The sequence below is a fragment of the Protomyctophum parallelum genome (genome assembly GCF_964188405.1).
Source record: "Protomyctophum parallelum genome assembly, chromosome: 1".
NCBI classification, from domain to species: Eukaryota; Metazoa; Chordata; class Actinopteri; order Myctophiformes; family Myctophidae; genus Protomyctophum; species Protomyctophum parallelum.
In genome coordinates this window covers 48,339,604-48,411,692 of record NC_139697.1, presented here as the reverse complement: position 1 = coordinate 48,411,692, position 72,089 = coordinate 48,339,604, and the positions used below count along the sequence as shown (strand labels likewise).

General features: G+C 43.1%; 1 protein-coding gene across 1 annotated transcript; it reads right to left on the bottom strand.

Moving 5' to 3' along the window:
- Positions 1-46,580: 46,580 nt before the first annotated feature.
- On the bottom strand, positions 46,581-69,033 carry LOC310873255 (extended synaptotagmin-2-like). The gene is given in 24 exon segments (XM_083785592.1): positions 46,581-46,953; positions 47,912-47,961; positions 48,425-48,530; positions 49,325-49,456; positions 49,621-49,719; positions 49,973-50,331; positions 51,004-51,153; positions 51,472-51,558; positions 51,948-52,019; positions 56,718-56,780; positions 58,197-58,214; positions 58,216-58,287; positions 58,395-58,443; positions 58,757-58,839; positions 59,827-60,003; positions 60,142-60,262; positions 60,893-60,948; positions 61,055-61,144; positions 65,429-65,498; positions 65,754-65,830; positions 66,129-66,263; positions 67,050-67,091; positions 68,365-68,700; positions 68,767-69,033. Coding segments are annotated over 24 exon segments (2,565 nt in total). The 5' UTR covers positions 68,848-69,033; the 3' UTR covers positions 46,581-46,913.
- Positions 69,034-72,089: the final 3,056 nt, after the last annotated feature.

Sequence of the window (72,089 nt, the reverse complement as noted above, 5' to 3'; positions counted from 1 at the left end):
TAAACCCTTCTCCCTTCTCCCTAAACCCTTACCCCTTCTCCCTAAACCCTTATCCCTAAACCCTTATCCCTTCTCCCTAAACCCTTCTCCCTAAACCCTTATCACTGGTGTAGGCACTCTATTGAATTGGTTAGTTGTATTATTATTACTATTACTGCTACTACGCCCTCTCCTGGCATAACCATCTAGTTACTTTTTTACAAAACACAATAGCAGAGGGTGATACAAAACAGCAAAGACATGAACCTCACAAACATTGGCCAAAGGGTGGCGCTACAGCGCTCAATTGAACAGTTATGAGAAGAACTCATGCCCCGTTTAGATTCAGCCATAAAAACATCAATACACGTCATGTGACAGACTTGACACTGTGACCTATGACCTCTGCCCCCATCCATGTTGAAAAACATTTTTGAATAGTTTAACTAGCCGACTGAGAGTGACACACACAAATTATACATTTTGAAATATTTGTCTACAAGATTGGCCAGAATATTGAATGTATTTGAACATCATTATTAATATTCTATATATTTAAAGAAATAAGTAGTAGGCTACATTACAGTACACGTTACACCACTGTTTAGAAGATTTAGAAGACGGGAAAGAGTTGGCATGAGGAGTTAGTCATATAGTCACAAACAGAAGTAAGGTAAAGGTAGGCATGTATTTCCACACAGCCAGGAATTGTCCTTTTTAATTGGGTCGTCCACTCACAGTTAACAGTCTTTGTATTGAGTTTGTGCTTGAAATGTACTGTAATTCTGCAAACACCACGCCACCATACAGGCTCTAATGTCTAGCCACCATGGATGTACAGTACAACAGTTCCCCCCACTGGCAGAAACATGCAACTGCACCAAATGGTAGCATGGAAGAGGACAACTAGAAAATGACTTGTTGTTGTTGTAAAAATGGCGGTAGTTTTTAATAACTTGATGCATTGGTTTCCCCGTATTTGAGGAATATTATATATATTATATATATTTATATATATTTTTTAAATATTTAATACTATATACCAATTATTTTGTATATTTGGTATATAGTATTTTTTATTGGCCTAAGATATTGTCTATATATTCATGAATCCACTTGCTGACCGGCTGAAAGTATTGGGCAATTGTTTTATTGGTGTTTCTTGTGACCCTACCATTAATCACTTCTCACGTTGATCCTTTTTTATGTTTAAAAAAATAAAAGAAAGGATCAACAAGTAACGATAAAGGGTGTGGAATAGATGTGATGATGAACTGAAAGACTGGAGCTAAAGGATAAACTTAACCCTTGGACTGCCAATCCCAATTTATTTGTTTGGGTAACAAATTGGCATATTTTTAATTCATCGCTTTATCTGGTGGTTTGAAGAGATGTTTTTTTTTTTTTTTTTTCATTCCTAGTGTATTCTCTCGAATTGCCACCAGATGGCGGGAAAGCACCATTATGCTGATTTTGCAATAATAAATAATAAAATATCACATTTTTTACAGCGACGCACATAGAGACGGCGCGCGTGCACGATAGCGCACGATCACGCGGATTTCGGCCGTTGTTTGGTAAATTACATCCAACATTAGTGATATTAGCGAAAAAATATAATTTTTTGCTCTTTTGACCCCTCGATAACTGATATTGATTGTCATTCCGTTTTTTTTCCGTGAACGGGAGGTTTTGATTTTTAGATGAATTCCGTTTTTTTCGTTAATTGTAGGCCAGGGGTTAAGAAGGTATTAAAAAACAAAGTATTAAAATTATAGTTACACAGAGTATAAAGGCTCAAATCAAGTGGCCATAGTGCTATGGAGTGCCATTTCATCTATTGACACGAAAACGCGTATTCAGGGCGGAGTCACCACCCCCAGGGTACGTTGTGATTTGCTCTTGTTCACTGCAATGCAATTTGCGGCATTTCCAAAATATTGCGCAGAGTAGCAATTATCAAACGTATTTGCAATGCCATACGCTGAAAGATCTGTTGCCCGTGGACAAGGCACGCTACCTCCGCAAGTTAGATATTATCGGCATAGATGTTTGTCCGTATGTGATTAAGGATTGGAAAAAGTTGCATTGGCAGCCATAGAAAATTCTGCCCAGGGTAAAAAACCGGAGGTGATGTTTTTGGGCGTTCCTGTCTTGTTCCGTGTATTGTTTTGCTTGTTTTTTTTAGAAAAAATAGCATGTAAGCACTTTTATTTTATTCTTTTACTTGAATATGACATTGTTCAGTATAAATAAGATGAACTGTTTTGTTTGAAAACCTGTAAAAGGGGTATACATATATATTTTTATGTTTTATTATTTTAAGTTAACTGACAAAAGGGTAGACGTAATAAGCCTAGGCTTCAGTCTATACCTTTTTTTCAGAATAAGAAAAAGAATAAAAAAAATAACTAAGAATGTTTTTTGTATGGAAAAAAAACCAAACTAATAAACTAAACTAAATTAACAGCTATGGCAGGCAAAAATGTCAAACTTTCCTTTTGCAGCATATGTGACATGTAAAACTACTAGAAACTAGGGGGTTTTCATGATTCTGAATCCATTCCAAGCATTCGTTTTGCACAAAAAAAAACACTCCTTGGGCTAAAAACGGACATAGACGTCATGACATTAATGTGATGAGGTCAGCACATTCTGGGCACATCTGTGTGGCTTATGGCTGCTTTTAGCCCAAGGACTGTTTTTTGTGCAAAACTAATTAGAATGGATTCAGAAAAGCAATGTCCTGCTGCCTCCTGCAATTATGTCCTAATTATAAACAGGTGGTACACAGGGAAGGCGAGTGATATCTTATCTAACGAGCACTTCCAGACTCCAGCACTTAGAAGAAGAATCACCTGCAACTTAAGGACACAAAGTAGCTCTCATAACATGTCTACAGTGGATTTTTATGAAACAAACACTTTGAGGATAGAAAGAGGATAATTCAAGCTTTCCGTACAGCTGCAATGTTGGTGAGTTTGATGTTGTTTTAATACAATCAGAGAGGACTTTTCTCTTTGGATGAATGGGCTGCCATTAGAATGCACCTAGGTTAGTAGCACCCTGCCATTAACTTATATGGTATGATGGCCACGGTCTGCATATTATGGAGAATGACACAACCCACTGATTAGTTTAGTGGGTTGATTAGTAGAGTATAAAGGTATCCCGTATGTGTCAGCTGGTTGTCTCTTAGCCCAGTGCTTACAGCCAGTCTCTCTCTGACGCCCTGTGGAAGTCCCTTCCGCAGCCCTCTGGTGATATTCTCACTCCCGTGCGAGTGTTTACAAATCCCAGCAAATAAACAAAACGACGTAACTATACTCACTGACACAAAGCCTGCTAGACCTTAAGGTAAAAGTCTATTCTCGTATAGCTGGGAAGCGTCTCAGGTCCCCAGCTTCTCTCTAAAATGCACTTTGTGCCATTTTAATAACGCAATGTACCCTGAATTTACCGGGCAGAGTCATTTCTTCTACTACGGCGTTTCCGGGTTTTGCCTGCGCCGATCTGGTTGGATTCATTTTATTTAATGATTAAAATAGTGCATTTTAGAGAGAAACTGTGGACCTGAGACGCTTCCCAGCTACGAGAATAGACTTTTACCTTAAGGTCTAGCAGGCTTTGTGTCAGTGAGTGTTTACGTCGTTTTGTTTATTTGCTGGGATTTGAAAATCCTCGCACGGGAGTGAGAATATCACCAGAGGGCTGCGGAAGGGACTTCCACAGGGCGTCAGAGAGACTCACTGTAACTATAAGCATATGCCACACCAGACTCTTGTCGGCTGGTGTCTGTGTGTGTGTGTGTGTGTGTGTTAAGGCTGTACCCTAGACCTTATTTTAGGACTCGAACTTCGGCAGAAATTTTCAAGTGAACATTCGGACCATTTGTTTCTAATTAATTAAAAAAATAAACGTCTCGATCAGAGCGTCTGAGTTTCTGTAGCAGTTTTCGGAAGGGCGGGGGAGCAGTCGGTTTGGGGGGGGGTTCCCGACGGCTGCGCGTCGCTTCCTCCTCTGACAGAGGGGAAGCGAGTAAGCGACGCTGTCAGAAGCCCCCTCGCTCAGGAAGGCCCCCTCACTCTCAGACACACAACGTGTTGCGACAATAACATACAGCCTACCGGTATGTAAGAGGAATATAAACACAAGACCGTGGCGCAAAACTTCATATTTACCCTGCTATAATGCAACAAAAGTGTGTTCTTCCACACTCACAAGAAGTGGGCACAGGGAAAAAGCAGATCTTCCGTGACCGTTTTGCTTAATAATGATCAGAGTTCACTCCTTTTTGTTATCATGCTAGAGAGCATAATGCTAATATATTATGGCTGCTAGTAAGAAAAGCGATCATGCTGGCGTGTGTGTTTGTGTGTGTGAGAGAGAGAGAGAGAGAGAGAGCGAGAGAGAGAGAGAGAGAAAGAGAGAGAGAGAGAGAGAGAGAGAGAGAGAGACGCGTCAGTCTCCAATCACCAAATGAACGTGCACAGCAGAACAATAAGGGGAGATTTCTTTAAAAAATCGTAACTTCTGACAGGAATGCACTAGAAACTTACCTTTTTTTTTTACATGTTCATATCGCATTCTCGCCGAGATATATTTTCAAGTTAATAAAAAAAAAATAATAATAATAATATTTTTTTTTTATAAAAATTATATTAAAAAAACGAATGGTTCAAGCCCATTAATTAAGATTCGAGTGCCAACCCTAACGAGCGAACATTCGAACCTTGAATGTTTGGGGACAGCCTTAGTGTGTGTGTGTTAGAGGTTGGATCGGGCCGACTTTATACTACCCGAACCGAACACGTCACCGACAGCTTTGTGTCCAAACCGAAACGAGCCCGACCTTAATTATTAATATATGCGCCTGGCCCGTGCCCGATACCCGACACTTTTTTTTGTTGAGGAAGGCACTTTAATAATTCCACTGACAGCATACAGCTTTGCCTGGCTGTTACCTTTAGACATATTATGCCACACTTACATATGTCTTGTAAATTATACCATGAAAGGGGTCCGTTTTATATGTAGCCTACTAGGCCTACGTTGATTAATAAATAGCTATAGTATAACACATGTGCGCACTTGCGCAGTCAGATGCACAACACAGTCATTATTACACACACATTTTTCACGATAGCTTTTATTATTATTCATGCAGTCTTACCAGCATTGTAGAGTAGACAAGGCATCGCAATTCAGCATTTTAATCCACATTCCACATCACACGGGCAGCGCAAATGCGCTATAGGCTACTAGGACTGTTCTGCGATAGTTTCTTATTAATAAAGTATCCAATCAAACAATCAGCGGCAGGCTATTCACTAGTAAACGTCCACAAACATCCATTGGGAAAGGGGCATGGATTGAGTATTTATTTACTCAGTCTACTCAACTTCTTAACAGTTAGGCCACACTCGCCACAGCTATAGTAAAACAAAATACTATGCATTAATCCAACATTTTACATGTTGTCATGAAGGAATAGGATAGCATCCACCGTGGAGGGGTTTAACGCCGTCCTCCTCTCTTCAATTGTTCTTCCATCTACGCTAAAGTTACGTTCGCTGCTGCTGCTGCTGGCTGGAATAGCCAGAATTCCCCTGGCAAGTAGGCCTAGCTTCGGGTAGGTGAGATGGTGTTCTCGCCACCAGCCCAAAAGATCTCTCGTGTTGTTCATGGCGTGATTTCGTGTGGAATACAGCTCGACTTCATCAATGACATTGTCCTCAACGACATTGTCCCACTCAGACTCCCACTCCTCATAACCGACCGCAGCTCTCTTGGGTGCAGGAGGGCCAGCAGCAAGCCCATCATCACCACCCTCCTCCTCCGGGGGTTCAACTCGCACAGTCACGGTGTTGTTGTTGATGTCGCTCAGCTGTCGTCGAACCTCAATAATAAATACATAAGAAGGAAATTGTCAGTTGATAATGTTCGCAATAATCATATCATGATCACATCATGTAGTAGAGACTGAGTGAGACACGGGATTTGATTAATGACTGCATGGGGTCGGGTGCCGTGACCGCACAAATAATCAAATCCCGTGTATATTGCCTATAGGCAACAGCAACAAGTAAATAACAATAAAAGCTAAGGCTTATATTATTTATTCATATTAATAATAATATTAATCATTATGAATTATATTATAATTATAACGAGAGAGTTACCTCTTGGTGTAGCTGGCCTCTCTCATCATTGGATAGCATTCTGAGCTGGCTGTATTTGGGCCAAAGGAACGTGGCTATTTTGTGATAATCCTTTATCTAAATTTTTCGTGAGATCCAGTTTTGATGACGTTGACGGATGATTGCCTGGTAGGGTGTATCAGTTGTGTTCTCAGTGCAGTGGCGAGTCAGCCGGAGGAACCAGATTAACACCAGGTTTATTGTGGGGTACTGGTCTCCCTCAAGTTCACGCTGGGCGTCATAGAATGGTTTCAGGAACTCAACTAAGAAGCCAAGCACATCTGGGGATATGGCATCGATGCGGTGAGTTTCGCCACATCCTTCCAGCCTCGCACGGAGCTCTTGGTAAACATCTTGGACAGATTTTAAAGTGAGGTAGACTGTACTAAATCTCGTGTCCCCCATTTGATTCACCGTTTTGACAGCAAAGCTGCTATGCCCGACTTCTTTACATACTTCACCAATGCTTTGGCAGCTAGCATGGTGGATGATACATCGGGGGCTACCTGTGCCAACTCTGCAGGATCGAGGGCATGGCACAGCACAGTATTGTACACGTGATCCTGACAATCAAGGCATTTATATGGTCTGAGGGCAGCGATGATATTGGAGCCCTGGTCTGTCACCCACACCACCTTATTGAGCAAGCTGACGTCCAGGGCGTATTCTGTTATCAGGATTCTGATTATTTCTCTCCTGATATGCTCGCCGGTTTTGGCCTCCTCGGGTGGGAATATTGCTGTTGTCAGCACTTTGCTGATCAGTTCGAATTACTTTGTAATGAAGTGGCAAGTGATTGCCATGTAGCTGTGTTTGTGATAGTCCTCTGTCCACATATCAGTGGTCATTCCGATTGCATTCACTTCACTAAGAAGAACACCATTTAGCTGCTCAATCAACTCCTGCCGTTTCTCTGTGGCCAGGTGGTGGCAACGCTTAGACACTGTTGTGCGGTCGGGCATGATGTCCTTTGCCGAGACATGTCCATATTTAACTCCGATGTTAATTAGCTCTTGTGACAACTCCATGAAACCATCCCCTGCGACTGCAAGAAACGGTCTTATGTCTTTGCAACAGAATGCCACGCATGTGTCGATGAGTTTAGATTTGGACTTCTGTGTAATCTTCGTTGAGGAAGTGGTAGCAAAGCCAGTCATCGTAGTCTGCAAACGTCCCGCTTCTATCTTTGCGCATTTGCACCCTTTATCCAGGTGTCGAGTCAGGCTGGAATTGCCAGTCCTCTTGCTGTCATATAGCAGCAGTTCCCCGCAGCGGTTGCATTTTACAAAACCAACCGGCACTTTAGTTTCCGCATTAACCACCACTTTGAAATCCTTCCATACTGTTGATTTTCCCTTTTCGTTTGTAGTTAATATAAACTTGCCTGAATACAAGTTAAGTTTGACGTCCGCTGGCAATATCGCTTCGCTCATTGTCTCACTCTGTTTGTTGTTGTTGTAACTTGTGTTCATTCAATGCGCTGCGCTGTTTTATGACGTTGCCTAATTCCCTCCAAAAAAAAAACACATTTCCCATGAACGCATGTGCGATTGTGCGACTGCGTGTTGTCAGAACAACGCCCAGCTGCACCACACCACAGTGACCACCCTCCCACCAGTAAATAGTAAAATACACAGACAGAGATATTTTATTTATATTGTTTTACACTTTTATTTTCTATATATCGACAGCATGGCCGACCCGAACCGAAGGCCGACGACCAATTATGATAATGAGCCCTACCCTAGCCCTACCCGTCGGGTACCGACGGGACCCGTCGGGTTTCGGTCGGGTATCCCAGCTCTAGTGTGTGTGTGTGTGTGTGTGTGTGTGTGTGTGTGTGTGTGTGTGTGTGTGTTGTTTATATTGGTGCAGGTATGTTTCTCCATATTGCTGTTTAAACGATCGCCTGCACTTAATAGTTTGCTGAACTTGACTATGACTATGTTGTATCTCTTTAGCTTCGGGGCTGCACTCCTTTCTCATTCACTCCTTCTGGCGTCTTGCGCTGGGCGTGCGGTGCGGCTTCACCACGCCACATAGCCCCATATGTAGTATTGGCCTGTATTGTATTATATTATACTGAATCTCCCTATCACAGACGGTACATTTTATCCCCCAGTGAATGCATGGTCATTTAAATGTTTTAATGAATGAATTTCAAATTAAATTTGATTTATTTAGAAAAGCAATCATATGTTGTATTGATTGAAAACTTTATTGCAGACACAATGGGTCCATTATACAAACAACAGGGAAAAACATGACAGTAAATGCAAAACAACAACACAGAGATAGCCTACGTATATGTATCAGGCTATTTTCACTCCAGGCAGTCCTTGTCAATTAAAAACATAAACATTGCCTCCAGTGTTTCCAGAAACATGAGGAGAAGACTGTGTCACTCTGTGTGATCCCTGTTAAGGCCAATAATTAATACATTCTTTGATTCCCTCAGTCTACACATGAATCTAAAGTTCTAAACATAACATTCCTAAGTACAGAATGAAAGGTGGGTACATTACAGACATTTCACTTGCACTGGTCCATCTTGGGAGTCTCAGGAATATTCGAAAAGCATCATTATATGCCACCTGAAGTTCTTTTCATTTTTGCTTTGCTATATCGGCACCACAAGTGAGCTGTATAGAGTGGAGTGCAGTAGGTTTTAAAAAGTGCTATTTTGACATTGTCTGTACATTGACATACTGTATGAAACTTTCGTGCCAGCATGTTGGCTTGACCATAAAGTTTACAGCACTGGCGCTGCACGTCATCATCATCACATAGATCTTCTCTGATTATGTGCCCCAAGTATTTAAACTTTGTTACCACCTCTAAGGCTTCACCTGCCAGATAGAAGGAGGAAAAGGTGAGCTTTTGGTCGCCCTTTGATCTACTGATCATAACAACACTCTCTTTAGAGTTGAACTTAATATCATACACAAAGCCATATTTTGAACAGACCCTATAAGTATAGCTGCTGTAAGCCAGCACTGTAGGGTGAGAGTATAACCCAATCGTCTGCATGAATCATGTGATTAATAAGGTGATCCCCCAGCATGCAGCAAGTTTTACACTCTTTTAACTGTTTTGATGATATATTTGCAACACTGGGTCTTGCAAGCCTATACAAAACCATTGTAACTTCAAGCAGCATGCAGGCAACCTTTAACACAGTACTGCAGTCACGTCACAGCAGCAGAATGACAATACTTTGTCACAGTATTACAGTCACTTTAACACAGAGCAGCGGTGGCCGAATGGTTTGCGGAGCGGTCTTGGTATCGGAAGGTCGCTAGTTTGTATCCCCGGACCGGCACGTTTTTACCACCGCTGAAGTGCCCTTGGACAAGGCATTGAACCCCTACCATGAAATGTTCTATGACATAGTACCTTTCCTTTCCTTAGTCCAGTTACCCTGGGTAAACATAGTACCTTTCCTTTCCTTAGTCCAGTTACCCTGGGTAAACATAGTACCTTTCCTTTCCTTAGTCCAGTTACCCTGGGTAAACAGTACCTTTCCTTTCCTTAGTCCAGTTACCCTGGGTAAACATGGTACCTTTCCTTTCCTTAGTCCAGTTACCCTGGGTAAACATAGTACCTTTCCTTTCCTTAGTCCAGTTACCCTGGGTAAACATAGTACCTTTCCTTTCCTTAGTCCAGTTACCCTGGGTAAACATAGTACCTTTCCTTTCCTTAGTCCAGTTATCCTGGGTAAACATAGTACCTTTCCTTTCCTTAGTCCAGTTACCCTGGGTAAACATAGTACCTTTCCTTTCCTTAGTCCAGTTACCCTGGGTAAACATAGTACCTTTCCTTTCCTTAGTCCAGTTACCCTGGGTAAACATGGTACCTTTCCTTTCCTTAGTCCAGTTATCCTGGGTAAACATGGTACCTTTCCTTTCCTTTCCTGCAGTCGAGTCACAGCAGCTGTATGACACAATTATCGGGGCGAGATATCCACACTTTGGGACGAGATATCCACGCTATCGTGGCGAGTTATCCACGGCTTTGGGGTGAGTTATCTTCTCTTTTTGAAATTCCGGGGGCGAGCGTGCTTCCCTTTGCGCGCGGGCGAGTTTGAATAGGGGCAACCGTTACAGTTTTTAATTGTGTAACAGCTTTTACAGTGCTGTAAGAAATTACTCGAGTAATCAAGCAACTTATTCCCATTGACAATGAATGGAGAATTGTACGTCGTAGTGTCTGAGCAAATGGACATAGCGTCTATTTTACTTTCATGATGATGTACGTTGATAAGAACGCCCCTCACATAACACTCAACTCAACTCAACTGTATTTATTTATATAGCTCATTTTACATTACCAGGTCAACCAAAGCTGTACAGGTTTCAGAGACAAAAACAATACAAGATAAACAGGCATTTAAAACATGAAAACAAACGGGCGTTTAGAAGAAATGAACGCAAAGATATACAATATTATGAGCAGACATTACAAAGGAGCAAACAAAGCAGACTATTGCACTATAGAGCGTCTCAGTCCCTCCCCCTTTCAGAACGACGAGTGGCCCAGGAAATGAAATGCAATGCATTCTGACCATAGGATTTTCTTTAAGTATTTATTTAAAGACGGTTACGCCGCGGACAAAGCCAACTCGGATCGTGACAAATCATGACAATGAACACAATATTTTGGAGCCGATCAAATAATTTATAAGAAGAAAAACAAAACAAATAGTGTTGTCTCCTGCCTTTATTTTCTTCTTTCTAATGAATTTAATTTGATAATACACTTTATGTGTATGCTATAGCATGTTTCATGACAGCAGCCCAGATTACTTTACATTAAAACATAGATGAACTGGTCCTGCACGGCTTTCATGTTTGACATGTCTTTAGAGATCCACTCTGACAACATTCCCTTCCTCAAAGGAAGGGAAGCGAAGAACAGTCATCAATGGCAGCAAACATATGAAATAAATCATTTTTCACTGCCAGCTTCACGCTCAGAAGGGAATATCACAACTCTTCAACGTGGTTAGCGAGACCAAACACTTTAGAAACTCATCTCTCAAGTTGAAAACTATAGAAATGATCCCTGAAAGTATAGTCTTAACATGAAAGTGAGTGGAAACAACTAGTGATTCATGTGAATGTCACTTAGAGTAATGGTTGGCAATGGTCACTATACTGTCAGTGAGAAATCCTGAAAAAGCATTTCAACGTGATTTGTCCACACAAGATGTGAACAAACAGGCCACATCTCAGTTCTGTGCATAACATGTGTAATGTGATGACTCTTGAACTGTGGCTGGTAGCCTATTCCATCATGCTCTCTGTAAGAGGAGCTGTGTAGTATTGTCAATGTATGGTGTGATCTCTCTATGTATTGTGTATTTATTGTGCTGTGATTTCTTTGTATCCTGAATTCATTGTCTGTCTGTCTGTCTGTCCATAATTTGTAATGAGGAAGTAGCTCTGAACATACTACTAGCAATCAGTTAATTCATTGTGCATTATTACCGTATGACTACTCTCAAAGGCTACGATTAATATATCATGTTTAACCACATTACACAACTCATCCATTCTATGTTTAAAACAGGGTTAAAACCTTTCACGTTGCACAATGGGTAAATTACATTTGTACAATGTCAACCAGAAGATCAATAAATTCATTATCTGTTAGGCCGTCTACTTTTAAGTGCCATCATCATGGGACATAGGGCCCGACTTTACAGTAAGCTTCTACCATCATGATGGGTCACTGTTCCCCCTCCAACTTACCCCATTGTCAACTGTATTTAGTTATATTTTCACACTTTCTTTGGCATTGCAAACATATGCTTTCTCATGCCAATGAAGCTCATTTGAATTTAATTTGATGATAATACACTTTATGTGTATGCTATAGCATGTTTCATGACAGCAGCCCATATTACTTTACATTAAAACATAGATGAACTGATCCTGCACGGCTTTCATGTTTGACATGTCTTTAGAGATCCACTCTGACAACATTCCCTTCCTCAACGCTCCACTGGGAAGCGAAGAACAGTCATCAATGGCAGCAAACATATGAAATAAATCATTTTTCACTGCCAGCTTCACGCTCAGAAGGGAATATCACAACTCTTCATCGTGGTTAGCGAGACCAAACACTTTAGAAACTCATCTCTCAAGTTGAAAACTATAGAAATGATCCCTGAAAGTATAGTCTTAACATGAAAGTGAGTGGAAACAACTAGTGATTCATGTGAATGTCACTTAGAGTAATGGTTGGCAATGGTCACTATACTGTCAGTGAGAAATCCTGAAAAAGCATTTCAACGTGATTTGTCCACACAAGATGTGAACAAACAGGCCACATCTCAGTTCTGTGCATAACATGTGTAATGTGATGACTCTTGAACTGTGGCTGGTAGCCTATTCCATCATGCTCTCTGTAAGAGGAGCTGTGTAGTATTGTCAATGTATGGTGTGATCTCTCTATGTATTGTGTATTTATTGTGCTGTGATTTCTTTGTATCCTGAATTCATTATCTGTTAGGCCGTCTACTTTTAAGTACCATCATCATGGGACATAGGGCCCGACTTTACAGTAAGCTTCTACCATCATGATGGGTCACTGTTCCCCCTCCAACTTACCCCATTGTCAACTGTATTTAGTTATATTTTCACACTTTCTTTGGCATTGCAAACATATGCTTTCTCATGCCAATGAAGCTCATTTGAATTTAATTGTATAATGATACACTATGTGTATGCTTTATGTGTTTGAGTTTCAGGCCTTTTGCAGTCTTTAGGGAATGCAACCTCCAGCCTGAGGAGAGCGGGGTAAAAAGACTGCGGCCTGGGTGTGTGGGGTCACTATAGCCATGATCTTCCTGGCCCTCCTCAAAGCCCTACTCCTAAACAGGACCCCCCCTCCCCCCCCCCCCCCCCCCCCCAAGTTTAGTACACACAGATGTTATCAGAACAGCATGGACCTATATGCCAACCCTGTCTTAACACATTTCAACACTAAAAGTTCACAACATAATGTAATGTCTATAAACCCAATATAATCTACGAACAGTCAACAATATGCAAATCAATAAAAGGATCCCGTTACCAAATATAGCTCTCAAGATAAACACATGAACCCTCTCACAATGGTGTCACACAGGAAAACAACCAGGCCTGTCTCCACCTGTAGCTGCAAGTTACCATGCAAGTTAGAACCAAAAGTTACAGAATCACATACAATACCAGAACTATATTAACCTATTTTTGTTCAGCTGTGCAGAAACAATACAATAGTAGGGGAGACGGGGGTAATGTGAGACACTTTTTACATTTGCTCCCCTGTAGGCGAGCTAAAATGATATATCAGTCAAATTTACATATTTCCCATTCATTTGGGATGTTTCCTAAAAATGGAAATGATTAGAATGAATCCAAGACAAAGGGCAGTGAACATATGATTGTTTTAAAAAAAGTGGTCAGGTGTCTCACTTTACCCCAGGGCTGGGGTAAAGTGAGACAGACCATCAAAATCAATGGGGTAAAGTGAACCACTTATTCTTTTCACTTTAAAACTACCATAAAAACACTTGTTTTAACAGTTAGAACACTGACAGCTAGCTTGACAACCACACATTCCAAAACTAATGTCAGACTAGTAACAGAATCATGGGAATTGGTCATTAACCACATTTTCTTTCTAAACACTTGAAAGTAAGTCTGAACAGAATCAAAGACAACATTCTGTAATTCAAAATGTTTTAATTAACATTCAAATGATTAGAACACAACACACACTTCACATCTCTACAAAAAGCAACACTTGCTAAAAGAGATAAACGTTTCTCTCGGTCGAAGTTTCCCCCCATTTAACCCATTAAGACCGGGAATGTATCTGTGTCACTTTAGCATAGTAGACAGCAATTGGGTTCGGAACACTTGACCCTTAGAGCAGGCTAGTAGGGGCTCAGCACCATCAGAACCAGATAGAACAGCTACAGCTACAACTAGGTCTACTCTACATTCCAGCCAAGGTTACAGTTTGTAAATACATCAACGATGTGATTATAATCCATTTCTAATGGATGAAGCCTTGGCCTGGAAGAGAGGTTATCAGGTGGTCTCCAAACGTCTTACAACTACACTCTCCAGTTGGCGGGTCAGCAGTGATTTGGCCAAGTCACTGCCCCTCTCCTCCAGGCCCCCAGCTATAGACAAATCTGTGGAGGGGCGCCCCGGGCACAGCCATCACCGAGGTGAAACCAGCTATAGCATTGGCGACACCCGGCCAACAGGGAACGCAGTGACCTGCTGGCCAGGTGCAGCAAACCAGTGCTGACCACACCCCAGCGACCAGCTCGCCCAGGGAACCCCCCGAAGATCCGCCCACTGTCCTTTCTGTCATGCCTGAACCAACAGGAGGCTCCCTCGGCCTTGTGTGTTCTTGGGGGACTGCAGGCACTGAGGTCTCTAGGACTATGGTTTGCCTCATGCCTAGGGTTCTCCTACATCTCACCAGACTGTTCGTCTGTGCGGTGTGCATGTGTCCATCCTTGTCCAGTGTCCACACTTAGCCTTACTCTGGTGTATTTGAGTCAAAGAAGCCTTCTCTGAGTCGGTGTCACTTGTTGTTGTCGTTGAATCTGTCCTATCGAGTCTCCCTTCCTCCCCTCCTCTCGGGAGACTCTGGGGTATTGCTTATTTGTACGTTCTGTAGCTTGCTTGGTGCCCTCTTGCGAGTGCTGCGACAGGGGTTGCTGGCCCCTGTTACCCCGCCAGTCTTTCCGGGAGGTCAGCTGTCTCTCCAGCGTCACTGACCTTCCTCGGTTGCCATCCAGACTTTCCTGGAAGTCACTGGTTTCTAAAGGTGAGATTTGCTCTCTCTGTGTGGTTCCTCCACGCTGTTTAGGTTGTGGCAGCTTCTTCGCCACATCACATTTCAGAACATGTGCCACATCGTTTTCCTTTATAGCAAATGTGGGTCTCTCCCATGCTTTCGTGTTTCCCAGGATTCTTCTGATAATTTGTGCAATTGTGCATATATTTCTGGTGAATTATCTTCTTTTCTGCCTTGCTCTCAGCGGCTGCCTTCTCCATCTCTACAAGGGCGGTTCCACCCCAGGTTGTCTTTCTGGTGTATCTTGGCATTTTCTACAATGTTTATGACATAGAAAATAAAACATATGCAATGTAATATTAGATTAAAATATGTTTAAAACTGAACTTACCTTGTGCCTCATGGTGGGGTAATGTGAGACAGTGGCTCGCTTTACCCCAGAGCATTTGTCTCACTTTACCCCACACCCACATTTTGGTAAACAGGACCTCTTTTAGCAATTCAGGCTAATCTTCAGCTAGCAGCAATCTCATGGATGTATATGATGGTAGTTCATCAACGTGTATGATTTAAGTTTTTCTACCTGAATTAATTTGCTTTGACACAACAGCTGATTATGTTGACGACAAGAAAATTAACTTTTACATGCAAAAAACATATTTTTGTGAAAAAAACATGCTTACCACAGCACAATAAGGTCCTCTCCTCCATGGCAGGTAGGAAATGGGAGGGGCTTCAACATATAATGGTCACATGACACAAATGTCTTGTGGTCATGTGATACAGGGGGTGTCTCACATTACCCAGTGTCTCACATTACCCCCGTCTCCCCTACTCACACTTCTTCAGTTTCAATGCCTACACGTTTGGGGAGGCCACACCCCAAACAATTGACAGGAAAACATCCACCATTTCAGCAATAGTACAGACCTGGCAATATAACACAGCCCCATTGTAGAACATACAAAAATATAATAAAAGTGCATATACAAAAGACAAGAAAACAGGCTTACCCCTTGACAGATCGGCTCACACATCCCCTCTCACCAACACTTACTGGCAGTGTTGTGAGGCCCCATGGATTTCAGACCTGCTACCTGCCTGTTCAAAAAGGCTTTAAATACCCCTGTCAATTATGACGTCACATATTGACATATGCCTCCCTCTAGGGGCTACATTCACAATGTTTATATACAGTATAAGCTTATGCCATTTTAGCCTACAGGCCACACACACACGCACACACACACGCACGCACACACACACACACACACACACACACACACACACACACACACACACACACACACACACACACGCACACACAATTGCTATTGGTTGGTCTAGGTTCAGTTGCCTACCACCTTGATACAAAGTAATGTGATAAAATAAAAATGTTTTATTGCTTTAAGCATATGTAGTTCACTCCTCCTCCTCCAGTATACCAATAAATTAATTAATTAATCTAATTAATTAGATTATTTTTAGAGTTCAAGTGAGTGTATTATATTATATTATATTATATTATATTATATTATATTATATTATATTATATCATATCATATCATATCATATCATATCATATCATAGTGTGTGCGTGGGGGGGGGGGGGGGGGGTAAAAAGTGCTGTTCAGGGCTTCAGCCAAATATCACACCAAAATGTATAAAATTTTGGGCATGTCCAGAAGAGGTGGGTCAGGGTACCTTCTGCCATTCCGCAACGATCACATAGTGGGGATGTAGTTGGGAATATCCTGTGTAATTTTGTTTTTGAGTAATGGAGTCTATGCATAACTTTAAATTGTACTAATTGATGTCGAGTGTTAACAGAACAAGACCGAATTCTACGAAGACCCTCCTCCCAGACATCATCCCCAATCTGCAAACCTAGTTCTTCCTCCCAAGCATTTTTCAAAAAATGTGTCTCAAAGTTGATTTGTTCAGAGAGTGTATTTATCACTTTAGAAATTAATTGTTTTGACCCAGGTGGACACAATAAATGTTTGTACAATAAATTGTCTTCAGGGAGAAACCCAAAATTGGGGATAGATTGGCGAGCATAGTTCCGTACTTGTAGGTCACTCATTCTTGAGATGAGGGACAAAAGTGGAAAAAACATGTCCCACACATAAGAGCCTTATTATTGTTAAGAATAAATTAATTTAATAAAAATAAAAGCACTTGCAAAGTTAAATGTAATACAGTTGTGTATTATTATGCCATTAATTTCATTATAATTGTTTTCATATGCCATCTGAATTAGTTAAAAGCAGGCACTGTACCCAAAAACGCCTGTATTTAGCCTGTCCCCAGCAAGTGGTCATAATTTCAAACTGCTAAAAAAGTGTCTAATACTGTCACAATCACATAAATATACATACTAAATTAAAGTAGATTGTCAACAACATAGCAAACAATATACACAATAATTTTAATTTATATTTTCCATTAGATATCTCATATCAAATGTGTGTCCCACGTCTCCCGTCAACTCCGTCAGGTTTTTTAAAAGTCTTAAATTAATCAGAAAATATTGTCGACAGATTTAGCCTGAAGACTCCTTTTCCAAGTCCCGTTTGTATTTGTTGCAACAGTGGAGCACCTGGTCTGACAAGCATTCAATTGTTTGATATTTTAAACAAACAATGTTGATATCAGGGTGGTCACAGCTTTTACATGTCAACTCCGTCAGGACATTATTATGATCTTTGTTAAGAATTCCAAAATAATGTTTATTATAAAAGTTTAGGGTTAGGTTTAGCTAACAAATGAAGCAAAAACAAAATGGCTACATTGTACTACAGAGGGTTAAGATGAAAACAAATGACATTTTGTCAACTCCGTCAGACGTCAACTCCGTCAGGTTTTGTGTCTGACGGAGTTGACATGTATCTGACGGAGTTGACAAAAGTGTTCCTAAAACAATAAAATTATAGTTTTTGAATAATGGGACGTATTCTAATTTGGCACACAGTTAGAGCATGCCTTAAGGAACATTTTTGGCTATAGGGCCATCACAGATTTGTCTCGTGGTGACCATGGCAGCCATTTTCCAAAATTGCCGCCACCTGATGTTATTTTACAATAACTCAAGTTCTACACCACCTAGGATCTTGATTCTGGTGACTAAGACTACATTTTCAAGGATGAGGGATACAGTGGTACAATTTAGATTTTCCCTGTGACCATGGCAGCCATATTTCAAAATGGCCGCCACCTGCTGTTATTTTACAATAACTCAAGTTCTACACCATCTAGGATCTTGATTCTGGTGACTAATCATACATTTTCAAGGATGTGGGATACATTGGTACTATTTAGATTTGTCCTGTGACTATGGCAGCCATTGTTTTTCAAAATGGCCGCCACCTGCTGTTATTTTACAATAACTCAAGTTTTAGACCACCTAGGATCTTGATTCTGGCGACTAATAATACATTTGAAAAGATGAGGAATACAGTGGTACTATTTAGATTTGTCCTGTGACCATGGCAGCCATTGTTTTTCAAAATGACCACCAACCTGCTGTTATTTTACCAATAACTCAAGTTTTAGACCACCAAGGATCTTGATTCTGGTGACTAATCATTACATTTTCAAGGATGAACTTTCTCTGGGAGGGGTCAGGGCTTATTTCAGGTGCAGGTTGAGTTGCTACTGACAGGACATTAAAAGGAGGTGGGCTTTCTGGCCTTTGACTTGTCCCTTTCAGGTACAGACGCACAGTTTGACTTCACTGGCCACTGCAGTGTGGCGTTGATCTTGGTGGCCTCCTGCCAGTGTTTCTCCATCCTTCTCATGACCTCTGTGTTCTGGGGCTCTGTTATAGTCAACTTACATTGTCTTGGCTGGAGATTGCTTTCCTGCAGGGTCCAGCCCAGTCTTGTGCAGATGGCTGCTGGCCCACCTGGAGGCCCCAAACTCACTTGTTCGGTTGGTGTGATTAGGTGGGGTGGTCTTCCCCAATCAGGATGAAGGGTTTAACCCTTTCAAACGGCAGTCTGGCCAAGTGTCTGTATTTAGTTGTGAGGCTAGATACAGGATACGATTTCTCACCCAGCCCCAGGTGACTTGAGGTGAAGGCTCCTTTGATTTGGTAACATTGCTTTGGTTGACATGCTGTTGACACAGAACGACACTGATGCCTTCAGTGTCTGCACATCCTGCCTGATAGTCCTGAAGGCAGATCTTCTGTCTTCAGTCTTTCGCTCACTGTTCACTGCTCAATGTTCACCTCAAGCAGGTCTTCAAGGTGTTTGCCTTTGCACAGGCTATATGGCTAGGACTCGTGCTTCAACCACTCAGAGAACTCCAACATGGTGTTGGTTGCTCCTGGGCCGCAGAGCATTGTGCGGCAGAATTCAGCTCTCATCTCTGGTGGCAGCTTGTTGAGGAGTCGTGCAACATGTGAGCCGCATCTAAGTTCTGTGTCTCCCTCTGGGCCTAGGGTAGACACTTGCTATTTTCCGTAACACTAATTGGTGGGGCTGTCCAAACTTGTTGTTTAGTTGTCAATCGGGTCTCTGTTGGTGAAGTCGGGTCTAGGTGGTCTAGAAGATGAGTTAGTCAGGGGATATTAATACAATCTGGTAATACATTCCTTATCAAGAATTTTCTTCACCAATGTCAAACTAGGGAGTTTTCATGATTCTGAATGCATTCCAAACATTAGCTATGCACGAAGAACACTCCTTGGGCTGAAAACGGCCATAGCCGTCATCACAAAATGAGGTCAGCACATTTGGGCAAGTGGATATATGGCCGAATTTAGCCCAAGGGGTTTGACCCCTAGTTTGGCCATAGACTCCCTAGTTTGGCCATAGCCACTTGGTATGGTACCCAACTTTCAGCAGCTGTCAAAAATGTTCAATAGAAACCAATGTGGGATATGTTAGTAGACACCTTTACAAACACATTGGTGAAAAAATTATTGGTAAGAAATGTATTCACAGATTTAACATTATTCTGATAATATTCCCTGACTAAATTGGTAAAATAATAGCAGGTCCACCATTTTTGAAAATGGCTGCCATTGTCACAGGATAAATCTAAATAGTACAACTGTATTCCTCCTTGAAAATGTAGGATTAGTCACCAGAATCAAGATCCTAGGTGGTGTAGAACTTGAGTTATTGGGAAATAACAGAAAGTTGGTGGCCATTTTGAAAAATGTCTACCATGGTCACAGGGCCAATATAAATAGTACCACTGTATTCCTCATCCTTGAAAATGTGGGATTAGTCACCAGAATCAAGATCCTAGGTCGTCTAGAACCTAAATCAGTTAAACTTGTCAACTCCGTCAGATGTTCGTCAACTCCGTCAGACGTTCGTCCCGTGATGTTTTTGTTAATTTCCAAAGAAATAGAAAATTCAATGTTAAATCTTTTGTGCTTATGTATTGAAACACCAACTGAAATGATACGTAATGATGTTTTTTTTTTTTTTTTACATGGTTTTCATGTTATAATATTGAAAATAAAGTTTGAAATGACGGATTTGAGAAATTGGATATTTCATAATAGTGTGATATTGGAACAAAACAATATTAAAAGAATTGTATTACTTAACTTGATTACTGAAAGCCATTATAAGATAACTGAGGACTTTATATTATTGTTGAAATTATCAAATTCAATTAAAAGGGATTTTAGTGTGTCTGACGGAGTTGACAAGAATCAGGTATTAAGTGCATAAATGTCCCATTTTAGAAAGAAATGTTATGCGAAAAACCTGTTCCTTCTCAAGATTGGTAGTTGAGACCTGTGTCTACAAATGCATCTATTTGATTTGAATGTATCTTAAAAAAAAAAAAAATCTAGTTTGAAAAAGGTTTTGTCCCTTATCTCAAGAATGGGTGAGGTATATCTAAAAAAGTAGGTTGTTGGGAGAGAAAATGTATTTTTTAACTGTATTTAGGCAAAATGGTTGTCAATGTACAGGTCTTGTAAAGTAATTATACCTTTGAGTCTCCAACTGTTGAAAGACACATCTGAGAGGGATGGAAGAAATGCATGGTTATTGTATATTGGAGTGTATATGGATGTGTCTGGTAGTTTACTATACTTCTTTATTTGTTGCCAGATTTTGAGACTGCTCAGAATAACAAAATTGTCTGTGTTGGTATGAGTGGGGGTTCTAGGGGCTGAAAAAAGGAGTGCTGGGAGAGAAGAATTTTTAATATCCTTCTTTTCAATGGCAATCCATGAGGGGGTGTCAGTGAAAACATGGTAAACCTAATCCACCCATCTCAATAGGTTTGTGTAGGTGCGTCTTCGATATTCTATGAGCTTTAAACCCCCAAATAAATGGCATAATTATTGAATCATACTGATTTAAAAAAAGATCTTGGTAGAAAGATGGGGAGGTTCTGAAAAAAATACAATCATCTAGGAAGGGAAACCATCTTGATTGCATTAATGCGACCAACCATAGAAAGAGGAAGAGTCCCCCATTTTTCAATATCTTTTATCTCTATTTTTCCACTTTTTCAAGAAAATTAATTTGGGGTTTTTAGGGAGGGTTATCCCCAGATATTTCACTTTGTCCGTAATTTTAAAAGGAAGGTTATGTAAGAAATCACTATCACTATCAGGCAATGTTAAGGACTCCAAGTGCTCAGGGGGCTAATCACCACTCACCAGTGCATTGAACCCACCTGGTCTACTCTCTACTCTGAACCCGGAGGAATACATTTCTGCGTCTGCCTGTAACTTAGGCCTGGGCTATACGACTCTGGGTGTTTTTTCAAACGCACATTTCTATGTGCGTTTGGGCCTTTCAGCCAGACGCAAACGGCGTTTTCGGCCACTCAAACGGAGGTTTTTGGAAACGGATAAATAAGTGGAGATTTTCGAAAAGATCCGGATGGTGGAGCTGTGTAGTCATGCGAAACGGAGTTTTTGAGGAAGGATGACGTCACCTCCCTAGTCGCGCATGTTCGTTGTTGCTTTTAACACTGAGCATGCGCATCAGTTTGTGGCTTGAAAAACGAACTACTTCCGAGGTGAAAGCGAGGTTACCATAGAAACGACAACAAACACGATGGCAGCTTATGTTTCGTTTCTGTGCCAAATGTATTATTTTTCCTTTTTTCCCCTTTTTCTTTCCTTTGAATGGGGGGTGGGAAGGGTTTATCTGTGTATATGTGTGTGTGATGTGATTGTTTGTAAAGTATGTCTTGTCTTTAAACCGGAAAATGTATAAATAAAATAAATAAAACACGATGGCAGCTGTATACAGAGTCATGTATCTTTGGTGGGCACTTTTGGGAATTTGGGGAATTTTACAAGTCAATTTAGCATTAGCACACCAACTGCACCACTTCACCACGACACAAAGACGTCTGATGCGCGCAATAGTAATGGATGGTCCGCAGCGTCCGCGGTTCAAAGTCCGCAAGAGACGCCGATTTTGGGTCAGACCCGGTCGAACCAGTGAGTGGTGGGACAAATTCGAGGCAGGGGTTGTGGTTGAGGAGGAGTGGAAGGAAAACTTCAGAATGTCGAGAGTATCACTGGTGTCACTGGCTGAGCGTCTTCGTCCTCACATAGAGGTACGATGATTTCCTTTTTTGCATAATGTTCTGATGACCTAGAATGCCTGTGATCATTTAAGTATACGTCGTTCTAGGGCTAGGTCATTCCTATAGTATTCAGTGCCATTTGTGTCCCACTCCCCAGGTAGGCTACAGCATATCTTGTGTAAAAATAAACACTAATTCTAAAAGGTTTATACAATTAAAGCTTTTCTAGTATGTGTACCTCAGAGTGAAATGAATATAAAACAATCCCTTTGATTTTAGTACAGGTATAGGCTATGCTACAATTTCATGTCCCTATGATGTTTATTCAGCTTCAGTTACAATTATATCTAACTAGGTAATCAAGTTCAAACAAAATAAAAAAAATGAATTCTTATTGTATAGTATAGTTGTCATGCTTCTCATCAAATGTTATTAATTGTGATATTTTTAATGCTTAAAATATTGAAATCAATGTTTGTCCATGACTATACTGTCCCCCTGTTACACTGATGCAAATCCACCTGCAAATGTCCCCTGACTTTCTAGCCACATGACTTCAGAAAGTACTAAGTAGCATATATTTGAGGGGTGCCAGTCCCTCCTAATTCAATGTTTGTTTTGTCTCAATGTTTGTTTTACATCATGTTGTAAGATAATAAGAGCGCCCCTCACTTCACAGGGGTGTGATTCTTTTTTATCAATGTTTTAGGTTGTGTTACTGTTGTGTAAACATGTCTCCCCTGGCCCTGTTGTGCTTAAATATCAAGACAATTTATACATTATCATACATCTGAAAATATGATTCAACATATTAAAATCTTACTGTGTTCGCAATGTGATACCATATTCTTCATTACATGAGGAGTAATGGCCATTTTTAGAATGAAATGTCCCCCCCTGTTTAATATGTCCAAAATGTGTCCCCCTGTTCCAGTGTAAATGTATACTCAAGACTAGGTTAAAAACCTTTCTCTACGACAAAGCCTATAGCTAGACACCCTTATGACAAAGTCATAAGGGTGAGAACTGAGTAAGGGGAACCTCCTGCCAAAACCTGCACCTGTGTTGTGTGTCTGCTAAATACCATAGTCATACATTGTTTGTGTGGGTTTGTCTCCCAGCAGTGCTTGTAATATACACTATATAGGTTCCAGTAAGGCCTGCCACTAACCCAACATCCGGGGAATCCCTCCCCGGAGTCTCTTTTCGTCCTCCACTTCGCAGTTCCGTGGACCCCTAATATTAACCCCCAATTGACTGCCGAGTGTGACTGTGGACCAGGCCTCTTCATGGAGCCCATCAGAAGTGTGACCGTGGACCCGGCCTCTTCATGGAGCCCATCAGAAGTGTGACCGTGGACCAGGCCTCTTCATGGAGCCCATCAGAAGTGTGACCGTGGACCCGGCCTCTTCATGGAGCCCATCAGAAGTGTGACCGTGGACCAGGCCTCTTCATGGAGCCCATCAGAAGTGTGACCGTGGACCTGTCTCTCTTCTATTCTTTCTTCCTATTCTCTCTACCCCGACACGGTCGAGGCAGATGGCCGCCCACCCTAAAGTTGGGTTCTGCCTGACGTTTCTTCCTAAAGGGGAGTTTTTCGTTACCATTGTCACAATATTGCTTGCTCTGGGTGGACTTTGTTGGTTGTACAGAGTCCACCCAGAGCAAGCAATATTGTGACAATGGTAACGAAAAACTCCCCTTTAGGAAGAAACGTCAGGTTGTCTCAAGACACTTTACAATGTAGTTTCTGGTTTTATCCTCTTAGCAGATTTTGTATTGACCTGTACTTTCATTGAACTGTACCCATTCTACAAACTGTTAATACAATTTTCTATTAAATCAATCAGGGGGAGAAAACAGTGATGAGAGCTCCAGTGGAAGTACTGAAGAAGGTAGCCATAACGCTGTACTACCTCAGTGACCAAGGGAGACAGCGGAAGACGGCCAACTCCTTTGGCTTGTCAAAACAGTGTGTCTCCAACATTGTCCGGGAGGTTTGTACAGCCATAACTGTCCATCTAGGCCCACAGTACATCAGGCTGCCTTTCACAGAACCTGAAGCAGAATAACTTGTCACCCATTTTGAACACTCCTATGGCATACCACAGTGTTTGGGGGCCATCGATGGCACCCACATTGAAATAAAGCAGCCAACCACCAACTCCATGGATTACATCAACAGGAAGGGGAGATTTTCGCTAAACGTCCAAGCCACCTGTGATTATAGACATCACTTTATGGATGTTGTTGTGAAATGGCCTGGGAGTGTTCACGACGCTCGGGTCTTTGCAAACTCAAAATTAAATGTCCATTTCAAGACTGCTCGCATCCCTGCATTGGAAAAGAGGATTGTGGAGGATGAAGACCCCATCCCTATATTCCTTCTTGGAGACCCGGCATATCCATTAATGCCGTACCTAATGAAGGAGTATGCCAATGGGGGGTGCAATCCCCAACAGCAGTACTTTGGCCTGTCTCTGTGCAGAGGCCGGGTGGTCATAGAGTGCGCCTTTGGGCGATTGAAGGCCAGGTTTGGGGTCCTTAAGAAGGCAATGGACATAAATATGATCGATCTCCCGTTTGTCATTTATGCATGTTTTGTTCTTCACAACTATTGCGAGGTCTGTAAGGAGACTATTGATGACGGCAGTGTGAGGGAAGCTGTTCAGTTTGACAGGGACTTCCAGCCTCCCACACAAAATAACCGAAGAACAGAGTCAGACTGCAATGAAACGGAGGGGAAGATAGTCAGAAGGGTACTGACCAAGTTTCTTGACCCTTGACCACTTTGTGCGGCGTGCCACACTGCAAGCTTGTACATCTTGAAAGTGTTGAATGCTTTCTGTTTTGTTTACTATTTTCAAAAACATTTGTTTACATTTTGAACATGTGAAGCAACATGTGAGTAATTTTCTTAAGCAATTTTTGATGCATATACTTTCTCTATACATTCTCAATACGGGACGGGGAATAGGTGGGCTTGAGAATGAGATTTTAGTTTATTACAGTTTGCACAGACAGTTTATAGCAGACACAACAAGCCATTTAAGTTTTTGTTTTTTGTAACCCATGAGAACTGGGACAGCATGTGTGCTGTGATTTATGTTATTATGTTTAGTTAGTCCTTCCCTTGTGTTGCTACCTTGTCGTGGTGGGAAGGCTTGTGTGTCTCCGTGACTCTGAGAGCTATACCGGAGGGGGTTCATACCAATACCCCCAGCAGGTTCAACCAAGCCGGGCAGGTCTCAGGGGAGAGGCCAGACGAAAAGCAGCACCTGGTCACCTGGTTGGGTGTGGGGGTAACCTCAACCCGTCAAAAGAACGTCGTTACAGAAACACGAAAAAGAGCCAAATGTTTGAGCAGATTCTTGTAGGTGGTCTTGAAATGTATATGTTTTTTGAGTGCAATGACAAACATTTCTTTACAGATTTGTAGCTTATATACTGTTCAGTTCTGGTTGTATGTCCATGGCACAAAACATTTCAAATACGATAATATTTTTGGGTCACGGCCTGAAAAGGTTGAGAACCTGAGTTATAACAGTGAAGCAACAAAACTGTAAAGCTGAGCCAACATATTTGCTATCTAACAAAATAAAATAAATTTGGCATTACAAAACCTTTCGTTTTTATCATGCGTGTATATGTAGTGTATACTGTACATTTGTGTTCTGTACAAGAGGTAATTTAATTGAAAAACTGTCCTAAAAACCGCAACGTTTCGGCCTATGTGGCCTTCATCAGGCTATCTTTATACATAAAGATAGCCTGATGAAGGCCGCATAGGCCGAAACGTTGCGGTTTCCCTGAATAAAAGTTGGTCACAGCATTTGAAGGCAGTGTGCGGGTGTTTGTTCCTTTTTCATTTTTGGGGCACCGTACCCTCTCCTACGCACCTGTCGCCTATAGGTGTGCAAAAGCTTTTTAATAAACAAACTGAAAAAACAAGCCTCACTGGCCTAAAGTGCTATTCCTTCTATGCATACTTCTTTCTATGCATGAGGAGAGAAATTAATACATTCTGGATGGGAACCTGTTTTAAGCATTATGTATGGTTGGAGGACGAGGTTGAGTGCTGCTGATCAGTGTCACTTTACAATACAAAGAAATCACAAGAGAATGTGGACTGGGAGAGTTGTTTGAGGAACAACTGATCCAGAAGAGGCTAAACTGGTGGGGAAAATCGACCAAGCTCAAGGGCATCCGTGCAAAGTACTGGTGTTCTTCGAGCTCTGTGGGGAGATTTGGGGTGGCTCTCTAGCAACAACCTCCATGTCTAGAGTCAACAGATCGAGTCGGACCAGCCCGCCGGAGCCTTATCATCTCCTCCCAGTGTGAGTCCACGGCCAAATACAGATCATTCTGGGGTTACATGAAAAAGGTTGAGCACCACTGACATAGAAACATAAACACACAGAAACACACAGAAAACTCAGGATATAGAAGATATTTGTAGAATCGTCCTCAGGTGTAAATGGGTTAAGCAGATTTTGTGAGATCTTCAAACAAAGCCTGTCTGTAAGATAACTGGGTGATGTGTTGTGGTGTGGTATTTGGTTGTGGAGATGAGATGGTGTGTGATGGGACAAAAATGGATGCAGGGTTGTAGGAGAACTGAGCAGGATGTGATGAGACTGTGTGAGATGGGTTATGTAGGGGCGGAGGGTTGTGCTGGGTAGGATGCTGTGGTGTGGTATGTAGTTGTGGAGATGAGATGGTGTGTGATGGGAGATGTATGGATGCAGGGTTGTAGGAGAACTGAGCAGGATGTGATGAGACTGTGTGAGATGGGTTATGTAGGGGCGGAGGGTTGTGCATGTGTGTGTAAGTGCTACTTTGGGGTTGGGTGTAATATGGTGGCTGAGGAGGTTGCATCATTTGCATCATAAGGTTAAAACCGTTGTTGATTGTGGATGTGAGCTGTGCAATATTTGATGTGATTTGGTTGAGATTCGGTGTGTTCTGTGTTTCTGCTTTTTCCATGAGTTTAAGCATGCTCTTCTTCAGTTCCAGGTTTTCTTGGGCTGCATCCACCGGAGCCCTTCTCTTCAGCTTTTCGTACCTGTAGCCTTGTAGTTTGGCCTTGAATAAAATAATAGAATACTTTACTTACAAAACTTAAAAAGCACAGCTGTGTGAAGTGAGGGGCGCTAATATATGAAAGTCTAACTCATGTTGCTATGATTAGGTGATGTAAAACAAACTGTGTCAAAACAAACATTAAATTATCTTTATTGTTAATGGGATTTAATTTGTTTGTTAGGGACAAAACAAATAAATGTCTCCTCATTGTCAATGGCGTTTTTAAAACAAACATTAAACCTGTATATAGGAGCACCCCTCAAAAACAAGCAGACAGAATTACATTTGGCAGCTATAAACAATTATCTAGCTACTGTAGCATACAACTGTGAAAACAACCAATACAGAGCAATATGCAATGTAGGCTATCTACAAAATAGCATATTGACATATTCTATTCCATTCCATTCTACTTTATTAAAAACATTTTCCAAACGATATTTATTAACATGCTGGGGAAATTAGCCTATGTAACACTGTTCCTTGCTGCCCGCCTATCCTGTTACAGTTACGTGTACAGTACAATTACAACACAAATACAAGACACCGTTTCCTTAACCAAAAGTGAGGACCACAAACATACCTGAAGTAGACTCCGTCTTTCCTTCACGACCGAGGCGGACACTCCTGCAGACGTAGCACCATCATCAACGGACGCTCCGTCCGAATCGTGCCCGCCGTCGGTCCCGGTATCCACAGCCACAGATGATAAGGCTCCGGCGGGCTGATCCGACTCGATGTCCGTTGACTCTATGCCACTAGATATGGAGGTTGTTGCTGGAGAGCCACCCCAAATCTCCCCACAGAGCTCGAAGAAGACTAGTACGACGCTACCGTGTCCACTTCGGCGTCCTGTGTCAACGGCACAACGGTATTTGGCACGGATGCCCTTGAGCTTGGTCGATATGATCAACTTGGTCGCGGACCCCTTTGCATGAGGAAATATTTTCCCCACCAGTTTAGCCTCTTCTGTGTCAGGATACTGTTCCTCAAACTCCTCCTTGATGTCGGCATATTTTGTGTAACAACTCTCCCAGTCCACATTCTCTTGTGCCTTCTTGGTTTTGTATTGTAAAGTGACGCTGAGCAGCAACTCAACCTCGTCCTCCGTCCATACATAACTGGTATCGGTTTTCTTTTTGCTCGTCATAATTTGAATATCGCGCTCTGTCTGTCTGCACGCCTTGTTTGTTTTGTTTTTAGTACTACCGGGTTACGTGGGGGGATCTATTGGGAAACCAGCTCACCGCGCATGCTCAGAAATTTTTTCTATTGCGTTACATATTTCTTATCGCCACCTACTGGCCTGGCATGCTTGTTGGAGTCAAAAATGATCGTTTTGGGTTGTATGTGTGGACACAGATATCTTTGTCGTATGGGCCCCGGAGTACGAAAATATCCGTTTTATAAAAACCTAGAGTTGTGTAGCCCAGGCCTAAGACAGCGGAAGAGGAAGGAGAAGGCTGTGTTGGGAGAAGGAGGAAAAAGGGCAGCTCCCACAGGCTGTGCTCAGGACGGGGCTGGGACACCCCAGGCCGGGGGTCAGTGGTAGCCATGATTGCCGACTGTAGATGGGCTATAAGTGCCACGAGAGCCATGCCTTCGACAACTGTAAGAGTCACGACCACGGCCCCAGCTGGTGTGTGCCTGGCCTGGCCTTGCCTGTGAGGACGGGGCTGCCCAGAGACCGGTCGAGAGGAGAAGAGAGAGAGAGTGAGACGACATGACACCGAGAAGGCACCAGAGTCAGAGACGAGGTGGCGCTGCGGAAGAGAGGTTGCGATACTGCAAGCCAAAGACAGATGGGCCCAGGTGAAAGCCTGGGTCGTCTGTAAGTACCCGACCCCGCAGTATTGCCAACATGACAACCTTCCTGCTTGAGATGTGATTATAAGAGTACTGTGGAACAGATTAACTGGCGTACTTTATTTGTGTGTTTCAGTGACGACCAGATCTGGATCCTTCCCTGACTCTAACCTCCACCTTTGCTGTTTTGCACACTGCTTTGTTTGCACATTGCCGTTTGCACAGTAGTCTATTGAATACATTTTAATACTGATTATTTTAGTTTAGTTGGTTATATAGGATTGGTTAGGGTTTTAGGCTTAGGGCGTTTTAAGTTTCATTGTGTTTTTCTACTGGCCATTTTAGAGTGCCCTTGTATAAGGCAATAAAGTTTGAATTTGTAACTCCCCAAAACCCTGTCCTGTATCAGTCTTTCATAGTTTTCCTTAATTTATATGCTCTTTTTAACTGGTTTTAATATCGAACCTGGGTGTCCTTTTTATTGTTTTTAAGAGTTCCCTTTACTCTGTTTTTAAACCAAGGGTGGCGTAGATCGGCTACAGTTGTTAAATAAGTTTCACAGTATAAACGCACACTGCACTTTAAAACAGTGCACTTTAATCATACTACTGTGGTTCTTAAATAGTTTCTTGTGACTTAAACGGCCACCCGTCACACATTCATGCATTTTGTGAAAATTTGGTGCCATGTTTTGTTTGAATGTCAGTTTGTTACAAGCACTGTAGTTGTGTGTGTTGTTACCTTGTTACAGGCTTGTTCAGTAACAAAATAATCAAGCAGCTATTTCAGAAGTTAATCCTGTTTGCGACAAGAAAACTAAAGTGTGTGTGTGTGTGTGTGTGTGTGTGTGTGTGTGTGTGTGTGTGTGTGTGTGTGTGTGTGTGTGTGTGTGTGTGTGTGTGTGTGTGTGTGTGTGTGTGTGTGTGTGTATGTGGGTGTGCATCCATGCATTTTGTGTTTTGTTGGTATGCATTGAGACAGTTTGGAATAAAAACAAATATGCTTGATTTGTTGTGTTTTCAGTATTTACTAAACATCACTTAATTGTTAATTAACAAGTAGTTAATGCTAAAATGAATGTGACTTTACTTTAGAGGACAAGCATCTAGTAACTAAACATTAACGGACTGGTAGTTAATGATGAAATGAAAGTGACTTTACTTTGGAGGACAAGCATCTAGTAACTAAACCTTAACTAAACGTTAATGAACTGGTAGTTAATGATGAAATGAAAGTGACTTTACTTTGGAGGACAAGCATCTAGTAACTAAACCTTAACTAAACGTTAATGAACTGGTAGTTAATGATGAAATGAAAGTGACTTTACTTTGGAGGACAAGCATCTAGTAACTAAACCTTAACTAAACGTTAATTAACTGGTAGTTAATTGATGAAAAATGACCCCTGGGGGTCCTCCTGCGACCCCCAGGTGAGCCAGTCCAACATGTGAAACCCCCAGGAGTTTTAGAACCAGTTTCGGAGACCGAGTCAACTCACTAATCCTACCCGCATATGAGCACTCATCCTGGGCATAGAACTGACCGATAATAACAGATCTACAAACACACCACATTAAGTAACAGGCTTAACTACTGGTAGATTAACGGAGGTTAAGTAATGGTTAAGTAATGGGTTACTTAAACATTAATGGATTGAAGAAGACATGGAATTAATGATGATTCGATGATAGTTCATGATAACTAATGAATCACCAAAGGCTTAATCAAGCCTTAATTAAGCCTTAATTATGTGTATGAATTCGTCCCTTAAAGTAAAGTGTTACCCGTAAGCTCAACTCACCAGAATATCCTTCTCTGTGGCTGTAGGAGGGCCATAAGCAGGCGGGCTACTGTCCTCAACTACACTATTGCCAGTATTTGATTCCTGCTGACTAAAGAGAACAGAAAAGTCACCCAAAAGGGGAATAATAAGGAATGCAAAAATGATTTTATGTGGCTGAGGTTCTTCTGGATCCATAGCATTCAATGTTTTGGTCACAGTTCTAGAGCATGTTCACAATTCATTCATTAATTCATTCATCCATCTGTGGTGTGAAAAGGCTAAATTAGTATTATGATTATGATGATTGTTTCACACTTTCAAAATTCACACTTTCTCTGCAGTGCTAATCGTTTTCTAGATGTGTTGCATGTACTGTATGAATGGATTCAGAGTTGAAGCCCAGACCCAGAAGTAAATATTCTTTTTCATGAAGTGAGACTCACACAATGAAGCTGACCAGGGCACTGCGGAAGTGCTCGCGTCCATTCTTGTAGGCGCTGCCACAGTGCTTGGAAGACTCTGGTGCCTGTCCTTTCCCCCTGCATTGGGACTCATCCAGCATTCTACTCAGGCTTTTAACTCTCTTTGCTCCACCCAGCACATATTATGTATGGCACAGGGGCAAGCAGCACAAAATAACATTACATTCAGCACTTGATCCGTAGTAATGCCCAAAGAATAGCTACAATCCGCTACTAATTTCGCTGTAAATCAACAGTGAAAATAATGGGCAATCAACACAGGATTAGCCAGAGGGAATGAGCTCAAGTGGAAAGGAATGTGGTAGTGGCTGGAGGAGGGAGACAAGGCAGGTAAAAACTGTGAAGAAAAATATAAATATTACCAGTGTTGGGGAAGTTACTTTTAAAAAGTAAGGAATTATAGTTATCGTTACTTATCTAAAAAAGTAATTTGTTACTTTACTTTACATTAAATTATGAAAGTAACTACTTTACTTTACTTTACTTTACTTTAAAAAATAATAATATAAAAAACGATTTAAAAGAAGGTTTTTTGTGATTCATTAATCTCAATTAATGGCATATCAATAGGCCTATTTGACCTGATCATCAGTGAGCTTTTTTTCGAATGGATTTGGATACGAGTGAATCAATGAATAGTGACTACATAAGCATAGGCAATTAAAAAGTAGTAATAATAATAGTGATAATATTATTATTTATATAATGCTTCTCTGAGTACTTAAAGACGCTTTTCAAGGGGAACATGAGAAAACAAATAAAAACTACTTTATTAGAGAAAAACTAAGACTATGGAATAAAATAAATGAAAGTGAAATGAGATAGCTGGGGAAACAAATATTCTAGAGGTGTGTAACGGTTTGAACTTATAGGTGGTGGCTGGCATGTCTTGTGAGTTTTGGGAAGTGCATAGTTTTGACAGGTCTGCCTGCTAGCTGTGGACAGTGAAACCCTGACCATTATACACGGGCAGACGCAACATCGAGTGTGAGGGTTGGGGAACGGATGGAAAGTACCAGTGTTATTATAGGAGGACTCCTTGGCTTCTAACGATATGGACCAGAGTTAAACTAATGTTAGCTCCCATGCTAACTAGTTGCTATACCCTCGTCAGAAACAACATCACCATCCAGATCGGGTGGAAGCTGCTTGTGCCCGTGGATGGGAAATGAGATTTAAAAGGCTATAGAAGCGTGGATGAAAGGCAAGCACAGATGTGCAATAAAGTTGTGTCGTGACTCGTATTTGCGTGTGTATTCCGTCTGACGACGAGTGGTTTATGCTGCTGCCTGCTAGTGCGTTGCTAGCTGCTGAGTGCTGATGCATATTTAAGAGCGTCATAAGCATGCGCCCGTCCTGCACTGGAAGTAGCAGATCTACAAGTTATCTACCGGTCGCAATGCACTGCGCTTTGGGCTTGTACATCTGTGTTTTTCACGCAGTTAGTTGAGAGGCAGAGCACAAACGAAACTGTCAACACAGAGAGCGCTCTCTAGTCCCTGCACTGCAATCAGCAGCGCAGAGATGCCTGTATGAATGTATGATACTCACGGAGCTGCGAGACTTTTCACTGATCACATAAGTTGACATAACGCCATAACGCGGGTAACACTCGCACAATAACTATAAGGCCGTTATGGAAATGGGAAATGTAAAGCGTTAGGTTACAAGTTACTGCAAATAGTAGTTACGTTATGTAACGTAACGCGATGTAAGGGCGTTAGTCACAACACTGAATATTACAATGTAACAGTAACAGAAGTGACAGATTGTTGTCATGTGACAAAGACTGGTTGACAATGCCAATAAAGTTGCAGTTGCCTCTCTATTGGAAGAGGACATAATGGAAATTAGCTTTAAATGTTTCCAAATACTTCAGTATGTGGGTATCTGACAATAATCTTTTTCCTTCTTTTCTTTTGAAAGATATATAATGTTTCCAAATGTTTGAATAATTAGTTTGATGCTGGACTGCATGGATAATTGTACTTACTTTCCACAGCTGCTCCAAATCTACCTGCCGGGTCCAACTTGACAGGAGACTGCAGTAGAAATGCAGTTGAGGTTTCCTGGAACTTGGGCTTAAGATACATGCAGATACAGTACAAAATGACTTGAGGAGGTGCAACTTAAATTAAGGCCATGCCTTGGTCTATGTAGTTATTGTAGTACCAGTTGATTAAAGTGATACTTTCTGGTTAAAACATGTTTGTTATTTAGTTAAAGCTCTATATTCTGATACAAATCACTATAGTGTTATTATTCAGAATAACAGCTAGGGATCTCTCCATTTTTACATCTTTAATAAACAGAAAGCACATTTGCAGGTGGGACACTAATTTGAGACCCATTTATCCATTTCAATTTGATAGTGTTCAGCTAATTTAATTATTTTTTTGTTTAATAACTCCAAAATTTGTTCTGTTTTTTGTTCAAACACTTTAGAAATTATTGTGTAGAATGTAGAAGAACCCTTCAGTCTTTCTTGGGACAAGGACAAATATGATTAGGCCTATACCGCCGGTATCTCGTTTCCTTAGAAAGTGGCCTACATGCTACTGCATGCATTCATAAACAATAAAAACAATTACATTTATTTGTATTTCTACCTGTGGAAGCTGTGGAAAGAAGAGGGCTGAATTGTCAGGAACCTTGGGTAATTTATAGGGTGGATTCTGCGGGGGGAGAAATACATAGGTGTTGCTTTTAAGAGAATAGAGAAACAAAGCTTTGTGCTATCAATCTTGGTCACAGTTGAATTAGGCTATATGCTGTCAAAACTTACCCTTTTCTCCATAGCTGTATATGTTGGTCAAGTTAACGTTAGCAACATATGCTTTCATTTAATCATTTCAAGTTGGCAGTTTTCTCGCACTTTAGTAGCCCGTTTCCTCTTCTTTAGTGGAATTACCTTACCGTACGGAATCCATACATGAAGTAGGCTAGTGTTTACGTGAGTTCCACTGTTTTCTTTCCTTAAAAATAAAAACTATTAAGTAAGCTGGTAAGGTTGTCTGTTAAACGTTTTTGTTTCAGGAAACCGGCGTGCCGTTGCTAAGGCTGTTTCCAGGGAAGCGACAGCTACCTCCACACACCACCATGCACCACCACCTCCTCCAGTCCAGTCAGATTCCTTTGGATAGAATAGACATCGTTGCGCCATTGACAGCTGCACTGCTTTCTTTAAACTTAAATTTACTATAAACTCAAACTACTCCATGTAAGCAGTTTGAGTTTGGGGGAGATCTGGCTACTGTGAATAAAAACAAAGCGCAGTTGTCCCTTTTTAAGACGAAACATGCATCAGTCATGTCCCACGATTTAAAATGACTTGCGGTCCAAGTCCTAGGGGTGGCGCCAAAAGCACAATATTTCTACCCCCACACACAAAACGTGTAGGCTGTTGGTTTATTGCGGACGGCTGCAATTCTAATCTGGTTTTATCCTCCTAGTTTTTGTATTGACCTGTACTTTCGTTAAAATGTAAGCTACCCATTCTATATAGCCTACTGTGAATACCATTTTCAATCAATCAATCAATACATTATAAGGTGATGTTGGACAAGTTTATTTTGCCAACGTAAAGGTTTATTAAGAACATATTTTTTTTACAGAACAGATTATTACATTATAGCATTTTTTTCCAAAGAGTCCAAATTATACATTTAACAAAATGTATTTTTAGCAATCGCCAGAAGAAAAAAAAAATACAATAATTGCCTATTTAGCAAAGATACAGTATGTAACAATCTGTGATTGTAGTTAACAGTTGAGATGATACAAAATGTATTGTGCAAAAACCAGTAAATGACTAACGCTTAAAGGATAATTCCATACTAAAAGGCTTTCTTACCTTTCTTTGTAGTTGTTACGTCCCCACCAAAGAGGTCCAGGTGTTATTTTGTGCAAAAACTCCTTATTGGCTATTTCCCCTAACATAAGCCCTAAATTAATTGCATCAAATTGAATGGGAATTGAATGGGGCTATGGGGTGTTTGTTGTGCTAATTCGCTTATTTCCATCGCTCAAAATTATATATTTTTTGTATATATCCTCTCTTCATAATCCCAAGCGGCACACTTTACAACTTATTTCGATGGAAATAAGCAAATTAGCACAACACTCCATAGCCCCATTCAATTCCCATTCAAATCAATGCAATTCATTGAGGGCTTATGGTAGGGGAAATAGCCAATAAGGAGTTTTTGCACAAAAAAACACCTGGACCTCTTTGGTGGGGACGTAACGACTACTTCACTTAGTAAGAGACCACACCTTCGCTCAAGTTCAACCATTTATTGGTAAATTGAATGATGAAAGGGGGGAGGGGGGGGAACCCGGGATGGGTGAGACTCAGGATGGGGGTGTAGTCTCGGGAGAGGACGCCGTGTAAGCGCGCTCGGAGAGCGGGCGTCTCTGCTCCGGAACTGCCCGGGTTCCTGAAAGAGAAGGAGACAAGTGTGATTATTGAGGTGGAGGTAGAAGGGGTGGATGGAGGGTTTGTTCTGGATCACGTAGTGAAAACGGGTAGATGTTGGCGCACAGGTGTATTTATACTGTGGTGATTGTGGCAGGATTGGCCAGGTGATAATGACAGGCAGGTGAGTTTGATAAGGAGGGGAGTGATTGATAAGGAGGGGGGAGTGGTTAAGGTCGAGCGGAAGGAGGCCTCTTCTCCCGAAACTACGTTGTATAAATACAACTTCCCTTCACTTAGTAAGAGACCACACCTTCGCTCAAGTTCAACCATTTATTGGTAAATTGAATGATGAAAGGGGGGAGGGGGGGGAACCCGGGATGGGTGAGACTCAGGATGGGGGTGTAGTCTCGGGAGAGGACGCCGTGTAAGCGTGCTCGGAGAGCGGGCGTCTCTGCTCCGGAACTGCCCCAAAAAGAGCTTGCTGGGAGACGAGTGCGGGACTGGAGGAAGGGAGCGAGTGAGGATCTCGAGAATGGGGAAAGGGTTTAAAGGCGGCCTAGGTGGAGATGGGCGTTTTGGACATCCGTGATGTTGGTCCTGATGTAGGACTGGTAGGCCTGGGAGGACCAGCGGCCGAGGATTCGGATGAGGTGGTCCGAGAGGCCTCGTCTGGACGCGGTGGTGGCTGCGCCGATGCGGAATGAATGGCCGGAGTAGAGCTGGGAGGGGAGGCCAGACAGAGTGAGGATTCGGCGGAGGTGCTTGTGGAACCAGGAGCGGGTGGCGATGGAGCCCGTCTCTGTGGTGAACAGGGGGTCGTGTGGTGAGGCGTTAAGGGAGCGTCTTGTGGAGACGTAGCGGAGAATGGGTTCGTAGGGGCTGAGAGGGGGATCTGTGCGGAAGAGGTGGATTGCTGAGGTACGCCCGAGCTGGTCTGTCTTGCTGTGTTTGAGGGTGAAAGTGAGGGAGTCGGAGGAGTGGAAGGTGATGTCGGAGAGGCTAGGATGACGGGAAGGGTCGTAACGGGCGGAGGAGGAAGTGAATTCTGCGCACCGCAGGAACCCGAAGAAGGCAAGGAGGAACATGCATTCCAGGGTTAGGTCGACCAGGGGGGACAGGTAACCTGAGCGGAGCGTGGCCAGGCATTTGATGAGTGAGTCGGAGGCGAGGGGCTGGCGGCCGGAGGGTGCCGGGGCTTCGGTGCGGCGAAGGCCTCGGAGTAACATGATGATGTGGGGATGAGTGACGGACGGGCATGGGGACCCGTGGAGAAGTTTATGGAAGAAGTTGATGCCGCTCAGGTATACTTGTGTGGTGGAGGTGCGAAGGCGGAGGTGGGAGTGGGCGTAGGTGACGAAGGCTGCGATGACCGGGAGGTGAGTGGAAGGGAAGGTGATGCTGGAGATGGAGTGGAAGCGCTTGAAAGCGTTCCAGGCGGAGAGGTAGGTTGTAAGGGTAGCCGGCGAGAATCCGTTGAGGATGTGGTGTTGAGCTTGTATGGTGAGCTGACGGATGAGGGGGTTTAGATGAAGGTTGTCGCCGAAAAGGGAGGAACTGGCGTCGGTTGGGGGTCCGCCTCGGGGGCGAGCTGCCGAAATCTCTGAAAAGAGAAACGGGAGAGGGAGTCAGCTATCTGGTTGTGGTGACCTGGGACATGTGCCGCACGGAGGATGAATTGGTGAGTGACGGAGGTCCAGGTGAGGCGGCGGAGGAGTGGTGAGATGTCAGGGGAGCTAGAACGGCCTTTGTTTATTATTGCGACGGTGGCGGTGTTGTCGGAGTGGATGAGGATGCTCCTTCGGGACCATTCGTGGCCCCAAAGAAGCGTGGCTATGACGACTGGGTAGAGTTCGTGAAGGGCAGAGGAGGGGTGGGTGGCGGAGTGAGACAGGGTGGTGAACTCTGGTGGCCATGCTGAGGCGAACCAGCGGCCTTGATAGTAGCCGCCGAAACCGATGGAGGGGGCTGCATCTGTATAGAGCTGGATGTCTTCTGGGTGGGTGGTGAGGGTGTCGTAAAACAACGTGATGCCGTTCCACTTGGAGAGGAGGTGGTACCAGAGGCGGAGGTCGGTGCGGCATGGCTCGGTGATGGTGATGAGGTCGTGGAGGGAGCGTACGGAGGATGCTGTGGTGAGGAGGTGGGATAGGAAGGGGCGGCCTTGGGGGATGATGCGGAGGGCAAAGTTGAGGTGACCGAGGAGGGACAGGAGTTGGCGTTTGGTGCAGCGGGGCGTGACCAGGTAGTTCTGTAGGAGGAGGGTGATGCGGTCTAGTTTCTCCTGGGGGAGGGAGGCTTTGAACGCCACGGTGTCCAGTGTGATGCCGAGGAATTCGAGGCTGGTAGCGGGGCCGAGGGTCTTTTCCTCCGAGAGGGGGACTCCGACGTCTGCAAAGACGGACCTGAGGATGGAGAGGCCGGGTGTGGGGTGGGGGGGAGGGGGCTCGACAATGAGGAAGTCGTCCAGGAGGTGTACTAGGTGGGCTATGGGGTGGTTATTGATCAGAATCCAGCACAGGGCGTCTGAAAGGGCGTTGAAAATTTTTGGGCTGCTTTTGCATCCAAAAGTGAGGCGAACGGCGAAGTAGTAGGAGTCCTTCCACTGGACTCCGAAGAGGTGCCAGTAGTCGGGGTGGATGGGGAGGACCTTGAATGCGTTAGTGATGTCGGCTTTGGAGAGGAGGGATCCGCGGCCTGTGAGGTGGATGAGGTTGATGGCGTGGTTGACGGTGTGGTACTGCATGGAGAAGTCGTGACTGGGGATGAGACTGTTGATGCTGGGGATGTGTGAATTGTGGGGGGAGGAAAGGTCTACGACCAGGCGCTTCTTCCCCGAGTACTTTCGGGTGGCGATGCCGATCGGACTAATACGGTACAGGGGGAAGGGAGGCTCGTGGAAGGGCCCCATCATGAAGCCCTCCTTGACCTCTTTGGCGAGCAGGGTGTCGACCGTGGTTGGATCTTGGGTGGCTGACAGGAGGTTGTGGGAGGTGTGGGAAGTGGTGGGGATGGCTAGCAAGCCAGGGTGGAATCCGTTGGTGAAGCCGTTGATGAGGAAGTGTACGAACTGACGGTCGGGGTGGTTGCGGAGGGAGTGGGAGAGGGCTGGGACTTTGACGGGGGTGCTGAGGTGGCGGTGTGCTAGTCACGTGGGGTTGTGAAGGCATGCTGCACGGCCGTGAGCTCCTCCGCAGAAGGAGCAGGCATGCAGCATCCTACAGGATGACTGGGAGCAGCCAAGGTGGTTAAAGTTGTTGCATATCATCCTGCCGGATTGGTAGTATATGGGCCTACCTTGCTTGTCTAAGGCTGTGGAGGGGGAGATGAGGCTGTTGGCGGGTTGTTTGGGGACTATAGGGGGCGGGGGGGCTGCGGAGTATGGGGGGGGTTGGGCTGCGGAGCGGGAGCGGGTGGATTGGGCCGGAGGGCGGGCGTCGGAGGTGGGTGTAGAAGCGGGTTTGGGTTTGGGCTTCTGGACGGCCGTGGTGCAGGCGGAGGCGGGGTGGGAGGGAGCTCCACAGACCTCACAGGAAAGGGAGGCCCTGGACGCGAATACCCTGCAGTAGAGTTCGTGGTCCAGGACCCCCCAGTACACTGTCTGGTTGAACTGCTGAACGCATGCAGCCGCCTGGGTGGTGAAGAGAACGTGGTATGTGTAGTACCCCGTGCCGCCGAACCGAATGGCCAGCTCCAGGACCAGGGTGAGGTACTGGTCCAATTCGGCTCGGCGGCTAGGGTACGCGGAACACACCACGTCTCTATACAGAGAGAATGCGAAGGCGAACTCTGTGGAGGTCAGGTCCCGTGACCGTGTGGGGAGGGGTTGGCGGAGTTGTGCGAGGCAGCCGAGGGGGGTGATGAGTTCTCTGTTCCTGAGGGGGTCTGTGAGTGATGGTTGTATGAGTTCTGCCAGGTCTACGTACGTACCATTCAAAATGAGGGTGCGGAGGTGAGGCGGGACTGGTGACGGCCTGGGGACGGCGGCCTGCGGGGGGGCAGCCAGGGTGGCTGATGCCAGAGTGAAGGTGGGGGCCGGGAGCTGGGCGGAGGGCATCTGGAAGGCGGGGGGGAGGGAGGGGAGAGGTGTCTGGGAGGTTCCGAGGAGCATGGAGGAGAGCATCGAGAAGACCTGGGCTGGGTCGGGAGGAGGCGTGGCCTGGGTGGTTGCCGTGGTGGCGGAGAATGCGGGGGGGGGCGGAGCCTGGCCGAGTGCGGCGGGGGGATGCTGGGGTGGCTGGGGGGTGCCCTGAGCACCGTGGCGTGCTGGGTGGTGAGAGGAACGAGTCCTGTGGCGCTGGGTGCGCTCGGGGTGGGCAGGAGGGGTGGGGGGGGGCGAGTGGTAGCGAGCCTGGCGCTGTGGGGGCTCCAGGTGGGTAGGAGGGGGGGAGGGGGCCGGGCGGCGTCGTGACTGGCGCCTGGTGGGCTCCGGACTGGCGGGGGGAGGAGGGGGTGGTGGGCGGCGGTGAGGCTGGCGTCGAGCCTGGCGTTGGGTGGGTTCCGGGTGGGCCTGGTGGCGGGCTTGGCGCTGGGTGGGCTCCGGGGGGGGAGGTGGCGAGCGGTGGCGGGACTGGCGTCGAGTTTGGCGCTGGGTGGGCTCCGGGGGGGGAGGTGGCGAGCGGTGGCGAGACTGGCGTCGAGTTTGGCGCTGGGTGGGCTCCGGGGGGGGAGGTGGTGAGCGGTGGCTGGACTGGCGTCGAGTTTGGCGCTGGGTGGGCTCCGGGGGGGTAGGTGGCGAGCGGTGGCTAGACTGGCGTCGAGTTTGGCGCTGGGTGGGCTCCGGGGGGGGTGGTGGCGAGTAACGGAGAGCCTGGATGGGTGGGGGGGGGGGAGGGGGGGGGTGGCGGTCTCTGCGAGGCTGGCGGGCGGGGGGGGGGGGAGGGGGAGGTGGGGGTCGAGTGCCCGCTTGGTGTTGCTGAGGACGAGGGTGGGGAGGAGGAAGGGGATCTCTTGCGGGTTTGTTGTTGGGATCGACCACGGCAGAGAGACACGGGGGGGGAGGGGGAGACGGTGTGGTCCTGAAGTGCTCGGCGGTGGACTTGAGGGGGGAAGGGAGGAGGCACTTGCTGGCCTGAGGGGAGAGAACGGGAGGGGGGGGGGAGGGGAAGGAGGTTGGAAGTGGGCGAGGTGCGTCGCCGCCACCGCCGCCTGCGGGGCGTATTACGCGCCCGCCTGCGGGGCGCATTGACACACGTGCCAGCGTGCTCAGGGGGGGGGAGGAGGGGGAGGGGAAGGAGGTTGGAAGTGGGCGAGGTGTGTCGCCGCGACCGCTGCCTGCGGGGCGTATTACGCGCCCGCCTGCGGGGCGCATTGACACACGAGCCAGCGTGCTTGTGGGGGGGGGAGGAGAGAGGGAGGAGGGGGAGGAAGGGTGGTTTGTAGCAGGCTGTGCGTGCGCCGGCCGGCGTGTGTGTGAGGGGGGGAGGGGGGGGGAAGTGGGCCGGGCACGTGCCTGTTGTAGCTGCCGGGAGGCAGGAGGGGGCGGGGCCGCGCCGCGTCCAGGTTGGCTTGATGGTTTTGCCAGCCATAGGGCGAACAATGTCGCCTTTCTGTCCGTCCTCTGAAAAGGAATCCCTCTGGCCGTGAGCAGGCGCTGGAGACCGGACACCGTCCAGTCGGCGACGGACAGATTTAATTGGCCGAAGCTGGCTATGACTGGGGCGACCGAGGAGGAGGATCGCGAGTACGTGGCGCGGCTGCTTCTGCTGCTGCTGCTGCTCGGTTCCGCTGGCCTTGGCTGTGCCGGCGGGACCGAGCGCGAGCTTGACATGCCGGTGTCGGGAATAGCAGACACACGGCTAGAGCTTCCTGACGAAAATAGAACGTCTTCGCTATCTGAAGCGTGAAGCTCCAGCTCGCGCTGATTGTGAGAATCCATTTGGTGGATTGTTTCGCTGCAGCGGGGCTGCGGCTTCCTCTCTCTTCTCCTTTTGAGTGAGAAAAGAAAAAGAGAAAGAAAACCAGCGAAAAGCGCCGCTGCTAAGCAGCACTTTAATGTTCGGTGTAGGACACGAACACGGGTATTTTATATGTTTAAATCACGACACTATACAAGTAAATGCACGGAGTGACAAGTGATTTATCTTAGATTTGAGAGCAGTAGCCTATGCAAATAAAACGAACGTTAATGATTGACAGGTTGTCAAAAGGCTTACGTTTCGTATATGCAGGTCGGCGGGGACAGCAGGAAGACACTTCTGACTTCTGGCTTGTCGGGTTCTGGATCACGTAGTGAGAACGGGTAGATGTTGGCGCACAGGTGTATTTATACTGTGGTGATTGTGGCAGGATTGGCCAGGTGATAATGACAGGCAGGTGAGTTTGATAAGGAGGGGAGTGATTGATAAGGAGGGGGGAGTGGTTAAGGTCGAGCGGAAGGAGGCCTCTTCTCCCGAAACTACGTTGTATAAATACAACTTCCCAAAGAAAGGTAAGAAAGCCTTCTAGCATGGAATTCTCCTTTAAGATCAGAAGGTTCCAATTCTTGTTCCAAGTGGTCTGATGATGACTCTGATGATGGCTTCCCAAAACCATCTCTCCATCAACAAGCACACACCGAGCAAGGCACTTTAAATCCAACTGTTTGAGTAGAAACACACTGCCTAAAAGTGATGATGATGTCATTGCTGTAATGTATTGCCTTGATAAATATGTATTTAAAATAAGTATGACTAATTATGTACAAACTTGCAAGTAAAACCCGAGTTCAGAAAGATATATGTACTGTACTCCCCCCTCCCCCCCATCCGTCCGTCCGTGGACAAAACGAATCTTTAAAAAAGATAAATATGACCGTGTCATACTGTAACAGACATTTTTAAATTGACTTTTTTCAAATATAACATTCCTTTTTCTATGATTCTTAGCAATATGGGGTATTATCAACTTCCTTCTGAAGGCATTGGCAGTGCACTGTGGTACATGTTGGCAGAGCTGCCATTACAGTGATAGGAAGAGTCTAGATAGCATGGAGACTGGTCGGTATATAAGGAGGAAATAAATAAGACACGAGTAGGCAGCAGCGTCAGTTCACATCATCCACTCGTCAGCTTGTTGACACACAACAGAACACTGACGAGAGGCGTTTATTTAGCCAATATATACACTCACGTTAATGGGCACTTCCGGGTAGCACTCCGGGCACTTCAGAATAAAAGCATATATATACATAATATAGATCATATTCCAACACCCCCACTTGATCGCATATTGGTAAACAATAAAATGCATTGAACTTAATAATGTTAAACCTTGAATCTCAACTTATTTGGCACAATCTTTCCCATAAAATAAATAATCCATTCAATAAATATGTGCAAAATGTAAGCATCTCTTTTACATCTGTCATCATGTTATGTCATCAAATTACTGGTTGCAATAATAAAACTTCAAATACCCATGTCATTTCTCAAATACCTGTTGTTTCAAATAAGCATTAATAAATAGCAGATTAAATAAATCACAATCAGATAGCATATCACCCAAACACAAATGAACACTTATTTTTCCTTCTTTTCTTTTGTTTTACTGTGTTGTGACAATAATGCTTCATCACCCTGTTTTTGTTTTCACCCCCCACTGCATTCTTGCCCTCTGGCAATATAGTCAGGGTACATTTTTCATTTTCTCTCATCACTCCATAACAATAATCAAAGGTTACATTTCCCTGGTAATCAGATTTAGCTTGACACTCGTAATCCTTTAAATATTGAGGTGGTCTCCTCTCTCTTTTTGGATAAGTTGTACTCTGGCTACATTCACCTGCCTGAATGTCAACCAGATCACTCATCTCTGTACTCTGGCTACATTCACCTGCCTGAATATCAACCAGATCACTCATCTCTGACTCTGCATCTTGTTTTTGTGTCTCTTTTGGGGTTACACTAGTCTTCCCAACTTCAGGCAGATGGTTTACAGCCCTTCTCATACTGCAATCATCATCCTCCTCCATTTCTTGCTCTGTTTGAGTCTGACTCGCAATGACACTCTTTTGAATGAATTTTACCAATCTGTGTTTAGCTACAAGTACTTTCCCTGTGTCAGGATAAAACACCAAATAAGCTGGGCTGTTTTTGTCATAGCCTACGAAAATACCTCCTTCACATCGTGAATCCAACTTTTTCTTGTCTTGCTTGTATGCATAGCATGGTGACCCAAATGTTCTCATTCTCGAAAGGTTTGGCTTCTTTCCTGTCAACATATAATATGGGGTCTGTCCTACACGCTTGTTTAAACACCTGTTTCGAATAACAGCAGCAGTCATTACTGCATATGTCCACAATTCTTTTGGTAAACTGCTTTCAATCAGCATGCATTTGGCCATTTCAAACAGTGTTCTCCTATTTATTTCAGCTGTCCCATTCTGAGCTGAGATCTCATGTCTGATGGCATTTTTGCTTAGCAATGCTTGAAATAGTCCAGAAGCATACATGGTACAATTATCTGATCGAATACACTTAATTTTCCCATAAGGTGAAACATCAGCAATGTATTTTTCTGTAGCTTTGACTGCGTCACTCTTAGATTTCAAGAAATAAACAAAAATTGCTCCTGAATAATCATCAGTAAATGTTAGAGTATATTTGAATCCATCTTTAGCCGTTGGATCGATTGGTCCAAATAAATCAGTGTGTACAAGTTGTAGTGCAGCTTTAGCCCTTTGGTCTGGCTTTCTGTTTCGGCTCTGAGCAAATTTACCTTTTGTGCCCACTTCACATGACAATTTGGAAATATCAACCTTGCCTTTAATGTCCATACCCTCAGTTACATTCTGCAATTTCAACACATCTTCGTAGTTGCAATGTCCTAGAATTTCATGCCACGTTTTGATATCATAACACCCATGACATTCATCAACATTAGTAATCTTATCAACAGTGTTTAAGTAAAACATCCTGTCATGTACCTTAATGTCGAATGTCGTACCATCATTTTGGATGAGCTTGTTCTGTCTCTCTTTGAAGAAGACTGTGGCTCCGTTGGATATCGCTGCGTTGACAGAGAAAATGTCTTGGGGAAAGGATGGAACATACAGCGCCCCCTTCAGCATCGTTTCCACCTCTCGACCCTTGTTATCTCTCAGCCAAACGTTTGCAGTACCTCTCTTCAGCGCTATGCCAGAGGCCCTCACTCCATCAGCCATCTCCAGAACATGCTTCCGTGGCTCGAAACTCTCGTTGAAGTTTCGGAACTTCTTCACGTCGGTCACAATGTGTGACGTAGCGCCGGTGTCGACCATCAGCCCAATGCTCAGAGCAATGCCCTGACATAGTCTCTGCTTCGGTCTCCCGGTGCCGTCCAAGTCGCAGTTCACCTGGCCCATCTTAAAGGTGAACGTGCGCGCCTCTTCATCCTGCGTCACGTTGACGTTGTCTCTCCGTCTTCTCCGCCTGCAGTTGGCATCGTTGTGCGTGGGATTTTTGCAAAGACTGCACCACTGTCTCTGTTCTCTCTGACCGGCAGCACCTTCACACTCGAAAGCTTTATGCCCCCTCTGGCCGCAGTTGTAACAGCACAGTCTCACGTCTTTGTCCTTGCCTCTTATTATCATCACGCTGTCAGCCCCGGAATTGCTACTGAACTTTTCAGTGATCTCGTAACTCCTCAGTTTGGTTTTAAACTCGGCGAAGGTGATGTTGTCGTCACTTTGTGCAATGTGGATGGAAAATGGCTTATATGATTCTGGGAGCCCCTTCAGAATCATAGCTGTCAGTAAGCCGTCACTCAAAGTCTCTTCCGCATTCCTCAGTGCCGTGATGGAAGCTTCAGCTCGAATAATATAGTCTGTAATTGTTTCATTAGCAGCCTTCTGGAGCGAAGTAAGCTCTGTGTACAAACTAATCACTCTTGGTTTCCCATTGCCAGCATAGTGATCCTTCAGAATTTGTAACGCCTTCCTCCCATCGTCTGCTGCATCACGCATAATCAAAGACAAACTTTTATCGTCGAGTACTTGAATTAGCTCAGCGTATGCGTCCTCATTTTTCTCGGCGTCCTCAGCGGCTCTTGCTTCAGCTTTGGCGTCTCTTGTGGCTGCTTCGTCCCCATCGAGCACGTCTTCGTCGTCGATAGCAGGCTCGTTCAGTATAGTGTATTTCAACCCTTTCAGCCGTAGGTGCCCGAGGAATTTTACTAACCATAATTCAAAGTTGCGTTCATCTTCATCAAAACAAATCCGACTCCACCGGCTTCCATTATCTTCCGTCCGGCTGGGCCCATAACCTGTTGGCAGAGCTGCCATTACAGCGATAGGAAGAGTCTAGATAGCATGGAGACTGGTCGGTATATAAGGAGGAAATAAATAAGACACGAGTAGGCAGCAGCGTCAGTTCACATCATCCACTCGTCAGCTTGTTGACACACAACAGAACACTGACGAGAGGCGTTTATTTAGCCAATATATACACTCACGTTAATGGGCACTTCCGGGTAGCACTCCGGGCACTTCAGAATAAAAGCATATATATACATAATATAGATCATATTCCAACAGTACATCTTAGAATCCTCAATTTTTACAGTGCATAAGTGAGGATAGTGAATATAAAAGCATAAAAAGACCTCATTACACAGAATACACAAGGATTCTGTTTTTGAGGAGTTGCACAAAACACCTTAATCAGAATAACCAAAATAAACTCTTATGACAATTAAGACAATGTGCACTTTGTCTAATGACCATTTCCACCCGTGTATTTGTTCAGTGATACGTCAATTATTTAGTATCGCTTTTGCACAAACTAACCCCATTGGCTTGCATTTTGCTGCATTGAGACTGGGAAGCAAATCCTTTATACTGCTGAGAGCAGATATGCTGCCGTGCTTCTTCCTCTAGTTTGACTTCTTCAGGTCGGGTAGTGTGAGCTCGTACCTTTAGAAGAGAAAGAGGTGATATTGATATTGACAGCCCTAACCACTTTAGACTGTCATTATAGATGCGTCTATCCTTACCCCTTATCCCTAAACTCATTTGCCATTTTTTACTATTTTGAAAAACATATTAAAATAGTTCAAATAGCTGATCTACAAGCTCACAACGTGTCGATGTAGATCGGCTAGTTGAACTATTTTAAAATGTTTTTCAAGATAATAAAATATGGCAAAGAAGTTTAGGGATAAAAGCGAAGATAGGGCCATACATTTTATTTAACAGGGCATAAGTCGTTAAACAACATACAGTAACACAAGAGTTTCCTTTTATATTTTTGATTCATTGTTGTACTGACAAATGTTTCTTATGATCTAATTTTAGGATCCTGGAAACCTCCATGGAGTTCCAGATGGGTTTACCATTATACTGTAGGGAAGATGAATGCCAGTACAATTACAATTACAGTATTTGAAAAGTCAATGTAGTATGTTACATTTCGGCCAATAACAACTTCTTACTACTATCCTAATTACATACGATGATGCTGAAAACTTTGATGAACTGGTACTACATACATGCACACACTTTTACACGCTTTATCCAGATAGCAGGCAAATCCAGATGTTTCTCAAATACAATCTTTAGGACTGACTGACTGACTGACTGACTGACTGACTGACTGTCCATGTACACACTGTCATTTTGCAAGTGATCAGATTGGATTTGTGTTTTCAGAAATTGTTGACTTATCTGCAGTAGTTGTTATGGAAACATGGTAGCAACACAGAGGTGTGAGTAACTAAGCCTACCTACAAAGCAGCTAAGAATGGAGATCTGTCATCTCGCCCATCAAGTCATGCCATATTACTCTCTAGTTGGGGTGCAGAACTCATTCACAGACAGATAATCTTGCTAAATCTTTAAAGAATCTGGGGAAATAAATAAAAAGTCCCCTTACCACTGTGTGAAACCTTTCTCCAGATCCAGCTGGGAAAGATCTATCAGTACCTGTGGATATAAATAAATCTGCTACTGTGACTGAAAAATGCATGAAGCAAATAAAGAATAAAACTAGAAAGGTGCAAATCTGTAAAATTGCAAGTGTGTTTGCTGATGATGTATAATTGACCCACAAGTCGGGCAATTACTATAGTCTGGCACCAGACTAAATAAAAGAAGAAAAATAATTCTCCCCAGGGGGAATATGTATTGTAGATAGATATTTTACATTATTTTCCAACATGTCAATAAATACTAAACATTTCTAGGCACGCACGTAATCTATCTAGAAATGTATATTCTCCCTGGGGAGCATTATTTTTCTTTAGTCTGGTGTAATTGCCTGACTTGTGGGTCAATACTCAATACCCCATTATACATCATCAGCAACCACACTTGTAATTTGCGCACGCGCACGCGCACACGCACACACACACACACACACACACACACACACACACACTCACTCTACCTGGCCAATCTCCTTCCTCTCTCGTGTGTGGAACATCCTGTTGTTTTTCACTGACACGTCCACCTTTCTGGTGGCAGCTTCTTGAAGGGACACATCAAATTCAAACCTGTGGGAAAACGGGTTTGGGAAAATAAATGGGGGAATGAAATGCAAAACCCCCAGCTCCTCAGTATCCAGCAATAATCCTTGTATAGTTTCTGTTTCTGTTCATGGTGGCATCTTGTTCTTGTAATAGTGTCTGCTCAACAATTTGACGAAGCCCTTCATCCGTATATTCTGGTTCAAACCGATACGGCGCAGCACCATATTCAAAGCCTTCTGAAATATCAACGTTTTCAAAGTATTCCGCCATTGATCTTTGAAGGAATAGGCCAAAACAAAGGCTGTTATAATGCAAAATACGTCCGTATAGTGAAATAAAAGTCACTAAATACAGCAAAAAAAGAGGGGAAGGACACGATGCGGAATAAAAGCTTATAAAAGCGAGTACAAACGACTTTGTCTGCTAAAATGTAATGCAAATTAGGCTATCTTTTGTTGTTTTTCCGCCCCCTCTCTTTGAAATTAGAGTGGGCAAGCTCTAAACTGACTGGTCCACGGCCCACGTGGCCCAATGGACCCTACGCCGGTGACAGGCGCTCCAGATAAACTCATAGAAAAAAAAGCAACAAGCCGTGCGAGACGAGAGTTCCAGACGAGACTTCAAGAGTACGAACCAGCTTCCCCAAAACAACACAATGGCAACACATGTGGGACAGAAACAGTGTGAACTAACAGCACACATTCAAAGTTGCTTAAAAAAAGAAATGCACATTAATTTCTCATATCTTCAGTAGACTTGAGTTTGTCTCAGGTAAAATTACCCATGAACAAATAGTGAGCAGCATGTATTTGACTTACTTTTCATTGAAGACTGGATTGACCGTCCTCCTCTTGACCTGGGTCTTCAAGCAGTGTCTCCAGGTCTGGTCAGGGAGCAGGTAGAGACGAACGTAAGAATCTGTGCCATTCTCACTCCAGGGAAACAGATTCCTGTAGGAACAAGACTAGGTCTAATTATATGGACTGGATCATTTTAAATATGCACGATGAGTGCATGAGAAAGCATCCAGTCAACAATAGTGTGAACTTGTAAAAATATACACAACACAATATATATATACACAACAGATGTGAGTGTGTTGTTTCTGGATTACCTGCAGGACTGGACCAAGACGATGAGCTTTTTCCTCAGGACAGCGTAGCGTACGGTCAACTGGATCTCCCCAAAGGACCCTTGATGGTTCATAATGGCCCTTAAATTTTCAAAACAATACATTTTTCTCACTTGAGTGTCCAAACTCCAAAGTTACCAAACAATGTCATAGACAAACGATATTTGGTTGTGAAACACACACGCACAAACACACACAAGATCAAGAACCTTCTCTTCTCTGTGTCCACTTATCTGTTACCTCACTCTATCCTCTCAAAAAAAGGGAGAATGGGAATCCTCTCAGATCGTACAAAGCAGGTCTTGAAAGGCCAGCAAAAGAGCAACAGACTCACTCTGGATAGGGATGACCTTCCGAAAGGTCCAAGCGGGATGAGGCGATGGAGTTCTCCGACAGCAGGCTGTGGGAGTCGTACCGCCGCATGCGCGCCGGCGTGGCCTGAGCTGTACGATGCCCGTTGGAGGCCGCAAAGGAATCATGGCGACGGGAAACGTAGTTGCTCTGAAGGCCGTCGGTGGTATCACCCATCAGAGATGGAGATAGAGAGGCTTTGGCAGGAATAGCAGAGGTGGAAGGAGGAGGAGATGAGGGAGAAGACAGGGGAGGAGTAGTGGGGGAGGTGTTGGCACCTGGGTTGGCCTCCACCTCATGTGACTTCGGCGGTGGAGGAGGATCCCTCTCAAGGGTTAGAATCTAGGTTGGGATTGAGGACATGGCTACTGTCAATGACAGAAACATTTTGTAGTGCTAATGCTATATGACAAATCACACCCGTGTGAGGTGAGGAGCGCTCTTATCATCATACATCATCTCATTCCAGCCAATCACAATTTGCGTCCTCACCTTTGTCTTCAATGTTTGTGTTTACACAATGTCTGTGTTCACACAAACACTCAAAGCTGACCATTCATTGTCAATGGCATTCAATGTTTGTGTTTACACAAACCCTCAAAGCTGGACAGGAGAGGCTAGCGCCCCTCAAAAATGGGAACTGATCAACCTCTTTTCAGTATTCCACACTAAACGCCCTAACCACTTAAACCCTATACACCATGTCCATATTGTCTAGATATTGTCTACTTCGCCATAAACAGTGAACAAGTACAATGCCCCTGCGGGTATCAGCGATATTTTTGAAAAATCGAGGAACGACTGACATAGAAACATAGCTTTTTCAGAAAACTGTCAGGATGTAGAAGACAAAATGGGTTAAGAACAGGTGGACCAGCAGAACCTCCCAAACATTACAAACTGAGGTCCATGTGTTGTGTTGTGACCATGATGTACTTGGTTTGTTTGTTTGTGTATGTAATGTAATTGCATCTGTCTATACATGAAGTATAGTAATGTAGTGAGTGTGTTCACCCTGAGAGAAACCTTCATCTTGATCTGACTGCTTGCCCCAGAACGTTCCAGCATGAAGCGCTGATCCAGCACCATGTCTGAAGCATTGAGGAGACGGTAGAGGGATAAGTTGAGAGTTCCCAGCACTGTCTTCTTCTCATGTGCCTTGACCTGGGGACAGAGAACACAGCAAATGATGCACAAAATTAAACTCTTTCCTGTATGCATGAGAGAATGATTTATTATCAAGAGAATGAATGGGAGTATGTTCTCTTTTCTATCCCTCCTTAGTCCTTAAGATATCATCAGGTACCTATATGGCAATTGTGGTTTCATATATTGCAGATGACTACATTGCAAGTAGAAACCTTAGACGCATTTGGGGGAAAGTATAGTCACACACTGTGTGACCCTGTGTGTCAGTGTCACAGAGTCTGACGATAATCTGGAAGAGACATGTCATGAGGCATGCCGGGTTCAGTAGCACACCTTAACACAGAGATGTTGGTTCTTCATGCTGTGCACAAAGAAAGTGAAGCCCTCTCCCCACACTGGGTCTTTAGATGCATATGCAACCTGTAGGAGAAGAGGTTTGTTAACAAGCTATACAGTAGTATATTCATATTGGAGTACAACTACAAAACAATTGTCTCAGAGAAGATCAGTGAAAATAAGGTAAAAAATGCATTACAGTAAATAAATGTAATAGTCACTTAATTCTTCAATGCTTTCAAACTACAGCAGGGACATCTATTGACAAAAAGGCTAGTGATAAAATACATCAAACTAAGAACTAGGGAAATGAAATATTTTAATTTATTAATTCAGCTTGTCATTTAGATAGTAGCCTATTGCATTTTATTTAGACAGATTGCTGTGTTTGATGATCTTGCACTTTGTACTGTATGTCACTCTGGATAAGCGCATCGGCTAAATCTAAATTGTATTTATGTAGAGATGAGTACCCTGCTTTTTTGGACTTGTCCGTCAATGGAGAATTCCACATAAGAGTTAGGATTAGCATGCCTCTTTGTGAGCTGAAAATAGAATTCAAACGAGATTAGATTCATACATTTCTAATACAGAAGGCCAATTCTCTACACAGTAACAAAACTGTAGTCAGAATTTGACACAGAAAACCGAGATGAATATAATAAGACTAAGAGCGAGTGCTATGTCCTGGTACCTGGCACCATGAACATTAGTGTACTATTAAAATATGTAAAGTAGTTAAACAAGATTTACATTTGACTTTCCATCTTACAAATTATTTGTATATAAATTCATAAACATCCATTTCGTTAGCCTCATAGGATAAATGCCTAAGTCATTTTTTGGCGAAATTGAGATTTCTGCATACAGGTGATCTCCTGGGGCTGCTGCATCGTTCTGGATCATCGCCTATGTCCTCAGCCAATCACAAAGCTCACAATCTTCAAAAATGATGATCTGCCTAAGTCACTTGTGTGATTTGAGCATTTTTACGTTGCCGCCTAACTCACTTTGTGTGACTTGGGCATTTTTACATTGCATACACAGCAAACAACAGTTACTCTAATAGACCCCCAGGTGTTTAGTATGGAGTTAACATTACTCTAACAGACCCCCAGGTGTTTAGTATGGAGTTAACATTACTCTAATAGACCCCCAGGTGTTTAGTATGGAGTTAACATTATTCTAATAGACCCCCAGGTGTTCTGTATGGAGTTAACATTACTCTAATAGACCCCAGGTGTTTAGTATGGAGTTAACATCACTCTAATAGACCCCCAGGTGTTTAGTATGTAGTTAACATTACTCTAACAGACCCCCAGGTGTTTAGTATGGAGTTAACATTACTCTAACAGACCCCCAGGTGTTTAGTATGGAGTTAACATCACTCTAATAGACCCCCAGGTGTTTAGTATGGAGTTAACATTACTCTAATAGACCCCCAGGTGTTTAGTATGGAGTTAACATTACTCTAATAGACCCCCAGGTGTTTAGTATGGAGTTAACATCACTCTAATAGACCCCCAGGTGTTTAGTATGGAGTTAACATCACTCTAATAGACCCCCAGGTGTTTAGTATGGAGTTAACATCACTCTAATAGACCCCCAGGTGTTCTGTATGGAGTTAACATTACTCTAACAGACCCCCAGGTGTTTAGTATGGAGTTAACATTACTCTAACAGACCCCCAGGTGTTTAGTATGGAGTTAACATTACTCTAATAGACCCCCAGGTGTTCTGTATGGAGTTAACATTACTCTAACAGACCCCCAGGTGTTTAGTATGGAGTTAACATCACTCTAATAGACCCCCAGGTGTTTAGTATGGAGTTAACATCACTCTAATAGACCCCCAGGTGTTCTGTATGGAGTTAACATTACTCTAACAGACCCCCAGGTGTTTAGTATGGAGTTAACATTACTCTAACAGACCCCCAGGTGTTTAGTATGGAGTTAACATCACTCTAATAGACCCCCAGGTGTTCTGTATGGAGTTAACATTACTCTAACAGACCCCAAGGTGTTTAGTATGGAGTTAACATTACTCTAATAGACCCCCAGGTGTTTAGTATGGAGTTAACATCACTCTAATAGACCCCCAGGTGTTCTGTATGGAGTTAACATTACTCTAACAGACCCCCAGGTGTTTAGTATGGAGTTAACATTACTCTAATAGACCCCCAGGTGTTTAGTATGGAGTTAACATCACTCTAATAGACCCCCAGGTGTTCTGTATGGAGTTAACATTACTCTAATAGACCCCCAGGTGTTCTGTATGGAGTTAACATTACTCTAACAGACCCCCAGGTGTTTAGTATGGAGTTAACATCACTCTAATATACCCCCAGGTGTTCTGTATGGAGTTAACATTACTCTAACAGACCCCCAGGTGTTTAGTATGGAGTTAACATCACTCTAATAGACCCCCAGGTGTTCTGTATGGAGTTAACATTACTCTAACAGACCCCCAGGTGTTTAGTATGGAGTTAACATTACTCTAATAGACCCCCAGGTGTTTAGTATGGAGTTAACATTACTCTAATAGACCCCCAGGTGTTTAGTATGGAGTTAACATCACTCTAATAGACCCCCAGGTGTTCTGTATGGAGTTAACATTACTCTAACAGACCCCCAGGTGTTTAGTATGGAGTTAACATTACTCTAATAGACCCCCAGGTGTTTAGTATGGAGTTAACATCACTCTAATAGACCCCCAGGTGTTCTGTATGGAGTTAACATTACTCTAACAGACCCCCAGGTGTTTAGTATGGAGTTAACATTACTCTAATAGACCCCCAGGTGTTTAGTATGGAGTTAACATCACTCTAATAGACCCCCAGGTGTTTAGTATGGAGTTAACATCACTCTAATAGACCCCCAGGTGTTTAGTATGGAGTTAACATCACTCTAATAGACCCCCAGGTGTTTAGTATGGAGTTAACATCACTCTAATAGACCCCCAGGTGTTTAGTATGGAGTTAACATCACTCTAATAGACCCCCAGGTGTTTAGTATGGAGTTAACATCACTCTAATAGACCCCCAGGTGTTTAGTATGGAGTTAACATCACTCTAATAGACCCCCAGGTGTTTAGTATGGAGTTAACATTACTCTAATAGACCCCCAGGTGTTTAGTATTGAGTTAACATTACTCTAATAGACCCCCAGGTGTTTAGTATGGTAACATCACTCTAATAGACCCCCAGGTGTTTAGTATGGAGTTAACATCACTCTAATAGACCCCCAGGTGTTTAGTATGGAGTTAACATCACTCTAATAGACCCCCAGGTGTTTAGTATGGAGTTAACATTACTCTAATAGACCCCCAGGTGTTTAGTATGGAGTTAACATCACTCTAATAGACCCCCAGGTGTTTAGTAGACATGTATTAAAAAATGCCTAAGTCACAGATTATTTTCTTGAAAATGGCCTAAGTCACTTTTTTTTGTTATGGAATGACTCTCATGTTTATCTTTTTGTAAAAAACATTTTGTTAACCCCTCAGGAAACCATTGTAAAAATCTGCATTAAAAACTCTTACATACTTGCGAGAAAATGTGTTTTTCCTTATTATCCGAAAATCATAAGAAATGACTTATGCATTTATCCTATGAGGCTAACGATTTGCTGCTATGGTGTATCCTCCTTGCTTCCAGGTACTTGGCACAAGGAACCACCAACGCCCAACATGCTGGAATGTTGGGAGTTTGCCTACATGAATGCAATTCCCCTGCAGGAATGCAATTCCCTTTCATTTTGCATGGAGGGAGGCAGCGCATTCCACTCCTAACACTTACCAAAACCAAAACCGCCGGCTGGCACATGTAAAACACATGTCAGGGTTGGCAGAGAGATAAAGAGAGGGATGTTACACAACCCATCCGCAGAAAGCACGCTGGCTGGCTTTTACTTACTACTACTACTACTACTACTACTACTACTACTACTAAAGAAAAACATATCCTCTGTGTAAAAACAGGTAGGTGGTGTAATAATTAATACTTCTGATTACAGTCTATACATGAAACCATCACATCCACATTCCCCACACCCTGAACACACAGGGATCTTGCCATGAAGTGGGGTGTGACTATGTCGCTCCTATGCCAGCAAAATGTGGAACACCCAACCAACCAAGTAGTCTTCTGTGCTGGAAATACATTGGACTAATTTGGACTAAAACTGAGATCTGTGACCACTTCATGTGTAATAACTGTATGTACATGTATGTCATGTACTGTATGTGCAATGTGCATAGAGTATATTATAAGTGTGCAAAGATTTCAATTCACATTCACTTTTGTCTAGTACTCTAATACATCTCAAGTGACATGATAATTATGTCTGCTGTTATCTCTGTATCTTTAATCCAACATAAGCATTATGAAGAGGAAACACAGTTTAGACACAGCATCGGGAGATGGATGCTACTGCGTGTTGGTTGCATTTCCTTTGCAACCATTCTTAGCCAGCAGAGGGCATGAAGAGGGAAAGTGGGACTGACAGTTCATGTGAGGACATACTGTTGATGTGGGTTGTTTCAGAACATACCCGGGTCAAACAGACGATTAAACCATTTTATTTTGTATTAATTAAGAAGAACAGTGAAGGTAAGCTGTCAGTTACAGGAATAAGGTTCTCCATTGAACTCAATATATTACTTTGAATGGTGTCACCATTCCCGATATATAATCAGCAGACTGCCCAAAAGACCCTTTCATGTCATTTGAGCTTCTGAAGCTTATGTTCTGCATATTTCTGTGGGCTGTGAAACAAGTAACAACACACCCAATTGCCAATTGTGTGTGATATTTGATATTCTTTGTCATCAACAGACACTCAATACGTTTTTAAAAATATGTTCAAAATACTGCATTATCTGCATACGCAATCGAACCAAACCATAGCCAACAATACAATACCACATGTGCTGTGACAAATAAACTGTTCCAAGGCACTCCACTGTCATCTTCTGAATGGAAGTAGTAGTGGGGTCAGACGTGGCTAGGCCAATATGTGACGAGGCTACACCCATATGGCCCTGCAAGCTAAACTAAAGCTTAGTCCCCAACAGTACTAGTGTCTGTACTGCACGTCACTTGTTATGCATGTGTGAGTTTGTGCATGAGGGGGAGTGTGCAACCTTCCCAATTAATAACAAACTGATATACCAAAGTCTTACCCAGTCAATGGACAATAACACGTCTTTATTTACAGCAATGATGTCATGTAAGACACACTTACTGGAATGTTTGACGCAGTGTCCAAATACACTGCCAGCATTGCACAGGCAAAACCATCGTTAGTCTAGAAGAGTGTTTAGGAAACAGGAAACATAATCTTACTGAGCTTTAGGCATAACTTTGCATAGTTTGCAAAACGTACAAGAAGGCAGATCTGTAAATCACAGCGACTACTGGCCAATCACAGCACGCCCTTAACAGGTCTTGCTCAAACTAGCAGTACTAACCTCTACGGTACTAACACTACTCGCAGTCCAGTATGATCCCCAACACTGCTCAGAGCAGAGAACGGGGACTCATAACCAGATTAAGAAGACAGGCCATAGGGGCACGGTGGCACAGTTGGTAGTGCTGTCGCCTCACAGCTAGAAGGTCCTGGGTTCGATTCCCGCTGGGGACGCTGTGGGCACTGGCGGCGTGTTCCCTCCTCCGCGTCATCAGTGCCCATACCCGAGGCGGGGGTTGGCGATAGGGCCCTTCTGTGTGGAGTTTGCATGTTCTCCCCGTGTCCCCTAGGGTAGATACCAGGGGGGCAGTCAGCCAGATACTTCGTGAAGCCTCATTTGAAATCGGTAGTTCATATAATGGCCTGTTGTGGCGCTGGACTGGACCCAAAAAGCCCCATAGCTCCATAGAGGCCCATGTATTTTGGCCCAACTTCACCTAGACTGTATTACCTTAATAAACATGGTCATGAATACTTTCTTCTTCCAGTCACTAGTTTAAAGTCTCATTTCTAATGTCATAATATTCTTTTTGGAAAATTATGGTCCCATTAATTAAAAAAATGACCATAAAGAAAACAAAACATCGCGTATGTTCTGAGGGGCGTGGCTACCGTTACAGTCTATGATCGGGATTCCCCTCCCACTCGAGTCAAAATAAAAACCAACGGAGAAGAAGGGGGGAAGTCCCGCCTCGTTGTCTGGGCAGCCAATGGCCAGCTGGTCCAAAACGGAGCCAGCCAATGGCCAGCTGGTACCAAACGGATCTAGAAAGATGGCGACTTACAGTGCAGGAATAACAGGCTTCATTTTACGTCCATGTTAGACCCGGCGAACGCTTTGTCCATATTTTTTACAGTCTATGGTAGATACCCTCACAAAAACATGCCGTAATCCTGGTCTCTAAAACTACCTCCCCCTGGCCAGCCTGATGGAGGGGAAAGGAACTGGTCGGAATAACATGTCCCTTCCACGCGCTACGTCCGCCCGGGGAAATTCCCCTCTGTCAGGTGAAAAGAAGCAGCTTGGATTCCTCATGCATAGAAGGAGGCATGAGGTCAGTCCGCTGCCCCCCCCCAGGTTGGCAGAGGAAGTGTAGCGCCCAGGATTACATTAGATAATTGGCACTGGGTGAAAAAGAAAACTGGGTTACAAAATCGTGGGATAAAAAGATTAAGTAAAAAAAAAAAGAAGACAGGCCATAATGGTGTGAATGTGAAGTTTGATCAGAGAATCATGAGGGAAAATGACATTACCTCGTTCAACAGGCTTTGGGTCTGTCTGCAGAGAGAGCCACTGGAGTTTCAGATGGACCTCGCCACTCTGGACCCCTTCTAGAGAGAACCACTGCAGAACGAATATCCATTTAAGATATGCAAAAAGAGAGCCAATAGTGTTCTGGTTATTATTTTTAAAAGTTCAGATATTTTGTATTAAGAATACTGTAGCTTCACCTGGTCAATTTGTTTGTATCGCTTCACTTCTCCAACGTCCAGGTGATACCTGTTGAGTAAGCCCATTCATAATGACAGGTGAACTGTTACTACCAAATACAGGAGGGGTTTTCTACATAATGACAATGGAATTTAGATATGAGTTGTCACTTGTCAGTGACAGAAAGGTGTGTTAAATTGATTTCTGATGCTCAGTTTATTTCAAACGGCAAGCTGTTTTCAAATAGTTAAATATATTTGTGAGATTACACTACACATTTCAACACAATGCATGCAGCATCTTAAGACTGCAACAAACTCAATTATGCGTATACATAAATGGGTGTTGATGCACCCATGTACACATTAGGAGGTTTCGTTACCTCCCAAGGAAGTCAGTTAAGGAAGTGTCCTCGTCAAAGAGCTCTATCTCCAGCACCTGGCCTGGGGCCTCGTGGACCACAAACTACACACATAATAGAAGTTGTTGGTGGATAGGATGGTAATATACATAGTGTAACAAGCAGAGTCCAGAATCATCACTCTGTGTATTTTATATTATCATTCATTCTTACATACCTCAGCATTTGAAAATGTGGGATATGGGGTTTTAATAATTTGACAGGTCGCATATTGTAAATGCATGCATGGGGTGTCTCTAAAACAATGATGATGATACTAATGATGTTTATAATTAGAATTACAGCACACACCATACAGTGGCAATGGCTCAGGCCGTTTGTTCCCTGGCTTTTTATCAAAGTGTCCTTGAGCAAGACACTGACTGAACCCTTCATTTCTCCAAATGAGGGTGTGTGAATGTGAACAAATACGTTTACGTGTTTGGATAAAGGCAATATACGGTAGATATGCAGTGTATTGGGAAATTTGTCAAATTACTAATATCATTATTTATTTACCGGTAATTTACTAAAGCCTTTCATGCTGCCATTTGTTATGCTGTATTATGGCAACTCTACTTAGGGTGTGAGTAAACACCTGAAGGCCTGTCTTTGAATCAGCTGTGAAGCCTTTGATCAAGATAATTTTCAAAGAACTGTAAATGACTCAATAATTTACTCTACCCCATCTTGCTCCAGCAATTGGAGGGCATTATTGAGTCATGTGACCCTTTGGTGTCTTTGTCATGGCAACCCTGGCACTGGCTTGGGAGAGAAACGTATACTGTAACTGTAAGGAAGACACTGGGAAAAGACATGGAAAACCTATTTTTGGAGAGCTTGGAGGGACAGCACGGGCACGGTAAGAGAAGAACAGAGAGCAGGCCGTCCTGGGCTTTGTGGAAAGACCATTTTAAATGCCTGTTCCCAGTTTTTATGCTGTTGTATTCAACAGCATAAAACAAATGTCAGCTTCACCTCGACAGGATGTAAATATATGGCCATTATATCTTAAAGAATACCAGAGTAGGTTTTCTCCTTTGACAATATACCTCGTACACTTCATTCCAGTGTGGGTGCAGGTTCTCTTTGACCGTCTTGCTTTTGAACTGTTTGTTGCTGCATGTGACGACTGCATAAGGATCACACTTTCCCTTTACCAAGCCCATCATGTATGTAACCTTGACCATCAGGTCTCTGGCCTCCAGTAGATGGACTCTCAACACTCCCTGGGGAACAGAGGCACCAAGTACAGTACATTAATCAAAATGAACATGCACCCCATGAAACAAAACTATAACAATTACAAATAAAACCTGTTAAAAATCCAAGTTTCATTTAGGCAGAAGTTGGGTTGTGTTACTTACGCGAGGCAATGGGAACCTCATCTGGACCACTTTGACCTGGTCTATAAGGGGGATACACATGCGGTTGGGCAGCACCATCATAGATGCAATGACATCCATGATGATTCTTTCAGAGAGTTGACTGGCAGGGGACAGATTACGTCAAAAAGGTCATTAATAGCAGAACGTAGAGAACATGAGACCAACATACATCCTGTTTTTACGGCATAGCACTTTTTAAGGAATTTATTAGATTTGTTTGTTTGTTTTCAAACTGATAAAATTATTAAAGATTAATGAAATATAAATTATATATATACAGTAGGAAAACAATATGGGATTTTTACTCAAATCGTGACCCATAAGAATTTGTCCGTGACCCACAGTGGGTTGGGACCTTAGAGTATATATGAATAGAGGTGGCATCCGAGTTCTCCTTCCATCCACTTGCATTAAGTTGCTCAAAAGCGCATGAGGCGATTTCACTCCTCCTTCCGGGTAGGAACAGAGTGCATTCTGGGATGGATTTGCCCCAAACACATGAACGCGCTGCCGTTGAACGTGCACGAACGCGCACGAACGTGCTGCCGTCGTGAACGTGCACAATGATAGTCAACGGACCAACACGTTCATGTGTCTGGGCCCACGCTGCAATACCAAATTCGGCCACTATGTACATTTCGCCTCAGGGTTTCCTCTGGGTGCCGTCTCTATTAATATATACTCTAACATTGGGACCCACTAAATAATAATGGTTTCAATGGTAGCAAACCTGAAAGGGGGAGTGTCTAGGAGGTTGGTCATGCCTGTCCAGATGATGTGCAGGGTCTGGAAAAGCATTCAGTCACCTTTTAATTAAGCTAAATGAATACAGTAACAGTACCATTCTTAACAACAATGAATGATTATAGGAATACAATGCATGCAAACTCACTGGACGACGAATGAAAAAGAATGTGACTCCTCCCACCAGAGGGGCTTCACCAATGAGAGGCTCCAGAATGACCCTCAGCATCCCTTGAAACTGGAAGCATTTAGAAGTTTCATTTTGTGACTCAATTGGGTAGATTTTGAAGGTGCGTTTTACCAATGGAAATACATAAATTGGCCTCGCTCTGCGCACATTCGTATTATGAAAGGCATATCGGCCCGTGTTGAACGCACTGACCCGTGTTGAACGCACACACATTATGGCTTACCGCGGTCCTGAATATTTTAGCATTGTGGGAGTGTCCATATGTTAATTATTTTCGCTTTGCGCAATTTGCTATTAAGCCCCTTGACCTAAAGACACTCAGCGCATAACGATTAGACGTGGGTCTGACCACCTCATAAACGCAAAAAGCACTGTTTGATTTGACACTTGAGCGGCTCTGGGAAGCTGGTAGAGTGTTGCCATGTCTGTTTATTATAAGCGGCTTATTTTTCTGTAAAGTTGTTTTCTGTGTGGTTGTTTTTCTTGTTTCTGAAGTGGTTATTTGGGATTTTCTCCTAATGTTGTTTAAACCAGTGATCCTCACACAGCACATTCCCATGTCAAGGATCCCCAGATGAATGCATTTGCCCAACTAAGGACAGCTAATCCAAAAATTAAATAAAAAGATTACTTTTGAAAATAGCAGATCTATACCAGCTCACAATGCATCACATTCATTCATTAAAACTATGAACTCTGACTGCAGGGGGATATATAATGATCATTATAACAATGTGCAAGAACATATTTAAAAAGAAGGAAGAACTTTATATTTGTGGACAATCAAAATATGTTTTTTTATTTTAATGTGGTGTCATTCAAATTAATCTGGATATGGCAGACTCACTATTTAGAAAATAAAAACATGGCACTTCATTTAAAATAGGTTACAGACCCCTGTTATATGCGCTTATTTTTATAGACCTATTTACTTGTTTCTATGAGACATGGCAGTTTTGCGTCTTTAAAAAAAAAAAATTGAGATTAGAAACGGCCATAATTCTTTCATTTCTCAACCTTAAAAATAAATAAAAACATCTCCATAATCCGTGGGAAATGTGCTTTCATATGCTGTATCACACCCGATTCAAGTCTTCTTCAATAAAATGCTACGAGCGAACTCAGCGAAGACCATACCATCGGGGCCACAGCATTACGCAGCACGCATTCAACTCATTCCTTCGTCGTGACTTGAATGAAATAAAATATAATAAACGTTATTTTACTGGTGTTTTTCAATAGAAACAAATAAAGAGCGTGTGTAGGCTACTGTGTGCAAGTGCAACAGTGCATATACATGCATGCACTAGGCTATATTTTTTCCGTGTCGGGATGGTGATTGAGCTCTTCAAGTTCACAGCCCGTTTGGTCTTTCATAAAAAAACGTTGACATTAGCCTATAAACACTCATGGTTCTCTCATTTCTCAACCGTTTTATGAAATGTAAAAATCTCCATATTCCTTAGGAATCTTGCTTTCATTCGCTGTATGGTACATGGTTCTATCGTTATCGAATTAATTAATTACGCATGGATTGTCAATTTGCCAATATGCTGCTATCTACTCGCAATTCCATTCCGATCTGAACGGTGGGTCTGTTCTTTTGAGGCATAAAGGTGACAGCATGCAGTGCAATAGGAATAATTAACCCAAATGTGACAAAGGCATGTCATGTCTTCTATGGTGCCAGCCTGAAGAAATGTCATACCACGATCCCCAAAGTGCGCATTCCGTATGTGACATCAGCTGACTGGTAAAGAGAATAGTATGGACATGTTGATTGGGTACGTCTCAAACACGCCTTAAACACACCCATGACTAATTCAAGGCCGTTTTGCGCACTCCGCGGGGTGTCAAAAGCGCTTCTTAACATGCCCAAAATTGCAATATGACATACTACACGCCCCCAGATCATAATACTGTAATTAGATTAGTAATATAGAAGTAAGTAAAATAGAAGTCCTAAATCGACCCCATAGCCTCTTAAATCCAAACCACACCAATGGGTGTTGCAAGCAACCATTGAATTTAACCAATTTAATTACTTGCACCGATGTACAACAGGACATATCACACCGCTGGGACGAATGTTTGTTGCGTCTCAACCCATATCATCATCATTATCTCCAATTTCAGGTAAGGGACTGATCGTTATTTATCAAAGGTTGGTATGGTGCAAAAAAGGGGGGGGTCATTAAACTATTTTTTGAGCCTGAGGGGGGGATATGTTTTCTTTTATTTTGGCTTGGGGGAGGTTGTACAACTTTATTTTGCTGAATTTTGTATTTAAAAAAATGTTTAGATTATTTTGTTTTTCATAGTGTTTTACTCCTATCTATATAAAGTTTACCCTGTGTGGCGAGTGTACTTGGTATCTTCCATGTGTGCGCAACTGCACATGCAAATAGAACAGATCTACAAGCTAACAACGCGTTGCTTGGTGGCGCGTTGTTAGCATGTAGATCTGTTCTACCAGCAAAGGTCTGACTCAGTAACTGACGTAACCACTTCAGTTCAAAACAAGGTGGCGCGAGATAGATTGATTCTGCGCCGTTCATGTCTCATGACATTTCCAGTAGAATAATGCAAGCGGAAAAAAATTGAAGTTATGAACCACGGTGTTTGCACTGAAAAGAGCGAGTGTTGTCGGTGTCAGAGAGGAGGAAGATGTGGAAAGCAGACTGGCAGCACCAGCGCTGCTGCTGGTGTTTCGGTTTCACCCAGCGCCGCTTCACCGAGTCAGGAGAATGTCAGACTGAGATGATAATAATAATAATGTCGCGGCTGAGGTCGTGGATGACGTAACGATATAACCTTAGAAGGCTTCTTACAAGTTACTGTTGGTGACTCAAGTTGCTTGTGAACGTCAAGTTCATCCAAATAGAAAGTAGAAAAACATCACAGAAACACCTTGCCTTTATGTTGATGGTATATGGAATATTTTGATGGAAGAGACGCAACCGTCTTTGGACAACGCATCGTTGACATGGTGGCGGAGAAAAGCACAGACGAGACAGACGCTCATTGATTTAAAAGGTAGGGCTGGCTGGTCGTGATGTGCATCTTTGCGCACTGTGCCCCTTGCAATGTTGGTGTGAGTCAGAGAATAGTACTTGGCCGGTGCCAATGATGTAGCCTACTCTTGTCTGCGTACTGGTTATATAGACTATAAAGAGTTAAACTATTCGGTGGTGCCTGGCTGGCTAAATGAGCCGAGCAGGCAGTTGATGCCACGCATGGTGTTGCGCAAATTGTGCTTTTCTCTGTGGAGTATGACGCTGTAGTATTATGGTATGCGACTGCGTGACATACATGTATTTATTTAGCATTCATTCATTTTCATCATCCTGGGCTTGGGCACAGAGGCGAGGGGTGCCCACTGCCTTGGCAGCTTAGCTAGAATTACTTTACGCACGAGGCTCACCTCAAAAATAGCCAATCTAAGATCACAAAATTGCGTCGCGTCATCAGCGTGTTGTTGTGAGCTTATAGGTCTGCATATGCTATTTTGGAGCATATTTAAATATTTAGTTGGAAGAATGCAATGGTATATCAGTGTTGAGTGTTGACCATAATGTAATGACAGATATGGAACCAAATGAACCCCAGACGGCCGCCGCCTAATAAACGATCAGCGTTTACTTTATGCTGTTATACTGTTGGTGTGAATATAAAATGAATATAGTCTATGGTGTTTGGGGGGGGGGGGGTCATATATATTCTTCCAGTCCCTGAGGGGGGGGTCCCGAAAAAATATTTGGAGGCTGGGGGGGGGATGAGGAAAAATAAAAAAATTAAATCACATCTGCACCACCCCCCCCTGGTGGATAAATAACGATCAGTCCCTAAGTACTGCACAAATTGAATACAGTAGAGTTACCATCTTTAATGAGACATGCTCAGATATTCATACATATTCCACTTGTGGTCCAATGCCATGAAGAGAAGAGCTGTATTTTATAGGTCAACTATGGTATAGTCATCCAATGATCCAAGTGATATTTGTAACACCAAAGACTTCATAATACTGTACACTCAAAACATACAACATATTGCTTACATCCAGATTGATAGTGCCCTTTATGATTTTAAATCTGTTGTATCCCTGTTGGTATCTCTTTTCTCATGAGACTTTACTTTTGTAAGATGTTTTTCTCTTCTTCTTTTTTGTACTGTGAATATAATATGTTGATAATGTATAATGTCTTGGACTATCTGACATTAAGGCATCAGCTAATGAAGAACTGTATAAATAAACAAATACAAGGGAAAAGTAACTTCTAGGAATAAACTAAAGCAACTCAGCAACAGACAGAAAAATAAGATGTCCACCTGAAGACCTTTGACCCCAGCTGTGAGTAGTGGCTTCACTTTTGTGTCAATGTCTACATCACCATCATAACTGCAAAGAAAATACAGTAATCTTTATTAAGCATCATATGTCTGTACAAACAAACAAGCATTTGTGACAGTATGTCTAGTAGTCGTATTCAGATAATATTTCATTCCGACCTAGAGGCTGGAACGCCTGGAAGTATTGATGGATTTGACACGGAAGACATCAAGAGATACAATTGACACCGATGACAACAATGACATTAAAACACATTGTGTCCACCAGCAGATATTACCTTTAATGCCGTCACGTGTTACTCACCATATATGTATGTCCAGAATCACCTCACGTTTATCCACTTCATCAGTGAACACTTTTATCCCAGTTATTCTGAGAGGCTGAAATGAGCAAGACATCGTATAAATACTTAGGATACAAAAACTATGTACATCATTACTACTGTAGAGTAATCATGTGATTCACAAGGTGGGAGTTTGTTAGTAGCAATAGTAGGCAAGCATTGTCAGATTATTTTCCTGTTAGAACGGATGTTGGAATGTAAAGCAAAATAATGGCCTGAAGGGCTCTAACAGCAGGTACTGCAGGCTCTGACTGCTAGGTACTATACATAAATAAACAAACAAACACATTTTGAACATATATCGCAAAAAAACCTCATTTGAGATGCCAACTCACAATGTGTCCAAAATGAACCTTGGTGAAGGTGAACGTTTTAAGAGCAGGGCTACACAGTCTGATGGCTGGCTGGATCTTTTCTTTAAGGAGCTTCTCCATAAACATTCCAAAGAAGGGCCAAGCCTGCTCCACCACCTGGCAACACAGTATCAAAAAACACTTTGTTTGAAATAGACACTCATGCTTTCTGTCCATGAAATCTGTATCGGGAACTCAGTCAGTAAAGAGAAGGAGACAATCAATTGAGGCAAAGAAGCGTTTTAAAGATTGAGTAATTATTATTGAGGTACCATCAAGGAGAACACACAACTTACATTCAATGTATCCACAATTGACATGTAATGGAAACCCATAGCCGTGTGTCACACCACACATGTGAAAAGACAGTGTAGATAAGAGAAGGTCAAGGTCAAGAGAAGGTCCAACCCCTAGCCCATTCATGATAAAGTCTAAGGCAATCAGAACTATAATAAGAGAGAAGAAAACACAGTAAACCACAGCTGTGTTTTCCAGCTGCCTTGAGGTGCTTCTTAAATGTTTAACCCCAAATTCCTTGACATTTCCAAGGTGTGATTTGGGCTGGGAGGAGGAGTAGGACTAATGCCCTATACGTCCTCTCTGGGGGGGGGGGGGGGGGGGGGTACTACCTGTGAGTGGGGAGTGTTGTCTGATGAATGAATATCAACATCCTAATACATCCTGATACTGGGGGGTCAAATTATGACAGGCATTTCCTGCTGTCAAAATATGACCTGAGCCTGGCTGGCTAATCCTTCAATTACAAAATTGAAATAGTCTAATCCGCATTTTCAACACTTTTACACGTGGGTTATGAATTATCACTAAAGGCAGGAAAAGATTCTGCAAACACCAACTGTAAGAGCATAGAATGAGGTTGGTCAGCGTAATGTTTTACTGTACCTTGTTGAGCCACTGGACTTTCTCAACATCAGGAAAATTGACCTGTGGCAAACAGGAAGAGACAGATCATAGTACAGTACATTACTGTATATGCTATGTAAGGGAGGGATTCCTTTTTCCAGGTACTGACTGACAGTGAGGTTACAGTACATGACATGCATCATTGTGAATAATGAATATGATAGTGATAATTATGATGGTGATGGGATTTGTTTTAAATCAATTACCATGAAGTGAGATCTATGATATGTTCCTTCAATAATAGTTTTGATCAGTAATTAACAGTTAGTTACAATCACATCCATTATACAAAAGTTACAGTGACTTATCGCTACTACAGCGAACAAACAAATGGAAGTGGAAAGATTGGCAGCATTACAAATGGTATCAAATGAAATAAATTAAATCAACAATTTCAGAAACTTGAAAAGGTAAAGAAAATTGGAATCTGTGTTGGAAGTTGGAACCGTTACCACAGCGCCCCGATTCCAGTATAGTTAAAGATGGATGGGGAAAAATGTAGTGTGCCAGTTATAACAGTAATTGCTATGGAGGGCTTACCTAGGCTTCTCTGGAGTTTTAAAGCTATGGACGGCAACACAATTTGTCCCATCATTTACCAATATGCAGCATCTGATGCAAGTAGCATATTCTTTATGCAATTAGTGTTTGCATAATGTGTCTTGGATGTTAGAGGAAAAGGGAGAGTAATCTGCAAACTACACTGTGTAGGCTATAGTTTTACTATTAAAATGAAATAATAGAGCTCTCCTTAAAAATAATAATTTAATAATTTTACATTGCTTCCTTTCATGTTAGAAGCCATGAAGGGTTTGGTGCCATTTGTAAATAATATAGTGCCATAGTGGTATTTCTTAATTGTAAATTGATGACATTTAAAAGTTGTGCAAAGACGACTTAACTAGCTTCAAGAAAGAATATGCAGCCAAATTGATACACTTAACACATGACAGTCCTACAATAGGCAACAGGACATTTTACTAAAATGTGCATTTCTCTTTCTCTCAGAGATGATGTGTGTACTGTGAAATCTGTGAATCATGTGTGCTTTGGATTGGACAAATCTAGTCTCGATCTTCTCATGAATCATTCACAAAATAGGCTAGGTGTGGTAACTGTGGTTAGTAAGAGTGTTTATGATGTGTATGATTAGTGTATGATGAGGTGACACAATCCAAACAATATGGGAAACTACGGTGAGAGAGAGATTATGTAGTGATTGTAGTCTGAATATCAGAAGAAGTGTATACTCAATACATTTTAAAAGCTAAATCCCTCTATACATATTACATACCCATGATGCCATTTTCAACGTCTTCTTCAACTCCTTGTGGATAACGTGCGTCTCATTATCCACAAAGTCTATGGCGGTTCGGATCCGGACTTCTTTCCACTGGCGATTCTTCTTCCACCAGGTGACCATCATCATGCACAGCAGAACCCAGCTGACACTGAGCCCCAGATACCCTGTCAGATACACGGGATAAAACACTAGCACCGCCTTCCCAAGGTACAGCAGGCATTCCATGAGGATCTGATTGACCGCCGACGGGGTCCACTTATTCCCTTGGATCATGGCAGAGCCGAACCCCCCGAGCCACCGTCCCTCAACCGGACCACTTGGATCCATCATAGAGCCCTCAACCGGACCATTTGGATCCATCATAGAGTTATATATCAACTCTATGGGATCCATGTGTCCGGTGGATGACAGCGGGTCCGAACTGTGTCCAGGTCCAGTGCGCTCCGCCGCCAAAGATGCGTCGCGCCGTCGCATTCCAGAGATGTTTACTCTCTAGTCTGCTCACAGTCGCTTCGATACAAATGTATCGGAGGATCCTTCCTTGGCTTTAGGCACCGCCGGCGCTAGATTAATAGATTATCTCTTTTCTTGTTTACAAACTATTGCTCCGAGTTACAAAAGTTAAGAACACCCTCCTCCATCGTCACTGTTGGATTTCATACTTCCTTGTTGAAAAAATGCAGGAACAACAGCAGCCAGGTAAAGACACTCCCAAAATAAGTCAGCGCACGCACAGTCAGGCTTTAGATGGTTATTTGTTTTAGGGGTGCCAGGTAGATCTAGTCTACCAGAGAGATGTTTCTCCTTTTTTTTATGAGTTCTTCCTCATCTGGGTTAACCACTCTGGTGAAATCGACACAGGACTTACATATTCAAATGTAAACCCTTTTACCAAGAAATAAACACCAAACACTTTCTCAACTTAGTTTCAAGTTATATATTGAAATTCAAGGAATGGATTCAGAATCATGAAAACCCCCTAGTTGTCACATGCTACTTAAAGTATGAAGAAATATTGGTCTTCTATGGTGTGGTATACAAAATGGTCATAACTTTGTTTTGCAATGTTTCTGGCAGAGCAGACCTCTGTGGACCTTAATGACCAAGTGAATGGAAAGAACACAAATAAAAAGTATGTCATGACATCACAGGTTAATCTCTATTCCTTGAGCTTTTGGGCCTGTGGCTCCCCGGCTAATGAAGCAGATCTACAAGCTCACAACGTGTTGCAGCACGTACTGTGAGCTAAGCTTGTAGAGGTTTTCATAACATTGTCGTATGATGATGTATAAGATTAATTAATGAATAAATAAATACAAATAAAAATATGAGATATGGAGATATATAAGGTTTCTTCCCGACACAGACAATATAATGAATATGTACAGTATATTAATCTGCACTATACCTTCTCTGTGGAACATTCTCTTGCCCATTTACTGTTAGCTGGATCTGGTACAGTAACTGGCATACAGCAACCTAAAATCCTACAGAACCTAGTGGAACAAGATGAGAATTAAAGATGAGAATAGTCTGCACACTGGTGATGAAAAAAAACCTTTCGATCAATCAGATCTTCATCAGTCTCTTGTGTGTTACTTTTGCTCGTCTTGCACCTTGTGTGTGCACTACCTTCCTCAAGGTGAAGACATTTACCATTAAACATACAACAATCTATTGAGTATTCTTTGTTGTGTGGTTCACTTGTAAATGAGTGCGTACAATTCTCATCTATCTAGTAGTGCAGAACTAATGGAATGACAGTTCCACAAAGTTATAGGGACTTTTAATATTGTTCAAACAGTGTAAGGTTTGTCACTGTGTCCACAATACCTCCTCCGTAGTGCTGAGATCATGCACAGAAGAACCATGAGTATGATGAGTATGGCCACTATAACGGTAGCAGGTGTTATTTGTCTCTTCTCTGAAATAGTGACAGAAGAAAAATGATTTAAAGCTAATGACAAGCTTACAAACAATGGATACTAATATCCTGTTGCCTGGCTTATGTGTACACTAACATACACAAACAAACATGCAACTGCATGTACATACACGTATGCACATTGATCAAGGCAGGACCCCCCCACATACACACACACTGTGTGGGCCACATACACACACAAGGCTATATAAAACATTGTGCAATCACAGTCTAAAACAAATGCAAGTGCAAAGCATGCATATATTCTGCACATGTATAGTAGTAAAATGAAGAATCAAGTGCTTGCAAAAATACAAAAACGATTTCCTTTTTTTTCTTCATTTCTTTGTATAGTCTACCATATCACTTGACACTTAAATTGTTGAATGTGATGTACGGATGTATATTTTGACTAATCAGTGTGTGTGCTCATTGTGAATATCTGCACCATCACTGCACTGGTTCATCAGACCACCTTTAATTGGTCTTAGCGCAGCCGCAGAGCACGAACTCTGTGCATAAGACAGCAGTGTGCCCTGATTGCACCAGACCACTGTGCATAAGACAGCAATGTGTCCTGATTGCGCCAGACCACTGTGCATACTAGTGTGCCCTGATTGAACACACCCAAGCGCCCTAAATAGGCACAAGATCATTTGGGGGGTGCCAGCTGTAAAAATGATGACTACATCGGTCTGAAGAGAGCAATAACTGGGGGCACGGTGGCACAGTTGGTAGTGCTGTCGCCTCACAGCTAGAAGGTCCTGGGTTCGATTCCCGCTCTGGACGCTGTGGGTGCATGCTGGCGGCGTGTTTCCTCCTCTGCGTCATCAGTGCCCATACCCGAAGGCGGGGTTGGTGAAAGGGCCTTTCTGTGTGGAGTTTGCATGTTCTCCCCGTGTCCCCTAGGGTATAGGTACCCTCACCAAAAACATGCAGTGATCCTGGTCACTAAACTTCCTCCCCCTGGCCAGCTGGGGCGCCTGATGGAGGGGAAAGGAACTGGTTGGAATAACGTGTTCCTTCCACGCGCTACGTCCAACCAGGGAAACTCCCCCTGTCAGGTGTAAAGGAGTAACTTGGACACTCAGGCATGAAGGAAGCATGAGTTCAAGTCCGTTGCTCTCCCCTTGTCCCCCATATATGGAGACTAGGTTGGTGGAGGGTGTGTAGAGCCCAGGATCACATTAGATGATTGACACAGGGGTGAAAAATGGGTTACAAAATCGTGGGATAAAAAAGATATAAAAAATAAGTGGGGGAAAAAGGGCCCTTCCGATGCATGAAATAGTTACAATAATAACTGTGGGACAAATGTAATCAGTAATCACAAAAAATACCCCAGATTAAACAGAACTTGAAGAATACTTACGCTGGATAATGTTAATAACATCATCAGTACCTCTCCTTTGGCATTCCAACCTGTCATCTGCACAATATAGGAGCCAGGTCCTTCAAGGTATAGATCATCTCTGAGGATGGTATATGACCTTGAACACAAAATCATATGCACAGAAGAATATGGAGCTGTTACAATTTGCAGGCCCCTTGTCTCAGAAAGGGGACTAATCTATATCTGACAGTGTGAAGAATACTACTGGAGAAAACCGACCATTTATTGGTGCAGCGTGAAAAGACAACTGACCGTGATCTGACCGAAACTGATGTCAGTTTTGTTTGCATAAATAAAATATTAATTTGCAGAAGACTTGAACCAGCAATAAATAACCAACTCATTGTCTGCATCCCAGGAGCGACCCGACATGATGTATTAAGCGTTCTAATCAATCAA